Source organism: Helianthus annuus, chromosome 7 (assembly GCF_002127325.2).
Source record: "Helianthus annuus cultivar XRQ/B chromosome 7, HanXRQr2.0-SUNRISE, whole genome shotgun sequence".
In the NCBI taxonomy this organism is placed as follows: Eukaryota; Viridiplantae; Streptophyta; class Magnoliopsida; order Asterales; family Asteraceae; genus Helianthus; species Helianthus annuus.
The window spans coordinates 92,981,058-93,053,146 of record NC_035439.2 but is presented as its reverse complement, the minus strand read 5'-3'; the positions used below and the strand labels follow the sequence as shown (position 1 = coordinate 93,053,146).

General features: G+C 36.1%; 1 protein-coding gene and 3 long non-coding RNA genes across 11 annotated transcripts; 3 read left to right on the top strand and 1 right to left on the bottom strand.

Annotated features, from left to right (window-relative positions):
• Positions 1-7,025: 7,025 nt before the first annotated feature.
• Positions 7,026-8,153, bottom strand: LOC110866273. Its single transcript, XR_002551285.2, has 3 exons — positions 7,895-8,153; positions 7,562-7,657; positions 7,026-7,209 (listed from the first exon to the last, which is right to left on the bottom strand). It is a non-coding gene; the product is annotated as an uncharacterized LOC110866273 (long non-coding RNA).
• A 7,797-nt stretch (positions 8,154-15,950) lies between these two features.
• Positions 15,951-16,626, top strand: LOC110866274. The gene is made up of 3 exons (XR_002551286.2): positions 15,951-16,072; positions 16,162-16,223; positions 16,504-16,626. It is a non-coding gene; the product is annotated as an uncharacterized LOC110866274 (long non-coding RNA).
• Positions 16,627-16,805: 179 nt separating this feature from the next.
• Positions 16,806-17,846, top strand: LOC110866275. Its single transcript, XR_002551287.2, has 3 exons — positions 16,806-16,850; positions 17,133-17,243; positions 17,359-17,846. It is a non-coding gene; the product is annotated as an uncharacterized LOC110866275 (long non-coding RNA).
• A 17,484-nt stretch (positions 17,847-35,330) lies between these two features.
• On the top strand, positions 35,331-48,280 carry LOC110867942 (protein FAR-RED IMPAIRED RESPONSE 1-like). Of its 8 annotated transcripts, none has more exons than XR_004863516.1 (17): positions 35,344-35,698; positions 35,777-35,829; positions 36,297-36,406; positions 36,576-36,629; positions 36,698-36,778; positions 36,875-36,986; positions 37,070-37,379; positions 37,469-37,657; positions 43,873-44,496; positions 45,884-45,956; positions 46,048-46,224; positions 46,315-46,437; positions 46,503-46,722; positions 46,886-47,088; positions 47,158-47,286; positions 47,852-47,903; positions 47,998-48,280. XR_004863516.1 is itself a non-coding variant. In XM_035975717.1 (12 exons), exons 8-11 carry the CDS (start codon positions 38,133-38,135, stop codon positions 40,641-40,643), a joined length of 2,226 nt encoding a protein of 741 aa, XP_035831610.1. In that variant the 5' UTR covers positions 35,331-35,698; positions 35,783-35,829; positions 36,297-36,406; positions 36,576-36,629; positions 36,698-36,778; positions 36,875-36,986; positions 37,070-37,379; positions 37,469-38,132; the 3' UTR covers positions 40,644-40,661; positions 40,746-42,049. The 8 variants fall into 8 exon arrangements, 5 of the variants coding, with proteins under 5 accessions (XP_035831610.1, XP_035831611.1, XP_021972698.2 ...); XR_004863518.1 differs by having other exon boundaries at positions 46,870-47,088; XR_004863517.1 differs by lacking the exon at positions 43,873-44,496 and having other exon boundaries at positions 35,351-35,698.
• The last annotated feature ends 23,809 nt before the right edge of the window (positions 48,281-72,089 follow it).

Below are 72,089 nucleotides of genomic sequence, written 5' to 3'. Positions count from 1 at the left end.
GTGGAAAAGGATTGGAAGATGGGTTTTCATCTATCTTTCAACTCTTTTACACTCAAAAAGGTGAAAACGAGACTTGAACCGATTTACAAATCAACCTAAACAAACACATGGTTCAAGATTCGGGTTCTACCGAGAGATATACCGATTTCGGGTTAAACGTTAAACTTGGGTTCCAAACCGTCTCTGACCGAGTTGGGTGATTCCTGCTCGAGTCAGTAGACTAAGTAGGGACTTCAGCTTTGTGGTTCAACTCGTAGTCAAAATATCTCTAAAACATCAACAATTAACGGGAATAACCAAGTGTTAAGTGAAAGGTTAACCGAATCGAGAAGCTGGCCGAACGGCTAGGCTGTTCGATCGAACAGCCCAACCGAACGACTATGCCAGCCGATCGACTAGGCTAACCGATCGACTAGCACTTAGTCCCACAAACTCATGAAGTGTAGTATTGACGAGGTACTGTTCGATCGACTACGCCACTCGATTGTAATCATTACTGCTCGAATCATGAGATACTATACTTCAAAACACTTAGACCTTTCGAAACATTGGAATGTCACCGATCGAGCATGCCAACCGATCGAGTGACATATTTGAAAACAATGAAGTGCTAGCCGATCGGTTGGGCTAACCGATCGAACAGCTGTTCGATCGGCCAACCTGAAAGGTAGTACAAACCATCATACACAAACACATCCTTCACATCAAAGGAAGAAACAATCCGCTTGAAGGAACCAGCCGATCGAGCCAGCCGGCCGATCGAATGGATGTTCGAACGGACTTTTAAACCAATCGAACAGCCCACTCGATCGAACTGCTGTCCGATCGAATGGCCTACTCGATCCAAGTACATTGTTTACTTTTTCCGCGTTACTCATCGTTGTGTTATCGAACTATTCAGGCTAAACTATTCTCAGTGCTCCCTTCAATCCACGATCAACCACTGTGAGTATACTCGATCCCTTTTTGCTTTCAGCACTTTTGGGTGTTACATACGTAGTCTATCAAATTCACAAACAACACAAACTATTTGAACGCTAACCTACTTGCATGTATTACTTGTCTAAATGATTGCTGTTTATTATGTTTACACGTGGAGTGCTATCTGCCTGCTTTAGCAACGTAGTACTATAGTTTGGACTCAGCACCCGTTCACACGGGGGTTGCTAAGGACAATTACTTGCATGGATTACGGTGGTAATCATGTATCGCGAACTGTCTCGGACAGTCAACTCGAAGTCATTGGTATCGATGGTCCCATGTTGATAATTTACATGCATCGTTTGCCCTTGTGTACGTGCTTGGTTATGCGTAAACTATTCGAACTTTATATGCTATATCAAACTTGTGTACTCACCTTTACATTATATGTATTGACTTTAATTTTAACGTATGTGACAGGTGTTTAAGCTACTAGCGTGCTAGGGAAGCGAGGCAATAATAAGCTTCTAGGAGCCTGTGACCTTAGAACAGTGTCCACATACCTGCTCCAGGGTCATAATTATCTGTAGATCTTGTACTGGCACCTGTAGTCAGTAAGATTTGCAGTTAGTCGTCTAGAAGTCTTAAAACAATATTTAAATTCGGTCTGTAATAATTAAACTTGAGTTGTCGGAACAGTTCCCATATTGTTTAGCTGATTTCTATGATAACTTGTTATTGTTTGGGACACGGTATGGGACGTGTTATATAACTGAATTGTATGATAGTTGTTGTGGAAACTTCTGAACAATCTGTTTCGCTCAGTGCCGCGCCCCGATGATTCCGCCATCGGTTGGGGTGTGACACTATAAACTATGAACTAGAAGTTTAAAGTATAATTTATTTATCAATATTAAAGAACAAATTACCTGACAAGTTCACTGACCTAAATAGAGTGACTAAGTAAGTCACATAATCAACTGCTTATGCTCAAGTTATATTTGTGTCCCAAGAGGACAACCACATATTTTGTAATGAGTCTATTGCACGCCTAAAGCGTGGTTGACTAGTCGATTCCAATAATAAAATTCCTCGAAAATTGGAGCAAGTAATTAAGATGGTCAAGTCGAGGTTATTGTAATAAGATCTCCTAAAGAGACAATAGACATGATGGTTCAAGAAGAACCTCAGGTGCCTGAAAATAAAGAGATCTCGATAAGTTGTATCATGTCTAAGATATGAATGGAATCGAAATAAAAATCGACGTCGTTATACTTTTGTATATAATTTAGCGCTTAAAATGATTAAATGATGAGGATCAAGATTTAAGATCTGCCTATGAATGAATATCAAGAAATGATTGGCCAAAATAGAAAGACGCAAATAAGGCAGAGTTTAGTTCTCTAATGAAATGGAAAGTTTCTGGACCAACAGTCCATACAACTGAAGTTGTAAAATATGTTGGATACAAAAGTGTTTTTTTACGCGAATCATGTGAAAATCAAATTAAGTGATATAAGTCAAAATTGATGGCACAAGAATTTTCGCAAAAGACCCATGATTGATTATGAGGAGACGTATTTTCCTGTGGTGGATGCATTGACTTTCCAATATCTTATTAGTCTGGTAATATAAAGAGAGAATTGATATGCGTCTTATGAATTTTATGTATCACTTGATACTAAAAGTTTACATGAAAGTCTTGAAAGATTAAATTATGTAAGTCATGTAAAGTAAGTTCTCGAGAACAATGTGATTATTTTATACATATTCTGATTTGAATAGGTTATGATTATTTTGTAGAATCGTGCGACTGACCCAAATGAGTCGTTCAGGGGAGTTTTACTTCGTTTCAGGAGCAGAAAACAAGAAACAAAGGTAGAAACAGCTAAATCTTCACTTAACTCACTGATTGTATTGATCTGACAACGTTTACATTCAAATCTCACACCGGCAGCACTTCGGCATGGAATACAAGGCTCTGCTTACTGATTTCGCTCCTGAGAGACCTATTTATAGGTGTCTGATTTCGCTCATAATTACATGAGGACATTTGGAGCGAAATCAGCTTGTAATTTCGGGCGAAATCACATGTATGTGATTTCGGGCGAAATCACCTACATGTGATGCTAGGAGCGAAATCAACCTTAATGTAACAAAAAACTTGACATTTTCTCGTTCTACGTGCCCTGATCTATACATTCTAGACTAAGACTTGATACAAGACGAAGTCGACAGATGTATGCACCAACATATTTTACATGTTGGATATAATTGGAACTCCTGATGAGTTTCTAAAGCAATTGAGTGCTTAAAATGTTAATTGACACAACTTAACGGTGCAATACTTATGCACCAAGAAACATACATAGAAAACTTATACCCGGTGATTGAGATATCTCAATAAATAGTGTACATGCATGGTACAATATGGATTTTGGAGATAAAAGCAAGTGTTTATGACATTTTTGCATATGATATAGATATCTATGTGTTAAATGGGCAAATTTATGTAACAAAACTTCTAAAGAGTGAAAGCACATGCATATTTGGATAAGATGGAAAGAATTCCCTCACTGATTGATAATGCTAGAAGCATTAATGATGTCAAAACCTCAAGAACATATTATATGAAGTTGACAAAATACGTATGATAACGAAACGAGTGTTGTACAACTCGAGATATTCGCATAAAGAGGGATATAAGTTTGATTAAATTAGCCATGTTCTATGAACATTCTACTTTTAAAAGTTCATTATAATCACAATTTACAGTAATGATGTCTAGGCATCATTGAGAAAAATTGTCGAGCTTTTAGAGGGAGAATTTTTGAATGACCTTGGCACGGCCTAATTATTACTCGAACTGCAGTTCGAGTATATATGTAATTACATTTTACTAATCCCTCAAGTACATCTAGAAGATGATGATTGGATATTTTAGTATGGACATAGTTGAACCTTAAATTATGTTAAAGGTTGTTAAGTCATTTGTTATAAGAAATTCCTATTATGATCTCCTAACAAAGTAGAGATTCTCATTTTAGAAGTACCATCGTTAAATGCATGAGTGCATTAAATATGTTTTGCTAGCTATGTATGTTATAATGTCTTTCACTAGAGCTTATTGTCATGATATAACCTTTGTCAAGCGAAGAGACATTGGAATGAGTTCAAAGAAATATTTCAGGTATAAACGATATTTGATTATATTTTACTAACCCATCAAAACAAGTTTGGTTAGTCTTGTAGATGCAAGAATGTAATAAAACACAGTCGTGCAAATTAAGGGATCAAGCGACAAATCATTGGCTACAAAAGTTTTGTTCGACTTTCAAGGAAGATGGACACACGTCACTTAAAGGATACATGTTAAAATGAGGGGGGGAGGGGGGGCTTATTCAAGTTGCACTCTTTTCTCTTGACTAAGTTTTGTCCCATTGGGTTTTCTTAATAAGGTTTTTAATGAGGCAACATACCTGATCCAAAAGTATCAGGAGGAGAAAATACGCGCTGCACTATTTTTCCCTTAGCTAAGGTTTTATCCCACTGAGTTTTCCTAGCAAGGTTTTTAACGAGGCAGCATCACCAAGCGTATTAAAGGTATGTGGATAGTCAAGGAGGAGTGTTATGAATGTTTCACTTATATGGTGACTCTCCACATATGTAACCTCCATCTATTGATTACCCTTCTATTAATGTTAAGCCTCTATAAATAGAGGTTTCATGTAATTGGTATTACACACTCAATGAATAAGAATTCTCTCATTCTCTATACTTCTCATTGTCTCTATATTCTCTACTAGTGGGAGACCCGCGCGTTACGGCAGAGTCGAAAATACCGGGCATATATTGTATAACACTTTTATTAGTTTTCTTATTATGTAATATTTTACAGAAGTTTATTATTTTGCAAAAGTTTGAAAATATTATATATAGAACAAAGAGGCCAAAGAACCCACCAAAACGAACGATCAAATACAATGTCAAGGTAAGAAGTTGATAAATGAATATAAGCAAAAGAAAATTTGGTCTAGTATCGATGACCTCTTATTATATCATGATCAAGTTTTTATTATAATTCTATTTGTTTATAGCTAACTAATTCCTCCAATAATTCTGTTGTAGTTAGGTACACATAAGCAACCATAGATTCAGGAAAAGATAATCCGTTAAAAGTAAATACACGTTGACTTTTAAAGTCAAACTCACAACTTTGTTATATGCAAATCTGTGAAAATATATAGTAACCACGTAGAGAAAGACTTAAAAAACTAAAACGCCTTTCATGAGCATATTACCGTTGAAGAAGATGATGAGCCAGCCGACTGTTTCTCTTCCCGGTAAGTAGATTGGCGCTGCCATTAACTTGCCGCTGTATCCTATACGACGCCCAACACTGTTTCTCTTTGAAGTTTGTCGCTGCCAGTAACAAGACTAATACATATAATATATTTTTTTTAAATATGGAGGCCCTATAGTTTTGGTGGCCCAAGGCCCAAGCCTCATTTGACTTGGGCTTGGGCCGGCCCTGGTACGAAACTACTAACCATATGAAGCGAGCGTTAAATAGAGGGTGACAAGATGGGCGCGTAGGTGTATTAGGTAAGTGGTGTAATCAGTTTGGATTAAAACAAGTCGGTTTGATTAAAATAAATCATTTTTTCTATTTTAAAATTTGTTTTATACCACTTAATGCATTATTAACTATTATAAACTATACTATTATAATTATAATATCATCAAAATGAAAAATAAAAGATCGATTTATAAGATAGACATCGAAAGCTTTTAATCATGAATTCTACTGAAAACAACTTGGAGCATTTCTAAAATAGTCAAATGGAATTAAATTCTACCACGCTACAGTTTATTAGTATAACTTTGTCTACAAATCTTTTACCTCATTCTCTAATTTGTTAGTCTCATCCGTTACATCAGTGTCTAGCAGATAGGTCCTCCATCTAATAATACGAGTTGACGCTAACCCGCGCGTTGCGGCGGGATATAATCAAAGCAGAAAATATATATATAAAAACTTTTAAAACTGACAGGGCTATTCATAAACGTATGGAGTAAAATCCTATTCATATGGCAGGGCTATGCAATAAAAGAAAAATACCTTTTCATTAAGAGTGAGCCACTCACCGGTTGAACCATCAATCACTGTGCTTCCAAACACCATATTTGTAGTCTGTCCAACGTTTCCTTCGGTTTTACTCATGTCTGAAATAAATTCTTTTAAACCAACTATTTGCATTCATAATCTTTTATCTCAAACACAAGTAATTCTTGCAGCAGAAAACATTATATTTTAATTTTTAAGCAATCATTATGTTTAAAATGGACTTTAGAACCTGGAGGCAGTTCCTGCATATTCTCCTGCGTAGAAGACGATACATTTTTATCATGAAAACAATCATTCCGGTGACCCGTTCTTCTTCCCGAGCAAAAATATCTAATAATTCTATACCCACATCTAGAATTCAGTATAGGTGTTCGAACAAAGGTCCGATTAAGCGAGTTTTGCCATGCTTGATTGAGAATCAAAGCAACGGTTACCGACCTACACGCCATTTTTAACATATTTTAACAAAATTATGAAATCTGTTCAAAGTATTTCCAACAATTTTATGCACATGTTCGCGCCAAAGAATGGAGGAGAGACTTTGCAGGAAGTTTTTCGGTGCCGCAAGCATGCCCGCTTGTGCCGCTATATTTGCGAAAAAACCCCGCCATACATCCAATCCCAACTTCTCGAAAACATCGTTGCAAAGCTTATATTCAGCCTCAAATAAATGCTTAACTGCAAACTCTAAATGCTTACTCCAATTCGCTATGTAACCCTCGATGTTCTGCACGTTATTGAACTCCGAAACTGAAATCTCCAAATAATCCAAGTTTAGCGCCCGTAAACTTGCTCTAACAATCGAGGTACGAACATCAACGTAGATAGATTTGCATTTTCACTACATTTTATTAAACATACAATCAATATATTTGAATGGTCATTCCATGCTTATCGCCAATCAAACATGATAATAAAAAAGGAACAACTTGTTTATTACATTGCTCATTCCATTACAATGTTTATTCCATTCCATTCCTTTGCAATGCCAATGTGTCAAATTACAGATATATTAGTTGATGTGATTTTAGCTTCACGGATGTAGTCAAATTAATTATTATCTGCAACAATAATATACAGATTACGATTAGTTGCTAGCATATAAAACTGATGAATATGTCATCGTTGTCTTGGTCTTTTCCATTGAACGCATACACGATCTGTTCAAAAACAAACATCAGTACATGATAGGAAAATATCAACATAAAACACTCATAATTTCAAAAAAAAAAAAAAAAAAAAAAAATCCTTTGCAACATATAAGGCTGATGTAAATGCCTAATATACATTAAGCTTTATTGTTTAATATGTAGCAAATGTGATAATCATCAAATTACAGAGAAGGAAATTTGTGAGTAACTCTTATGATTAGTCCCAAAATCATTCAACAAAACGTTATGTACTGCATTATAGCTTTTATAAATTAGCTATTACTAATTAGAGTGAAGCTATTGAAATGGTCAAGTACGATGTGTATATGACTACAAGTCTTATATCTTTTAAAACTTATACCTCATCAGGAGAAGGAATTCTGCCAGCCATTTGGCTCCAGCAATCATCATCAGGTCCGAGAACACCAAACTCTCCCCTGCTTACAACAGCCTGAATCTGCAACAACAAAGTTAATATGCAATTGAACAAGTACGCAAGAGTCAAGTCACATACACAATCAGGTGAAGGGAGGAGAATATTTTCTCTTGACACTTATATAATATATAATATAAAAGCGGGAAACGGAACAACACAATGCCATTTTATCTATAAGGATTAAGATAATTCTAATCAAGAAATCGGTGTATTCAGAGGTCAATTAAAATCACATGATAATGAACCAACAAGGAAAACCTGAATGGAATACGTAAAACCCTAGCTTCTGGTCGGGCCTGCTTCTAAATCGATCTTGCTTCCAATCGCTTCCGATTTGTCGCTCTCTCTCTCTCTCTTTCTAATCATGAACCATAGCTTAACAAGGGTGGGATGGAAACGGAGGGGAGGATTGAAGCGACTAATTGAAGGCAGGACGATTGGTATGAAAACTGGTCGTGGGTTACAATTATATTCAATGCTAATCTCACATTTAAATCCCACAATTGCCCTTTTAGGCGTCTTAAACTTCAGTGGAAATTCCAATTTCCATGGCTTTAAGCACCTTGTACATGTTGCTTTAAAATTGATACGCATGGCAAAATTACAATTCTAGACGTGGGAAATGCTTTATATAGGTCTATAGATATTATACTTTACATATTAGATGTTGCTATTCGGCCGTTGTTTCACAACAGTTTCTTAAATTTATTACGCATTTTAAAAAACCAACCACATCCTATTCCTTGTATCTATCTCTGTATTCTTTTTTTATTATTTATTTAATTTTTTATGGGTGTGTTGGCATGTGTAAGAGATGATATAGGTGGAACAGTAGCATTTTATATATGAGGGGATCGTGTGGTTTTTTATAATTTTAAAAGTTGGTGATAAAGAGAGAGAGAGAGAGAGAGAGAGAGTCCGATGTAGTGATGTTTTTGTTAAATATTCGATTTTTGAAGTTGGGGTGAAGGATGGTGGATGGAATATGAGTCCTCCAGCATTAAAACTATTGTCACAATCTCTACTGCTATTCCTAAAATTAAAAATCAACTTTTTTTTCTTAATTTAAATCTCATTTTTTTACAAAATCACTCACTCCCCATTACCTATCCATGTCTCTATTTTTTTCATATTTTTTGCATTTCTTCCAAATACAATTTTAACTATTTACTATCTTGCGATCTAATCTTTTTCTTCTAAAATTGATTTCGTAAAATTTTTCATTCACATTTGGACTATTTAGTTTTTTTTTTTTTTTTTTTTTGGTATCGGGTTACCCTTGAACCTTAATGAATGTTAAAAACGACACCCGTAGAGAAATAAGGAATTTAAAGTGGAGTAGTGATAAACAAACCATAATATAGATCAATATGTACAATATGCACACAAGAGAAGAAGCTACGGATTGTATAAGGGTAAAGATAACAAGTTACTACTAAAAATACCTAATAAATTAACTACTAAAAATGCCTCATATTTAGAGGGTAACTATACTAAAGGCCTAGAACAAATCTAGAAGTTCTTTTGAATCAATGTACTATACTCGAACAACAATTGTTATTATAATTAACCTTTAATGCTAAACACCAACACTTGTGAAATTAACGTACCTTTATTGCAAATCACCAAATCATTTAAAAACTAGCACTACATCAAATCAAAATGTTAATGACAGGCAATAATTCCTGTTATAAATGACACAATTTTCATGTCAACTGGATTAATTTTTTTTCCAAATAGGTCAGATGTAAATATGGTATGGAATAAAAACGTGATACTATGGGCAAAATTTTCAAATGAATTGGATAAAAATTTTCCAAGTAGGTCAGATGTAGATATGTTATGGAATAAAAACATGATAGAACTTCAAGAACCATAATAACCATTCAATTTCTGATTGATAGTCTAACTAATCACTAATCTCCATAGAAAACTCATAGCTAGCAAATCATGAACATCAAAATGGACATATCAAATCATAACTTACAAAAGAAGATACGTAAACTAAGTATTAACAAAAAAAAATTAGCCAAATTACAATAGAAACTGCTACCGGTACTTTGGCTGGAAACATCACCCGGGTTATAACTCCGCCCATTTAATTGTTAATCCCCATATCAGCAGTCGGAGTAGGACTAGATCCATGAGCTAAAGTCAAAGGTACTTGAGCAGGAATCACCGTGAAGTTCCCGCCACCGCCGGTGCAAGGGACGAAGCATTAACCGGATCAAGAGCACAATTAGGCACAGGCACGAACAAAGACGATGGCGAACCATCCGACACAGGGCAATGAGGTAAATTAGGAGGAGAAGATGCATGAACATACAGATTTCAGTTACAAGAAGTTGATTTAGGGTGAATGTACAATGTTTTAAAATGTGATGTTCTACATTAACTTTTCTACAAAGTTTGAAAATGTGGAAAAGTGACAGGAACCTGATGTTGGGGAACAAATACAATAATCTTAGATTTTTTTTTCTTTCTAAATTTTAAGTGTACGGGGAGATATAGCGATACTGATGTGAATGGTCTAAGAGTAGATCTATTATGTTTCTTTGCTTTCCATGGAAGATGTCACCAGCATTAAAACAAAACCTATCAGTTACTTACGAATCAGTTTTCTTGAGTCATTTTCACGAACACATGGGGTGCAACAACAACAATAAAACTAAATAATAATAAATTAAATAAAGTTGATTATTAGAAGTTGTTTGCATTTAGTTTTTGACAAGGTCCTACACAGGCAATAAGGTAAATTAGGAGGAGAAGATGCATGAACATAAAGATTTCAGTTACAAGAAGTTGATTTAGGGTGAATGTACAATGTTTTAAAATGTGATGTTTTACATTAACTTTTCTACAAAGTTTGAAAATGTGGAAAAGTGACAGGAACCTGATGTTGGGGAACAAATACAATAATCTTAGATTTTTTTTTCTTTCTAAATTTTAAGTGTATGGGGAGATATAGCGATACTGATGTGAATGGTCTAAGAGTAGATCTATTATGTTTCTTTGCTTTCCATGGAAGATGTCATCAGCGTTAAAACAAAACCTATCAGTTACTTATGTAGGTCCGTGTTTCGGGATCCAATCCGTGATTTTCATGATTATGTTCAAAGATGGAAGAGATAAGAGAGGATAAACAAACAAACTTTGTATTAATCCGGTAGTAAACATTACAAGTCGGCCCGATTACATGGAATCCGAACTAATACCAAAGAAGTATACATCCGGGGAGAAACCAAGTGGTGATTTCTCCCGGTGAGGTCTCAAACCTCCTCTCACTCTCTTGCACACACTTGTGCTCTCACTCTTGTGTTGCAAATGACAAGGTGTTGGTATTTATACCAAACACAGGTTGCACGGTCGAAGGATTAAACTGACTGGTCGATAGATCATCTGTCGACCATCCAGCTTTCGAAAGATACACACATACCTCGAAGGATGCCATATCCTTCGAGGTCCATCTTCAACCTTCGATGGATATCTTTCGAGCTCATCGAAGGATACACAATCCTTCGATGCCTTATCCTTCGACACCAACATATACAACCATAATTTGTCTAGCAAACACACACGGTCAAACGAATAACCCTCTCGTTTGACCACTTCAAACGAGCGGGTCTATACACGTTCGAAAGACCGTTTCACTAACTATTACAAATTCAGCATAAAATAATAACTAATCTATTCGACAAGCATCGGACACAAAATCTGCATCAACAAATTCCCCCTTGTCCGTTGCTGTCGAATGCTGAAAATGCAACTGCAATCATCGATCTTCAGTCAAGTAATCATCTTCTCTGTGTAAACAAATTCCCCCTTGACTGATGATCCAGGTAAGTAGTATCTTGATGCTCATTGTATAAAACTTCCCCCTCAGAGTACGCGCATCCGTGTTGAGTGTTGTGCAATTTCCTCAAAGGACTCAATTGACCGATCTTCCGCTGATCTTCCAATACTCTAACCGGCATTTGATAAGGGTTCCATTCTATAACAACTGCATCAAGTCTTGATCTTCAAGCATACTACATTGATAGAGATTTCTGGTAAACTATCTTCTGTAAACCGTCTTTGTGGAATCGACCAAGTAATGCACTTTTCTGTGCAAAACATTCCACGCAGAACCCCCTTGTCTCACCAGAAAATCACAAACTCTACCACCTGTGATTGCGTTTAGAATTTTACCGAAGAAATTCAACAAATGAAAATTTTTATCCCCCCATTTCTTTGGTAAGATCTCTAAACCTTAACAGATTCTTTTCACTTCAAAGAAACTGTCGTCAAATGTTCACCAATTCCCTCCACTGAGCGGAACTGTCATCAATCTTCATTGAATGTTCTCGGTTCCGAAAATTCACGAACATGACTTTCTTCTTTGCATAATCTAGTTGAATAAAAACGTCCCCTGGTACCCCGTAGGATCTGACTTGTATCCCCCCAAAGACCAAAGACTTTGTGAACTCGTTAGGACCGGTATAGACGTTCCAGGTTCATACGTTCGTCTTCAAATGCGAGAATATGACAATAAACAAAATCCTTTCGAACATTTCCGAATAACCGGTAACAATCATAAATACTGATGCGCGGAAGTGAACATATCGTGTTGTTTTTGGCCCATAATAGTCGCGTCACCATTTTTGCCATTTGCATCGGTAACCGTGACTACCCCACAATTTTCAAAAATCAAGTTTTCATCATCTCTTGTTTTCATCATCTCGCATCATCCCGCGCGCCCCCAAATTTGTACGAATTTGGCGTTGAAATTTGGAAGCCCATTTCGAATAATCTTCACAAACACCCGATCCCACTTCATGTCTCATCTAAAAATTTGGTCCATAATCCCAATGCCATGACTTTAAATTCAACTTTTAAATTTTAAACATGTAAAGTTGCATTTAAAATCATAATTTTAAATCAACTTTTGAATTTAAATTCCACTAGTAAACGACCCAACTTTAAACATTTAAAAATCAGCCCAAATATTTAAAGTGATCCCAAAAGAGAATTTCTTAAATCACCAATCACTTGGACTTTCAATTTTTATGAGGCCCAATCCTCTAACGAAAACCCAAGTCCATAATGACCAAACTTTGTCCCAATCTAAAAATTTTGTTGACCATACTTGTGACCAGAAACCTAGAGACACAAATGCCAGCCGCCAACATCATCTTCTAGATCTATCCTTTTTCCTTTTTTTTTTTTTTTTTTTTGATACACACCTCCAACAAACAGGGTCTTCTTCTTCGATTTCTCATTCACCAGCGACACATAAACAACATCAGCAACATTCATCTTTCGATTCTGGATCCTTCGAAATCTGGTATCTGTCGCTGTTGTTCATCCTTCGAAGTCAGTTGGTCTTTCAAATTCTTGACCTTTCGATTCTGTTGATCTTTCGATGGAATGGTCACCACTTGATCCTTCGAAATTGTTGTTGATTGATCCTTCGAAATTTTTGATGAAGATGACCTTTCGAAGTTAATTGAATCTGACCCTTCGAGTACCTGTCTTGACCCTTCGAGATTGTGAGATGATCCTTCGAGAAAAAGAATGATCTGTCGAAGATGTTTAGTTGACTTTTCGGGCACATGTCAGATCTGGATCTGACAAACATCAGTTGCTATCATATCAGAACTGATCTTTCGAGATATGAAGATTATAAGAACATTATGAACACAGCAACTGTTTAAATCTGCAGATTTATGAAAACACTTCGTAAACGATTTTTGATGAAGGAAACTTGAAGATTTAGGAGAAAAACATAAAACCCAACACTCGTTTTATCACAGATCTGAATATTCGGGTCCAGATCTGAGTTTTTCTCATTTTCACCATTTTTACATCTTGAACAAAAACCCACAAAAATCACAGATCTAGAGCACATGTGACTTAGTAAACGGTTAGTTTTACTAAATCGGGCACCATGGCTCTGATACCAATTGTAGGTCCGTGTTTCGGGATCCAATCCGTGATTTTCATGATTATGTTCAAAGATGGAAGAGATAAGAGAGGATAAACAAACAAACTTTGTATTAATCCGGTAGTAAACATTACAAGTCGGCCCGATTACATGGAATCCGAACTAATACCAAAGAAGTATACATCCGGGGAGAAACCAAGTGGTGATTTCTCCCGGTGAGGTCTCAAACCTCCTCTCACTCTCTTGCACACACTTGTGCTCTCACTCTTGTGTTGCAAATGACAAGGTGTTGGTATTTATACCAAACACAGGTTGCACGGTCGAAGGATTAAACTGACTGGTCGATAGATCATCTGTCGACCATCCAGCTTTCGAAAGATACACACATACCTCGAAGGATGCCATATCCTTCGAGGTCCATCTTCAACCTTCGATGGATATCTTTCGAGCTCATCGAAGGATACACAATCCTTCGATGCCTTATCCTTCGACACCAACATATACAACCATAATTTGTCTAGCAAACACACACGGTCAAACGAATAACCCTCTCGTTTGACCACTTCAAACGAGTGGGTCTATACACGTTCGAAAGACCGTTTCACTAACTATTACAAATTCAGCGTAAAATAATAACTAATCTATTCGACAAGCATCGGACACAAAATCTGCATCAACAACTTACGAATCAGTTTTTTTGAGTCATTTTCACGAACACATGGGGTGCAACAACAACAATAAGACTAAATAATAATAAATTAAATAAAGTTGATTATTAGAAGTTGTTTGCATTTAGTTTTTGACAAGGTCCTACACAATAACATCCATCGGGTTTATCATTTCCCAAGCGGCTTCTGCAAATTCCATCGTCATATCCGCTTTGCATGCAGGCAGCGGAGCATTTGCTATCCTGGCATGACCCTGGCCACTTCAAGTAATAGCAAATATCATTCACAGTCTTTTCTTCTTCTGCAACTATGTATACATAACATACATACACATCAGGTCATATAAACATGCACAAATTACATTTGTAGAGACTTAATTAGTTACATACCTGGCTGCGATGATAATCAAAATGTTGTAAAACACAAAAATTGCAACCGGAACCTTCATTTTTGGTTGATATCTAGGACTAGAAGTTCTTTGATGTATTGTGTTTTTGGAGACATACAATGGCTCATATATATACTCATAGTAAAGATCAACATAAAGTGTGAACATGATCAGTTTTTCTTTGTTTTAATTTATGAAATGTCCATATATTGTGAATTGAAATATTATCTTCCTTAAATGATAATCTATATCTATATCTATATATATTCTAAAGTTTAGTTATATGTTCTATTTTAAAACCAAAATTTATGGTTGTTTTAAATGCACTAGCCTATAAAAATCCTATTAATTGCATTTAATTTACTTTACTTAATAATCTATATCTATAATATATTAAAAAGAAGAAGTGATGTACCAAATTGTAATTTTACTATTTTTACAAGTTGTGAAGCATTACGTACAAGGATGTGTAAGCCATTTCATCCAAAATTTTAAGACACTAAAAGGGTAATTGGGGGATTTCAGACTCCTATATCGGCGATTGAATGCATCTGTTTCTAATCGATTCAATTCCTTCAACCCTGCTTCAATTCATGCTCAATTAATACATATAGAGAGAGAATCAGGCATAGATCGCCAGAAAGAGAATGGGGGGAATGAGAACAGGCAAGCAGAGGAAGGGACTTTGATGGTTATTCAATTGAATGTCAGTAATTGTGAAACCCTTTATCATCCAAACGCACAAAAGACAAGACCAAAGCACATCTTCATCATCATCTTCTACTTCCAAATTCCCAAATCTTCCATCTAGGGTTCCGATTGAGACTTGCAGAGGTATGTTTTTGGATTTGATTATGTTCGGTAATGATGATAATCGAATGAGACTAATCTATACCTGTGTTTTGAAGCTGTAATCGGTGTTTAAGTATACCGTATGGTGGATGTGAATCGCCCCTTCGTTCAATTCTAACATCGTCTGCAACGAATGCTTTATGTATATTTGCTCTCTCCCCAACCAATGATATATTAAGCTGATTACGAATCCATTGTTTTTGCAGGGACATAGGGTTCTTCGGCTTACCATGTCCAATAAAGGGTTTTGTTTTCTTTTTTTGTTTACATCCACTTATTATTAGTCCATTAATATTGGTTTTCCATTTCGATTTATAAGAAATCAACGTTTATCTATGTTTTGCAGGTTGGTATACAAGATTGTTCCAGTAAAGGTTTTGTTATTAGGAGGTGTTATCTGATCCTTTTTAGTTTCCTGAAATACCCACGTTAAAATGATTATGCCTTTTTATCTGGTTGAACCTAATACTTTTTTGATTTGAAATTCAAAACTACAAGAGGTTGTGATGATTGAACACTATTTGAATCGAAATTGGGTTAATACTTAAGTAGTAAGCTCATTTACACAGGCTAGCCAACTCGAGCTCTATAACTGAAGCTTGGGCGTGAGTACTGATTCTTTTTTTTTATGTGTAAAGATATATTAACTTTTTGTACTTCTTACGGTTCTGATTCTTTTTTTGTGTGCTTATAGTGTGTGTATAAGCCTTTGGAATGTCACCCAATGGTTCCGCAGTTACAACCTTACACTTTGGCGTGAGTACTGATTCTTCCTGTTTAATAATTCTTTGTCCGGCCTTTTATTACTTGAGCTTTAATGCGAGTTTCTTTTATGGGAAAAATCACTTTGGAAATCTACATCTCTCATATTCACATATGGCTAAGGTATGTAAGCTGGCACCTTAGTGATGCTTATATATCTTAAAAAGTTTTACCTACAAATCTTGAGTAATTATCGTATTTGTTGTTTTGCAAGGCAAGTTATTGGTTAGCAGATCAAGAGTGCCAAATGATCTTTTCACGTTTATGTTTGTAGAAACCAGAAGACTTTTTGGCCAGAAAAGAGTGCTCGGATATACGTACGTGTTCAGGGCGCACAACTTAAAAAACACATTGATGCAACTTTGGGTAGTGGATATTTGACGGAAGTTGTTTGCCGACCTCCTGGAGAAGATCTTAACGAATGGCTGGCAATTAATGGTAACGATCTTCAATGATTTATCATGTAAATTAGCATATGATTACTAATTTTTGTAATTACTGTTTTGTTCATATTTTGTTATCTGCAGTTGTTGATTTTTTTTAATCAAGTGAACATCCTTTATGGTACTCTTGCTGAGTTCCGCACATAATCGACATGGCCAACATGACAGCCAGAACAAAGTAACTTACTTGCTTAAAGACTCTTCACCAGTAACTTGCTTAAATTAACCTATTCTGACCCGAACCTGTTTTGACCCGTTCTATTTTTATTTATCCTTTATTGAAATACAATTATATGTTTTAAAGCATTAAGCATATAAACTGCCATGTATTCTCACACAAACTTTATAAATTTTGTGATATGTTTATAAAAAATGTTTTATTACATAATATTATATGTTACTAAGCACTATTAGTTTGGATATTGTTTGTAAAATTTTTATTTTTGACTTTTTGCTATAGATGAGGTTCAAAGGATGGTATGTGGGTTTAACGATGGAAGAATTTGGAACTTGTGTTGGGCATTCATCATTTGGAAGCAGATGCCGTGATTTCTGATTACCAAGAATAAATGTAATGTGATGTATGCTATTGAAAAACTTTTGAAAATTGAGGGCATGAAGATCTCTTTCTGGGCAGCTGTTTGCTATTAGCCATGATCAATAGTTAACCATTCCTAATGTTACAGGTATAGTTTATTAAAAAGGCGATTGAAGATATGGCTGCCAGAAGTTTGGGATACTTACTAGAATTGCTAATGCCAGAGGCATCCCAAGTTGAGCCCAACTTAAAAATCAACTGAGTTTACAATGGCAGTTTTCAAACGTGTTTAGTAACATGCCAAAACAAGTCATTTTGGTACGGGTCAAAATTGGCTGGGTAAGGTTGCCGTAAACAGTTTTTTGCACAAGCTTAGCCTACAATTGATTTAGATGTCAAAATTGGTTCAAAAAGTGATATTTTATTATTTTGTTTTTGAACATCCAGGCATACACCATTGAGCAGACAGATTCGTAGATTTTTTTTAATTAATACTTTCTGCACAAGCTTAGCCTATGATCAAGCATTTGACTTTGACCTCATCAAGTATATAGAGATATGCATGACCTCACCCATAAAGTTGATGTTCATATCCAGTAGTTGAACTATTTTTATATGCATCAACTTTTTTATATTATATATGGTTATATACTGTCACTTTAAATAAATGGAAATGTTATTGATTCAAATTATGCATGCTTACAAGTGTTGGTGATTTTAGTGTAATTAATTTATGAAAGGTGTGGTCCGTGTGGGCTACGTGCTTGAAGTGGGTTCAAAGGGGAAACGCACAGGGCCCAAGGGACAAAAGTTTATAGTAGGAAGCATGAACTAATAATCGCTAGAAATTATTCTCTTAGTATTAACCGGTGATGTTAGTAGTGACTACGACAAATAGTAACTTTGCCTAGCAACTTTAACTACCGTGATTACCCGAATTGATACTGTTCGAACATGGGTACCAAGGTTTGGTTTTTAATGGTTTTAATCCATGTAAAACCGGTGTTGATTGGTATATCGAATGCATGTATACCGAAACGAACCATTATAAACGATATCTGGTTTTGTTATGGAGTGCCCAAAATTCTTTGAATGGACAAATGCATTGCTTGCTAAATGAAAATCCATGTAGAAGCTATGCTGCAATGTCACAACACTTGAGTCAATGGGTGCCTTTTGGGTTATTATATCTCAACAATTATTACGTGGTTTTACTTTGTTTGATATAAATAAGTTGTTAACATGTTACTTACAACCCTTCCCCATGTACTGTTTAACCTGTTATAGCGTGGTCTCAAAAGGCAAAATAAAGACAATAACTATTATGTTAGTTACAACCCTTCCCCCTGTCGTTTCAGAAAAAACCAATAACTATTATGCATGTCGTGCATCGCACGGGTATTCCCCCTAGTATACTTAAAAATTTAGTTATATGAACTGTTTTACAACCTTCATTATGAGCCTCTTAAATACATCTTTTAAGGTTCATTAATTTAGTTATATCAACTTTTTTACAACCTTCATTTTTTAAGGTTCATTAATGATACTATATTTAGGTTAGCCACACAACTCTAAAATATGTAATTAAATCAAATTAAAAGAATTAAACTTTTTATAAATTATGTGGTGTCCAAAGCCATATAAATGAACCATCACATTCATAATTAATAGTGTACAAGTGGTAGGTTATAAAACATTTCCCAAGGATACCTGCAAAATTAAGTAATTACAATTTATAGTGCTTATGGTACAACACTTAATTACCTTAGTCTGGGGGCATAATTGCCCTTCTCATTATCGTCTTTAAGGGCCATAAGTCCAAGTAATTCAAATAATTCACATAATAGTTCATTAATAATTCAATTAATAAAGGATGATTTATCTAATCTAAATAATAAAGATAGTGACATCAACCATCGTAACCGAACCTTCAAACAATACTTCATTATCCAAATAATACAGTGACATCAATCATCTTCTTCATCGTAACCGAACCATATCATCTTTTAAACATCTTCCAATAAATCGAATCATATAATATTAATGGTAACCGATACTTAATGGGTTGATTAATGGCTTCAGCCGATAAATCGGTATAAAATGCCACTTCGTAACAAACACGGGAACCTTTTCACACTCATACCCGCTCACGAGTTCGCTTCTTGACTCGCATGTGTTTCATCAGAATCTAATCGGACTTCAGAAGTTACGACTGAATTCAAACAGTCCATTCTCTTTTCTAAAGCAGGTACCATTTTTTTCCGTTAGATCGTTCCATGTTCAATTTTTAGTGCTTTTGATTTATACTATATTATAAAGCATTTCATAAGGATGACGTCATCATATAATGAATTGTAAGTTTTTATGCTTATAGTACAATACTAAATGAGGTTAATTTTGGGGTAAAATGGTCATTTAACGTGAATACTATTTTAATTTTTTTACAATTTATTATAAATTTAAGTTAACACAAATGAGTTAATTGAAATAATGGAATTAAAAGAGTTAATTGAATTAAGACGCCAGAGAGTCAGACCTTTGAACTTCATTCCTCTTCATCTTCCCCCATGGTTTATGAAGCTAATTAAACCAAAATTGATTACAATCATCCCACATATAAAAACCAATTCAAGAAACTCTAACTACAAGCTAGGATACCAAAATTCGGTTTAAAATTAATTAAATTGCATTGTTTTATTGTGCCTCTTTGAATATCCCTGTCATTTAATATCATTCATTAGGATATGATTAATTTGTAGATAGTTGAACGGTCTTTGGTTGTGCTATAAGGTTGACAGTTTTGTTATGTTTGTAGGTTCATAGTTTCCTTTCCTCCTCTATTGCCATGGCCAGCCCGCTTAGTTTGCAAACGTCCGACGGTACAAGCAGTCATATGTTCCTTAGTGAACTCCGTGAAGGGAGCACCGGACCTATCATGATAATGGTTTGTAGAAAATGGGACGTGACAAGTGTTAACGGCAAGTACATGAGCACCGACTATATTGTCACTGACATAAAGGTAGTTTTTTACCCTCTGCTATCCCACATTCTTATGCTTTTCTACTTTTGATTCTGAAACAAAAATCTACGCCTTTATTTGCGCAGGGAGGTGTGATGCATTGCACCGCAAGGAATAACATTGCCCACTATTTCTTTGACAAACTCAAAGAGGGCGGTGTATATTTGGTCAACGGTTTCGCCGTGTAATTGTGCATATTTATTTTTGGATAACCATCTACATAAATGTTTCGTGCTTTTCCTTCGCAGGCCTGCTTATGCAGATTCGGATTCAGAAGAAACAGTTGACAGTGACCCACATGAAAGGTATACCGTCTGCACTTAGTGTTAGTAATGAAAACCTGTACTACTTTTCGATGCATATATACGTAAACATAGTATACCATTTTTAATAGTTTTCTTTAAGTTATTTCACTGCAGTCAGTTGGCTGGTGATGGGATTGGGGATGACGGTGGCATGCGTTAGCTAAAGTTTGGTCTATGTGTTATCCAATAAGATAGGAAGGCGTGCGAGAGTTTATGCGTTTTTCCTTTTTCTGTTTCATGTTTTTTTTCTTGGAAGACGTCTTTTTTTCACTTCTTTTTGGCCGACAAGTTTTGCCAAGAAAACAACTTATGGTCCATGGTTTGATAAAGTTTAAGCATTCCCCTTTGTAGGCGTATTGTCTTACATGTTATGCACCGCCGTGTCAGACGTCTTACCACGAACAAACAATAGCTATTATGCATGCCGTGCATTGCACGGGCTTTCTCCCTAGTAAATGTTAAAACTTTAGTTGTCTAACTTTTTGAAGTCATAAAATTTAAAATCCAGTGCATTCACCCACTATATATATATATATATATATATTTGGTTGTCCACTCATTTTATATTAGGTTACTAGATTTAAATGACCCTGAGTTTCACTAGTTGGCCAGGACGGACTCCAAAACTTACTAGGACCTAACCGAGTAAGTATGTTATTTTTTTGGCGTGACCATTTTTTATGTGGCATGCTTACGGGTAAAAACATTAGTTCTAAAAGAAATCTATTTAAATTTTTTTATAAAATTCTGATTTAAAAATAAAAAAGATAAAGATATTCTTTATAAAACCCAACTAGAACCTCACCTTCCTCTCTCTCTCTCCATCTCCCTAGGAAACCACCGTCACCTCCACCATACCATACATGGGAAACAATGCAACTACCGATTCAGACAAAAAGAAAACCCAATTCTAAGATGTTGAAGGTTAATAAAGAAAAAAACTATGCTTTCCTTCATATTCTAGAGGAGAAGAGTAATATAGAGTGTGGGATGAGAATGCTTTAACCTTGAAAGAGCATTCACATCCCTACCATTATTTCTAACCCTATGGTTTATCAAAAGTCATGGTTTCTTAAATTTATTACGCGTTTTAAAAAACCCACCACATCCTATTCCTTGTATCTATCTCTGTATTCTTTTTTTATTATTTATTTCACTTTTTATGGGTGTGTTGGTGTGTGTAAGAGATGATATAGGTGGAATAGTAGCATTTTATATATGAGGGGATCGTGTGGTTTTCTTTAATTTTAAAAGTTGGCGATAGAGAGAGAGAGAGAGAGAGTCCGATGTAGTGATGTTTTTGTTAAATATTCAAATTTTGAAGTTGTGGTGAAGGATGGTGGATGGAATATGAGTGGATGGAATATGAGTGCTCAAGCATTAAAACTATATCACAATCTCTAATGCTATTCTTTAATTAAAATCACCTTTTTTTCTTAATTTAAATCTCATTTTTTACAAAATCACTCACATCACATACCCTATCCATGTCTCTATTTTTTCATACTTTTTGCATTTCTTCCAAATACAATTTTAACTGCTTACCATCTTGCCATCTAATCTTTTTCTTCTAAAATTCATTTCAAATAATTTTTCATTCACATTTGGACTATTTATTTTATTTTATATTTTATTTTTTTGTATCGGGTTACCCTTGAACCTTAATGAATGATAAAAACGACACCCGTAGAGAAATAAGGAATTTAAACTGGAGTAGTGATAAACAAACCATAATATAGATCAATATGTACAATATGCACACAAGAGAAGAACCTATGGATTGTATAAGGGTAAACATAACAAGTTACTACTAAAAAAACCTAATAAATTAAGTACTAAAGTACCTTATATTTAGAGGTAAACTAAGGGTACTAAAGGCCTAGAACAAATCTAGAAGTTATTTTGAATCAATGTACTATACTCGAACAACAATTGTTATTATAATTAACCATTAATACTAAATCACCAACACTTGAGAAATTAACATACCTGTATTGCGAATCACCAAATCATTTAATAACTAGCACTACATCAAATCAAAATCTTAATGACAGACAATAATTCCTGTTATAAATGGCACAATTTTCATGTCAACTGGATTAAAAATATTTTCCAAATAGGTCAGATGCAAATATAGTATGGAATAAAAACATGATATATATGGTCAAAATTTTCAAATGAATTGGATAAATTTTTTCCAAATAGGTCAGATGTAGAAATGTTATGGAATAGCAACATGATAGAACTTTAAGAACCATAATAACCATTCAATTTTCGAATGATAGTCTAACTAATCACTAATCTCCACAGAAAACTCATAGCTAGGAAATCATGAACATCAAAATGGACATATTAAATCATAAATTACAAAAGAAGATACGTAAACTAAGTATTAACAAAAAAAAAATAATGAATGTTTTAATTTATGAAATATCCATATATTATGAATTGAGATATTATCTTCCTTAAATGATAATGAATGTTAAAACTGTAGTTGTCTAACTTTTTGAAGTCATAAAAGTTTAAAATCTATTGCATTTACCCACATTATAATTTTTCTTGGTTTTCCACTCATTTTATATTAGATTACTAGATTTAAATAACCCTGAGTTTCACTAGTTGGCCGGGACGGACTCCAAAACTTAATAAAACCTACCCGAGTAAGTATTTTATTTTTTTTAACGTAGCCATTTTTTATGTGGCCTGCTTACGGGTAAAAACATTAGTCCTAAAAGAAATCTATTTAACTTTTTTTATAAAATTCTGATTTAAAAATAAAAAATATAAAGATATTCTTTAGAAAACCCAACTAGAACCCCACCTTCCCCTCTCTCTCCATCTCCCTAGGAAACCACTGTCACCTCAACCATACCATACATGGGAAACAATGCAACTACTGATTTAGACAAAAAGAAAACCCAATTATGAGATGTTGAAGGTTAATAAAGAAAAAAACTATGTTTTCCTTCATATTTTAGAGTAGGGGTGTTCAGAATTCGTTTCGAATTCGAAAAATTTGAAATTCGATTAAATTCGATTCGATTATCAAGAATTCGCTTCGATTATAAAAATTCGAATTCGAATTCGATTCAATTCGAGTCAAGTAAATCGAATACGAATCGAATACGAATTTATAATTTCAAATTCGATTCGATTCGAAATTCGAATAAAAATTATACATTTTATTTTATATTTTTATATATAACACATATATAACTTTTATTGGGCTATACTATAAATTATTTTCAAATTTTATTCCAAGTATTAAAATTACCCATTACCAAACCTACTACATGACCCATAACTAAAACCAAAGTAGCAAATCTATTAATAGATTTCTAACCCTAAAAATATTAACTTGTAGTGGTTATTCCCGAATTCTCGTTTTGAATGTTAGACTTATGATACTTTATTTGGAAATTTTTAATATGATATCGTGCTTTATGGCTGCTTTAAAATTTATGTTTCTTTTTAATAGCTTTTATATGTTTTAAAAGAAACTTAATCAAATCGAATTTATTCGAATTCGAATTTTTAATCGGAATCGAATACGAATTAGGTTTTTTATTCGAATACGAATTCGAATCGAATTAGGTAGATTTTAATCGAATACGAATCGAATTCGAATTCAAAGGAAAAATTAAAAATATTCGAATAATTCGAAAATTCGATATTCGATTCAATGAACACCCCTATTTTAGAGGAGAAGAGTAATATAGAGTGTGGGATAAGAATGCTTTAACCCTGAAAGAGCATTCACATCCCTACCATTATTTCTAACCCTATGATTTATCAAAAGTCATTGTTTCTTAAATTTATTAAGTAAAACCCACCATATCCTATTCCTTGTATCTAACACTGTATTCTTTTTTCATTATTTATTTCACTTTTTATGGTTGTGTTGGTGTGTGTAAGAGTAGATGTATGAACATAAAGATTTCAGTTGCAAGAAATTGATTTAGCAGTGAATAATGTAGCACCAAATTTCAGTTGAAGACCTTTGTCGAATCCAAGACCAAAACGGCTCAGCGTTACTGATGTGTGTAAAATGCAACATATAAATTACATCAATTAAGGCATAAAACTAACCCTTTTTAAGTACTAATGTTGGAAAAAGAGTGTTTTTGTCTTCCTTTTGTATTTTCAGGATGAAATGAGCTCAAATTCACAAAAGAAGCAAAAAGACAACTAATTCTAGCATAAATACAAGAAAAGGAATAAAAGTAGACTGCCCGAACTCTCAACGGCATCCTCCAAAGCAAAGAAGAGAAAACAGAAGCCTGAACACGCCCCGTGCTCAGCCAGCACGGGGTCGTGCCCAAGAAGCAGCAGAAAAGACAAACTTGTAGAAGCTTCTATTGCCCACCACGGGGCCGTGTCCATTGAGCACGGGGGCGTGGTGAAAGTACAGCAGGCGCATTAATTGTAATTGCGAATTACAATTAATGAGGAGAGAGAGTGTCAGACGGGCACGGGGGCGTGTCCAGCGGACACGGGGCCGTGCCCAGCCTTCTGTTCAGCCTATAAATAGGAGTGCTTGGTTTCATTCCATCTCATCCCTTGGCACACCACCTCTCTCACACTTAATCCACCACCCACCACCACCAAAACACCATCATCCATTGTCCATCGTAGAGTGTGTGAGTCGTCTCGGGATCCAAGATTGATAGTAAGAGTTCTTGACAATCAAGGCCATGTTTGCCTAAGTCTCTTACATCACTTGGTGAAGACAAGTGTTTAGTATAATACTTTTTATTTTTAATCTTTTGCACTTTTTATTTGGTGTTGTATTAATGACTTTAATAACTAGTTGCTTATGTTGAAGGTGATCTTTCCTTATCGTTTGTCCGTGGTGTCTTGGCATTATTTTAGTGTCTACATAAAATAAAAGATTTTCACCATTCATATCTCCACGGTCTATATGGAGGTATGTTGGCTACCTGGTCGGGGGTTAAGGGAACGGTTTGGTAAGGGTCTTGCCCTTGTTCAGCGTTTAGAGGTCCTGCAAGGGACCTGGGTCAAATTTAGTAGGATCTCCTTCAATACCCATAGGTATTGGATGGTGGGGATCCAAACTCTTTGACCCCCTCATAAGTTAACTACTATTAATACTATAACCCGGCTATTTAGGACTGTATCCCTGCTGACTTAGACTACTTAGCCGAGGGTAACGTCACCGCCAAAAGCGGGGCCTACCATAATTTGCATTAATAACTTAATTCATTATCTTCCAATAATCCAACCCTTTAGGATTGTATCCTTGCTGACTCAAACTACTGGGTTGAGGGTAACGTCGCCTTCAAAAGAGGGGCCTACTACAATAACTAAGATAATCTCTTAAACAAGTGCAAAAGTGCGAAAATAATCAAAGGTTATACTAATACACGAGTCAGAGCCAAGTGATTCATCTTGTCTATCTGTTTTTATTTTTATTTTATTTTTCAGCATTTAGTTAGTTTTTATTTTCTTAGTTTAAAAACATTTTTCTCACTTTTTGATTTGATTAGACGTTGAGGATAAACCGGTATTAAAAGCTCTTGTGTCCTTGGACGACCTCGGTATCTTACCAACACTATACTACGTCCAGGATGGGTGCACTTGCCCATATGTGTGTTTAGTGTTAGTGAATATCGTGTTTTATAAATTTAAAACTTGGCTAAAGGTGTAAAAAGGGCTTAATTATACATCTAAATTATATATACACCGACACACATCAGTTACTAACCTTAGACTCTGTGAGATCTAGTTCCGGTTCCTCCTCTCATCGTCATGGTGATGGTTCCTCTTGCGAGGTATTTAGTCTTGGGCTTTAGCCATATGAAAATCTAGTTAGAGGGCCCTGGGGTTTGCCCCGAGGGCACTCCGACGCTCAAGTTAGTATCATGTATGGCAAAAATAACTATAAGCTGTAATGTTGAGAAATGGAACACAAGTTTAAGTTGAAAGAATGCAGAGATGAAGTCGGAAGAAGGATCCCCAAGTGATGGGGGAGAAAATAACCTGATCCCTTTAGAAGAAGGAACTTTCTTTATATAACAAGATTCTTGGGCCATAACCCTAATGGGCTGGCCTAAGAATGGGCTTATCAGGACTAGGCCCACTAGAACCAACTAAGCCTGCTGAGAAAGACCAAATGGGCTCAGGCCCAGTCATCATTCAAATGGATTGAGTCTAGACGAGGAGCCTAAATAGGGGCCCTCGTCGACAAGTCATTCCTTGTCCAAGCCCATTCACTTATGGATGGACGTAGGACTTATTCTGGTCTTTGAAAATATAGTCATCCCTAGGCGGGTCGCTCTCCTCCCTTTAACTGTCACACCTATTTGTCGGGTAAATTTAGTCTAAGGCATGTTATGCCAAACTAATCTATTTTGTTGTCCTTGGGGTGACCTTGCATTTAGCATTCAAAATAGCAAGGTGAAACCTTAAGTAGGGTAGCGTGAACCTTACTTCAATCTATGCCTCCTTGAAGGCACTTTAACCAATGTACTTGTTCGAGAGTACTTTTCTTGAGAGCGTTTATACTATTTAGATTGTCTTTCCATGTCCTTCTTAAGGGCATTTCAATTGAGGTACTCGTTCAAAGAGTAATTTCTACAAGAGCATCAACTAGGATACCTTGTTTATCGTGTTATACTTTTTGTTTGGCGTCCCTGCGAGTTGGTTTCTATCTTGCTTTATAACACCCCAAAAATTTTATATGAATATATATATATATATATATATACATACATATATAGGTAGAGGTTCTTGTAAAAATAAGGTTTTTTTTGTGAGAATGGTAAGAAAAAATCTACACTATTAGATCTTTAATTTAATGGTTGAGATCATAATGGCAAAATTGTAAATAATGTTTACTATTAAACATATTAATTTTCTAAATTAAGGGTATATAGGTAAATTTAACATTTTTTAATTAAGAAACTAACATTAATGCACATGTAACTTCCCCCGTCTTTTTTAAACATCAATAACTTTTTATACGTAACTTTTTTTTTAAAAAAAAAATTACACCATAAAAACGAGCGTTTTTTTATCTTTAATATGAGTACCATATTGCTATACTTATATAGAGAAAAAAATATGTTTTGATCATATGTTTAGTCCATGAATTGTGTTATATACTTACTGAATGGTGTTATATACTTGCTGAATGGTGTTATATACTTACTAAATGGTGTTATATACTTACTGAATGGTGTTATATACTTGTTGAATGGTGTTATATACTTGCTGAATGTTGTTATATAGTTGCTGAATGGTGTTATATACTTGCTGAATGGTGTTATATACTTGTTGAATGGTGTTTATAGAGATCTTTAAAAAAAAATTCAGTTCCTATAATTAAGGTGGCGGTTATGGGAAGTTTTTAATTAATTGAATTAATGATAAAATTGCTTGTTTACCCTTTTGAATTAATTTAGATTTAGGACACATGTCATCTCCACAACCTTACCCTATATATAGAGGATCCTGTAAAAAGTGCTCAGAGTGTGAGAAGTGTGAGAAGTGTATTATAACACTATATATAATACTATATAACACCATATAAACACCGTATAACAATATGTAACACCATATAATACCATATAACACTATGTAACACTATATAACATTATGTAACAAATATAACACTATAGTTTGTCTGATAGCATGTCTATGATAGATGTATAGTGTTATATTTTTATATAATGTTATATAATGTTACATAGTGTTATATGGTATTATATGGTGTTACATATTGTTATACGGTGTTTATATGGTGTTATATAGTATTATATATAGTGTTATAATACACTTCTCACACTTTAGGCCCTTTTTACACTATCCGTACCCTATATATATATATATATACACACACACACATTAGTCATTTACCTTACCCTATATATATATATATATATATATATATATATACATACTAGTCATTTGCCCGCGCGATGCGGCGGGGGTGGCGATTTACAATAGGATACTCGTTTATCGTTAGTTTATCGGTCGTCGGTCGTCTCGTGATATATTGTATAGTACTTAAGTTAGTTTTCTTATTCGTGATATGTTGGCACTCGTTTTTCTGTTAGTTTATCGATTCTTTGGTGATATACTTTTGTTAATTTTCTTAGATGTTAGTTTATCAATCTTTCCATCCAATCATTCATATGTACATAATGCTTTAACCATAATTCATTAATCGATACAAATACGAAATGCAATATGCTGAACATTATAAATTTGCTAACAAAATTACAACGATAAACATTAGTCGATAAAAAAATAAACAATATAAATTTGCTAACAATAATTATAACATCATCTTGTCCGGTTCTACGTAGAAACATATAGGACAAGAGACCAACGCTTTGGGTTGCTCGTCTACAAGATAATAATAACAAATAACATCATCATGTCTGATTCTGCGTCGAAGAATCAAACAGCATTAAAACAGCACCCGTTCCGAGATGAACGGCTGAAAATAATCGCTGATGTTGCGGCAACGACAACTTGCAATGCGATACTCGTTTAATAGGCAGCAGCGGTGATGGTTTTGGGGGGTGGGGGCACTTGTCAAAATTACACAAAACACCAAGTAGGGGCGTGCAATGTCTATTCGTTATTGAGGGTTAACTATACTAAGTTTACTTAACCAGAACTGATGGTCAGATAATTAGCATGGGTGAGTTTAGTGTCGGTTTCAACTAAGTTTTCTTTTAGGGCTTTGTTTCCGATTGAAAATTCTAAAAAGGAATGGCTTTTAAGAAAGGGCTGTATGTTGGCTTTTAGAAAAAAATAATAATAATAATAACTAAAGATGGTGACTTTGGCAAAGTTTACAATTATAAGCTAACGGGCTTAAAACAAAATTGGAACCAGCTCAGTAATTGTTTTATTCCACTACATGTCTCTTTATATAGCAATGTTCTCAAGGTTTTTTATGTAACCACCATCCACCAATGTGGGATTTATTTTAGAAGAAAGTAAGTGCTAGGAAAACTTTGCTTAAAAGTCCTAGTGGGATAATTAACTTTAACAATAAATTATTACAGTTTCTTCACGATAAACATTTAAATTTTAATTGGTTTTGCATTGTATTCAGTAATATTGGAGTTGGAACTTAGTTGTTTCTTCACATAATGAAATAAGGTAAGTATGGTTGGTGCCCACATTTCTTGATCACACAGACTTCTCATGGATAAGAATTCAGATCAGCATGTAAAATTTTGAGGATGACATTGACATCTCAACAACTGCTAGTTAAAATCAATAGACAAGCATTTCTCATGCGTGTGATTAACAGTGTTTTTCGGACGAACACACAAAAGCGCCTCCCCAAGTTCAATATTTAAAATGTAACTGGGTATCGCTACACGGGCTTACAACGATGCACAAGGTGCACTGTTCGAAAAAACCATCACTACCGTCATTTTGGAGTAAAATCTACAAATTCAAAGCTAATTATGACGCTTCTCCAGGGATATAACGAGCCCCCAATACAATGAAAACCACACCCAAGCTGCTACCGCCACCGGTCGTCACCACTGCCACCTCCATCACGTTAAAGAGCCTGTAGTCCTGCACATAAGTTGACAAACTATATATATTAGTTAATTATTTATCCTCGCTACTTAACTGAACATCAGTTCTTCGTTCTAAACAGCAAATGCTTGTTCACTGCAACAAATTCTCCACTGCAGAAGAAAATTACTTGTCATATACAGCAAATACTCTTTACAATTGAATATCATTAAACCATAGAATCACTTGCCTCAAAACGCTACGACGGTAGATACTCGAAGTGTATGGCTCAAAGCACCCATTACAACAAATCCATTCCTTCATTAAAGTAAAACCCAAACATTAAAGTAAAACCCTAGATCTGCAAGTTTAGAACAAAGACAAACATTGGATTCGAGAACTGAAGCACGTGACCTAAACAAATCAAAAGGAGGTTGCCGGACATACCTCGGTTTGTCGGACCTATCGCAACCACCATCTACAGTCGGGAACTCGTCTCCGTTACCACCAATCTTTGTAGTTAATTTGCAGACTTGATTCACTCTAAACTACAAACCATAGCCCCATATTTGCACATGGTGTCAGAATTTACAAAAAAAAAGAACTCAACTCTTTGATAGGTGCCTATCTTCTGCCTTTTCTCTTTTCTGAAAAAAGCTACAAGTATAAGAGATGTGTCTACCCAGGATATTGACATTGAAAAAAACCAAATTCACCCAGAAAAGTTGAAATACATCTCTCAAATGAATAAGGTAGAACTATTCTAAGCGCAAGTATTATGGCATATAAAACAAATAGGTAAGTAGGCTAATAGGTCACAAGGTAGCAAGCATGCAACCCTTCTAGTTTATCAAACTTTTCGTTTTATGTTTGTTAGAATAATAATTTACACCATTGTACTCGTTTTCCTTTAGTTGACCTCTAAAATTGCAAATAGATGAGATACGACACTTATGTGATAATTAAAACGAATACTATCATTTTACAAAGTTGTAAAGGTGAGTAATGTATCAAAATGAGCTAATGATTGTCTCGCCATGTTGAACTCAAAAAGCCAGAAAAAGGATTTGAGTAGAATACAAGACCAGACCCAGAGGCTTCTTCACAACTACTGATGCCAGCCACCAATGGCAAGGGAGCGCTGATTTCAAACGCCTTTTCAACTATATCTAGGACACCAATGACCACACCAGTCACCACCTTCGCCTATACCTCAAAATTTTGGTTAAGACATAACTATTCTTTGTTATCCATATACTTTTTTATTCATCTAAATACAAAACAAAATCTATGTCTCAACAATGCAACTAAAGATAGAAAACTTATTGTTGACTAATAGCTATAGTTCAACATTGTATCCTTTATATTAACTACCTGTGTAATTATAAATAAAACTGAAACAAATGCACATAAAAGTCTAGCAAAACCAACAAATAAAATCATGGAAACCAAAGATACTCGTATAAAAGTTTAAAAGTCATTTCTCACCTACTAAGACAATATTTTGAGATGGTTCAGGAGATTGTTTATCTTCTCCAAACGAATCAGGCGTATTCCCATTTTCAATCTTGAGGTTTCCCTCTGCATCCAGAAGCAAACTTTTTGCCTATGATAAAAAATGTTGACTATCTTTAGATCTCTATGATAAAAACCTACTATGGCATTAATCAATAGCATTAATGAGCCGTTGAAAATACTTTATGGCTTCATTTTCATGTATTCGTCCATATTCCAGCATCATAATCGAACTGTAACGTTAATGTATAATCTTTGTACGATGTATTAGCATACAAATTATTAAATAAACTAATAAAGAAAATATATATAAAGATAAAAAAAAAATTCTTGGTTTTAAAAAGCGTAATGCGCACAAAAGCGACGGGATCTAAAATCAAGGCGCAAAGCATAGAGCGCAAAAACGGTGGGCTTTTCGTATGCGAGGCGCAGGAGAATATATAATTATTTGTATATTATATAGGTTTTTAGGATCATTTATTTGATATTTACAAACAAATAAGCTGTATACATGTTTTAATATTGAAATTACATACATGTACAGCTTGAAATGCATGATGTACAACAATCTGCTGCACAAAAATGGGTCACATCACGTACATGAGGTGCGCGCCTCAGAGTGGATTTCTTAGCAAAAAAGCGCGCCTCAATATAACCTGCGCCTCAAGCCACATAAGGCGCTAAGGTTTACACCTCGCGCCTAGGCGTTCCTTATTAAACCAAGAGAAATTTACAATATTATCGAAAAGTTATCCTCCATGAACAAACTCGAGTACACCGTACATGTCTACGTTGATCTTGTTTCTCAAAACCTAAAGAAACTTACCTTTTCAAAAATAAACATAGAGCATTCATTAAAACAATGTGTGGACCTCTTTCAACACCAAGTGCCTCATACCCAGATCACGTGGATACACCAAACCCATGTCATGTGGCATCTTCCAGAAAAAATACGCCAGCGTCCCGTCTTCCAATGACCTACGCCAGTGATCAAGAAAATAATCATTTTTCAAATAAAAAAATATATACTTTGTAAAGTCTCTACAACAGGAAAAGGCAGAAGCTGTTAGTAACACTACCATATGTTGTACTGCCACATACAACACCTTGGTTGTTGCACATTCTTGACCTTCAATTAAGGCTATTTGATCCTGAATAGAATGAGATAAGCCAGCATATATCCAGGTGTAATTACAAATAATTCCTAAATAGCTCAAGTTTCCAACCATTTGTTATCATCAAGATGCTTTGATCTTTTAAATGGAAGGATTATGCTAGGAATCTCACCAGATGTGAGTGGCATTATTATATATTTGTTTGATTATGCTAGGAATCGCACTTATCATAGTTATTAAAGGCGTGAGTCAGGGCGATTTGTTGGGCCCGAGGCTTTATTTACGCCTAAGCGCTCACTTTAATAACTGTGACATGAACCATAGTTATTAAAGGCGCGAGGCACACTCAGAGCGATTTGTTGGGCCTGGGGCTTTATTTGCGCCTAGGCGCTCGCTTTAATAACTATGACACCTATCAATATGCAACTCTTTCACTAAACTTCAAAAATATAGGACTATTTATCTCAACAAAATAACCTAATTTTAAAATAGGTTAACCAGATTCAATACCGGTTCGGAGAATGCTGTCCGGGAACTGTTGCCAAGGATATTGTAAATGCTAACAATGGAGTCAGAATAATCCTTTTTGTCAAATTTGGTGGCGAGAAGGAGGCTAGCGAGATGTTGTTCATCTCATTCACATTTTAACAGCCTTAGATAGGCCTCAATTGAAGGACCTTCCAGTTCCTGTACATACAACAATCATCAGCCGAAAATTCAGACCTTAAAGCTGGTATCCCACTACATGAATATAGGGTGAGCAAATATCGGGTCGGTCCGAAATTACCCGAAAACATAACCCAAAAAGAACCGAAACCGAGCCCAATATACTACTTAGGGTCAGCTGTCGGTTCCCATTAATTTAGAATCTCGGTTTGGATGTGTGATTCCAAAACGACTATGGTGACTTTAAAAAATCAGAATCAAAGCAATTAATTATATAACCATATGACTAAGTCCGGATTAATCTGGAACTTTTACACTTACCCTATGGCCTATACTCAATTTTCTTCAGCAACAGTTCTAAGAAGTCATTATTTGTTTTACCAAACACTTTAAAACTGATTAATGATTGATCCCAATAGAAATAAATAATACATATGATCTTTTAGATGTAATTTTTGGAATAATCTCGCTCAAAGGATTCAAGAGTCACCTATTCCACAGGCCTGAACTACTCTGCATGTAGCTTCTTTACATCTCAGCATGAACAGTTGAACCTATATAGTTAGCCAGCACAAAGTTTCAACACAAAAAGATTCCACAACCAACATAATACAAGGGCTAACATATTAATTAAATAGCAACCAACATAATACAAGGGCTAACACATCCAAACACCCCCTAGGCCCTAACACAATAATCTTTCTTTTGGCAAATAAAGAGACATTGAGAAGAATGACCATACCTCACTCCAGCTATAAGCTTGATCGATAGTGTTTAGGCCTGGGTTTGTTTGATTAGTTAGTTGCATTGCCTTTTATTTCTCTATTACAATGTCACTTTAGGGGAAAAACATTAAATTGGATTCTAGTCAGAATTTTCCTTCAGTTGTTTAATCCACATGCCACATATCAAACTCACCAGCAACAAACGGCAGATATATACAAATCAAAATAATTTCAGCACACCCTAAAATCTATCCGGATAAACCTACCTCTACAAAGCAAAAAAAGACCTGAAAACCTCCTTCTAACATCATCGAACCACAACAAAACAGTAACAACAACTTCTACAAATAAAAAAAAAAAAAGAAAAATTAAATCGATCCAGATCCAGATCCAGATAAACCTTCTACCACAAAGCAGACTGTAGAAGCAGTCAGATGAAACGTGAAACGGTAGAAGCAGTCAAATCTGAACCCAAACCCATCATATTTGAATGTAAAAGACTCAGATCTGAATGCAAAACTACTGAATGCAGCTAGAAAACTCATATATGCAAAGTATTGTCAGCTTCATCTTCCTCACTCCTTCTTCATCTACACCAAACCAACCGAAAATGTCAAAAAATGACCTTGAGCTGACGAAAGCAAGAACTGGAACAGAAACAGGGAAGAAAAGAACCAACAAAGGAGAAGTACCTGGTTAACTCGTTCTGAGATTTGTGTATACGGTTTGAGTCCTCTTCCCTGTTTGCGAGAGAGAGTGAGAAGGAGAACGAAGGAAGATGAGGGTTGAAGATAGGGGTTGAACCCTAGATCAGCAAATGGAACGATGTTCTTCTTCTTTGATTTCAGGGTGAATACAGAAAAACATAGAGAAAGTGAAAATCTAGATCTAGGTTCTTGGGAATTTGAGAGAGGGAGAAATGAGTTTGAAATTTGAAAGCTGATTTTTATCCCGCCTGCTTGTGTTGAAAAGGTGTTAAAAGGACTTTCAACACATTTGTGCTTAAAATGCTTGTACAATGTGTTTGAAATGCTTGTACAATGGCAAATGACCATTTCTGCCCTTCGAATACGCTTTTATGTATAGTATAGATATATATATCTGTACTATATATATAATGCATATCCGAAGGACAGAAATGGTCATTTGCCACTTTTTCAACATTTACAACTCTTTAAAGCATATTGTACAACCATCTAAAGCACACCACCATACATTTAAAGCTTACAGGATCTAATTTTGGGCGGCGAGTTCAAAATTTGAATCCCCGCTCATCCCACTTCCCCATACACATCACTCTTAGGGTTTCTCAAACACTCTTCTCTCCCTCACCACCTCAATCGCAGGAGATAGAGAAACAAAATGAAAGAACGCAAGAGTGAGATACAGAGAGATAAATCTGAGTTTGATGGTGCTACAGTCGCTCCGGCACGGTGAAGTCGAATTGAACAGGCGAATGACAGTGGTAATGAATCAGTTACAGCCTTCCATGCGGTGGTGGTCCTCAAGAGCCACATAAACATCGTCTATGGTTCAAAGGTTAAAACCAGGAGGAAGACGATGACAGGAAAACCTAGCCTCCGCCTCCGGTGATGGTGGCTAGGGTTTCGGTGAAGACTTTGACGAAGCTCCGGTAAGTCCTCATTCGATTGCATGTTCAATCGGTGGTTAGATTGGTCCGCGTAATGACGATTATTACAATTGTCTGTAGTTACAGCTTCCCGAAAATGGTTCTGCCACCTAAGACCACAACCATCATCTCAGGTATGGTCATCATCTTCAAGACTTTTGATTTGCTCCTGATTGTATGTAGGTAAAGTAATTTTGCATTTTTTGGCATAATGAAATAAAAAGTTATTTTACAATACTCTGAATCACTCATTTTATTTTTGCCCTTTGTGCTTTGTGAATTGTGATATGCTATCTTATTGCAAATTTAAGGGTAGGAGAAGGATAATAAAGGAATATTAAATAGTCTTTGAATTGTCAGTATATTTGAGACTTTAAGTATTAGAATAATTGAGTCTGTAACTAAATAAGCTATCGTTCTTTGACTTGCTGGCTTCACTTTCATCGTTATATTATACACATTTGGTAGGTAATTAGGGGACCAGCCGAGACGCTGTCTAATAAGTTGGGTTTATTCAGGTTGCTTCCGGTTATGAGATTGGGGTTAATTACTTATTTTGTTCTGATCGTTGTGTTCTTGGTGTTTGTGAGATTGAATGAAGAGATTGCGCCTAGAGAAAAGCATGGGAATGTTTTTCTGAGGGGGATCAGGATAGTTGGGTTTCGGCTTACTACGCGTCGGTGATTCTTACAAGAGGAAATGGAACGAAAGGTATCGAAGCTTTGTGCTCTCTCATTATCATCTTGATATACAAGTTACAAACTTACAATGTTTAGTATGCACTATATATTGCATTTGAGCATTTACATAATAACCTTTGCTGCAATTTTTTGAGTTTAACATCACATGCACCTAATTTAACGGTACATGCTTTGTTTAGTCAATGGCAGATCAAATTGAGAAAATGGGAATCAAGATAGAAAACCAACAAAAGGTTTGTTAATTTTTTGTTGGTAGTTAGTGCAGTTCACTTGTTTCTGCAATTTTTTTCTTACATGCCAGCAATTTGAGGAATTGCAAACTCAATTTAACGCCAAAGTAGAAGAGTGCTCTGATTTGAGCTGCAAACTTGAATTTACAGAGGTAAATTATGACTCGTGATTGACTGCTCTTTTTTTTCCTAACAATATCTCTGATAAATAACACTTGATCTTCTTTTGTATTTTTTCTCTTACGTAGACCACATTGAACCAAACCAATAAGGTGTTGGCTAATACCGAGGAAACGCTGAAGAAGTGTAAGTATGCTCTCAAGGAGCGAGATTTCATCATACAAGAACAGAAAAAAGCAGGTATATCTGAATTTTTTTGGTGTCAAACTGTCAATCTATTTTCATTTTTGTATCTTTTACATATGGCTGAACATTGTATACAGAAAGTGCATTGGCACATCAAGCATGTGTTCTTCGGGCTAACTTAGAAAAATCTCTTCAGGACAATGCATCATTGTTTTCGAAAATTGGTATGCATTCTCTCTTGTGAAAATAGTATTTTAACCCCGTGCGTTGTGGTGACAGTTTGGTTATTAGTGTCTGAGAGTCTATTTCTGGTCCATACAACCTTTAATTTGGTTTTCAAAGATTTAGACTATTATTGAAGATAGTTAAAGGAACAGATTGAATAAAGATCCTATTTTGTTTTATTCAACGATTTAGACTTTTGTTGGATTCCAACAACGAGAAAAGGTATAAACTATAAATTGTATTATAGCATGATTGGAATTATTTATTAGAGGTTTGATTCATTTGATTAATATTGTATTTTGGATCTTTAGGATTCTGAGCCTAAATGTCCATCTACTGGTTGATTATTTTGAGGCAAATGGAAGGAGAGTTTGCACTGGATATCGAAGTGTTTTGGTTGAACGGAATTCCTTCACATCTCTGGTTAAAGATCGTCTTTTGGGTATTAATAATCTTAAATCAAAGCTGCTATCACCAGCTTTGCAGTCCGCATTTGCCAGGTAATAAATGATATATTAATTTATAACCAAATGTCAGTTTTGACTTGTTTGCTTAGAGATGAAAATCCCAAATGGGTCAAACTGTATTTTTTTGAAGGAAACGGGCCGACGATTGCTCAAATTGTATTTTTTGATTTGTAAAATCTTAATGACTCATTTTAAATGGGTCTACATATTCCCACACCTTAATGCCTATTTCCACACCCTTGAAGACGCCTCGTATAGACCTATACGAGGCGTATAGGGTTTCTTTTCCCGACCAGCTTCTCCATCTCGTACAACGTCACATCAATCACATCAGACGGGGAGTCTAGGCCTGTACGAGGGACCAATACGAGGATACTTCGACGCCTCGTATAGGTCTATACGAGGCGTCTTGCTGACTGATTTGACTATGATGAGACTATGTGTCTGACATGACTTAAAGGCATACGGGGAGTAAAGAGCTATACGAGGCGTCTATATCTCACATAAAATGCAACATACAGTGCATTCTTGGTCCACACCCGAGCATTCAACAAACACTCACATTCACACATTCTGTTTGGTCCACACTCGAGCATTCAACAAACACTCACATTCACACATTCTGTTTCTTCTTGTATTTATTCGAAAGACACTCTTGTTGTTTGTATTTGCGTTCTTATCATCCCGGAGTGTTGAAATGTCATCATATTGGGACGACAACTATATATTTGGGCAGTATTCTAGCGAAAACTGGGGGCTCGAAAGCGTTCCGGTAACAGTTATTAGCTTAAATGTTTTAATTACTTGTTGTTTTAGTTTATTATTTACTAATGATGATACGGTTGTCTATTTTGGAGGAGTCTGGCGTTCCCGATTCTAATGAGCAAGAGGAGGTTGTGTCTAGTATACAAGAAAAACAAAACAACCCGTTTCTAGATTTGAACAAGCATCCTCCTGTTGATGAAACAGCCCCTGTAGATGACTCATACCATGCTAGTGGATACGGAGGAGACGGTGGATACGGAGGAGACCATGGATACGGAGGAGACGGTAGATACGGAGGAGACGGTGGATTCGGAGGAGACGGTGGATACGGAGGAGACCGTGGATACGGAGGAGACGGTGGATACGGAGGAGACAGTGGATATGGTGGATATGGTGGATACAGTGGATACGGTGGATACGGAAGAGACGGTGATCATCAGCAATTCATTTCCCCGGGCACTCCTTACGTTCATCAAAACAATCCGGACGTTGGAGGATATGGTGGTTATGGTGGATATGGTAGATATGGTGGTGAGGCACCTCCCATCCTGGACAATCCATACTTAAAAAAACAGGTATAAATTACTATTTTATTGTTAATATTTTATTATTATTATTATTATTATTATTATTATTATTTTATTATTATTATTATTATTATCATCATTATTTTATTATTATTATTATTATTAATATTGTCGATGTTACAGGTTTTCAACTCTTTAGATGAACTAAAGAAACGGATACAAGAAATAGCAAACGCGGATGGTTTCGTTATTGTCACCCGTCGATCAATGAAAATCAGGGGAAGAACCGGGAGGGTATGGCTTGAATGTGATCGTGGTGGTGAGCACCAGAGTACAGCAACACTTAGAAAAGCTGGAAGCAAAAAAACCGGTTGCCCGTTTTACCTGCTGGCTGTCCGAAACCACCCGTATGAAACCTGGGAGATAAAAGACGGAACAATTGAACATAACCACGAACTTTGTGAGGACCTGTGGGCCCACGCGTTTGTGCGAAGGTTTACTCCAAGCGTAATGAAACTGATCAAGCAGCTGACAGCTCAAAACATGGAGCCATGCAAAATATTTCAAACGATAAGGAAGCAGGACCCCAACAGGTTTCATGTTCAGAAAGACGTTCAAAACATTGTAGCGAAGATTAGAGCCGAACAAAGACAAGGATTGACTCCCATGCAGTCACTAGAAAACGTGTTGATAAACAACGACTTTATTTACGAGACACGGGAGGAACCCGGAACAGAGATCGTAACAGAGATCTTCTTTCTTCATCGGGACTCGAGAGTCATGTGGCGTGCATTCCCCCACGTCATGCTGATCGATGCGACGTACAAGACAAACATATACAATATTGCCTTTATCCAGATTGTTGGTATGACGCCTACCAACAAATCGTTTATTATCGCGCATGCCGTTGTTAGTAAAGAACGGGGTGATAACTTTGTGTGGGTGCTTGAGAGGGTTAAGTCAATGTTGGATGAATGTATGGAGCCACGTGTGATTTTAACGGATAGAGACCTAGCCCTTATGGGCGCGTGTGCTAAAGTATTTCCGGACGCCTCCAGGCTTCTTTGCAGGTGGCACATACAACAGAATGTTATGAAGCACTACAAGGGTGCCTTCACAGATGAAGACCGGAAGAAATTTTTGTCATTCTGGGGGACACTGATTGAGTCTCCATCCATACCCATCTACGAGTACCACTTGCGCAACATGCGAAAGCGACTTGTGCAGTGCAAACGTTCTAGTAAGTTTTTCTAATAACATACGACTCACCTATGCAAATTTTATTAAATTATTTTTACTTTTTAGGAGTCTTCAAATACGTGTACGATAACTGGCTAAAAGACTATAAGGAGATGTTCGTCTTTGCGTGGACTGATAAAAGGCGCAACTTTGGTAATCGTACCACAAACAGAGTTGAGAGCCAACACGCCAACTTAAAGAGATACGTCCTAGATAGGAGCTCGCTGGACCGTGTTGTTGGTTGTGTCCGGGATATAGTTGAGACACAGTTCGGTGAAATAAGGAAGACTTTTCGAGAAAGCATCGAAAAAACAATGAAACACCACAAACACCCGATGTTTCAACACCTACTTGGAAAAGTATCCCATTTAGCCCTTGACTTGTTGCATGGAGAGGCAATTAGGAAGCTAGATGTCTTGGAGCGCTTTCATTCATCATGTGGTTCCAAATGTGGCACAGCTGTGGGTTGCCCTGTGCTTGTAGGATAGAAAAGTACATGCGTGAAGGTAATAATTGTTAAACGTACAACACTTGTGTCATATATTTCCTTTTTTCATTTTACTTAAACAATGTTGTTTTTAACCATGCAGAGCGTCCGATTCAACTCGAAGACATAGACGTCTTCTGGCGGAAACTTAACTTCCAAAGTTGTAAATTGATAGACGATGACGTTGACGTCGTCGAAGAGCTAAATATTGTTAGACAACAATTAGAGTCACACCCCCCAGCTCAGCAAAAAAGCCTGATGTCAAAGATTAAAGCGGTGTTGACTCCAAAGAAATCTACCAAGAAATCACCGGTTGTCCAACAAAATACTCGTGGCCGACCAACAACAAAGCAGGTACAAGAAAGGTTGGACGAGGCCTCTCGTATAGATGAAGAATTGAGGAGAAGCTCCTTGGGTGATGCAAACACGTGCTTTGAAGGTTCACGACAAAGTAAGTACAATAAACCTCGCCACAACTCGTACATTCCGTCACAGGCCTCTCAACAGTCGGTTATAAGGTCCCAAAAACCCAAAGCGAGCCTAAGTCGTTCAAAGAGTTCTAAGAAGAAAGAGACAGGAGGTGATCACGGTTTTCCTTTAATCATTGGGGACGAGTACATGGGAATCATCGAACGGTTTAAGTCTGCCATTCCGCCAGTGTTCCATCCGTACGTCTCGTGCATACGAGATGTGATGCCGGACGATCATTGTGGGTTTCGGTCTGTGGCTGTGGGCTTAGGTATGGATCAGAGTTCATGGGAGCTCATTCGAAGGGACCTTGTCCAAGAAATGGATCAGAACGAATCGATCTGGTTCCCAATATTTGAAGCATGGGAAGAAGGTTATTTTTACACGCATCGTCAGGGCCTAATTTGGGATTCAGTGGCCGGTTGTGGGGAGGATCACTGGATGGACTTCCCCTTAGCAGGAGTTCTTATTGCACAAACGTACGGTATCGGGGTGCACCTGTTAACGACAACCATGGGTGCAAGTTCCACTTACTTCCCAATACTAAGTCCTCCGGCTAATCAACAACCATTATTCATTACGCTTACACATGTTAACGAGAACCACTTCATACATGTTAAGCTGGAAGGGGATTATCCTATGCCACCAGCAAACGGGCTATGGTTGACCCACCGAAGACCCCATACGGAACAATGGGAAGATATGTACTTGCCACGTCTAGAATGGTATACATCGATAATGAATCCTCCGCCAAGATCAAACCCCAGTCTTAATTACATAGATAGTTATACGGAAGAATGATTTTTGTAATTAATAGTATTTTTTGTAATTAATAGTATTTTTTTGTAATTAATAGTATTTTTTGTAATTAATAGTATTTTTTGTAATTAACAGTATTTTTTTGTAATTAATAGTATTTTTTGTAATTAATAGTATTTTTTTGTATTAGTTCTATAATTTTCTACAATTTCTACAATTTTTATTATAATTTCTATCATTAGAACAGGTTAATAACATTTTTATAAAAAAAATACAAATATACGACTCGTATAGAGCTAAACCGGTCGTATATCATTGACCAAAAGACCATTTAGCCCCTGATATGCCCCCAATCTAGGCTTATTTCAAGGGCTAAAACGTCATTCTACTTTCTCCAGACGCCTCGTATAGAGCTATACGCGTCGTCTATTTGAGCGGGTTTTTGAAAATTTGAATTTTGAATATTTGAATATCAAAATTTGAATTTTTTGAAAAAGGACGATTCGTATAGACCTATACGTGTCGTCTATTGGGGCGGCAACAATTATTTTTTTTGAAATTTGAATTTTGAAAATATTTTATGTTAATTACTAATATACCCCTGAAAGTCCCAAGTATAGCCCTTTACAGGGGCTTAAAGGTAATTTAACAACTTGGACGACTCGTATAGGTCTGTACGACCGATACAACTGAGGCGGCAATTTTACACTTTTTCCTTTTTTAATTACTAATAAATGTTTATTAAATGACCATTTTGCCCCTGTAAAGCCCCTAGTATAGGCATTATTCAGGGGCAAAATGGTAATTAACCACTCCAGAAATATCTTTTTGGTTTGTTTAATTACCATTTTGCCCCTGAAAAATGCCTACATTGTGGGCTATACAGGGGCAAAATAGTCATTTAATAAAAAGAAAAGACGACTCGTATAGGTCTGTACGAGTCGTCTATGCCTCGTATAAGACTTGGGGGCCTAGACGACACTGGTTGTCACCCCCAAACAAACAAAACACACATATATGGAGCAGACGATTCTATACGCCTCGTACGTATTTCGACTGTATTTTTGAAGATTTGAAGCATCACTGGTACGTATTTCATCCCGTAGTTTAGTATTTTTGCCTCGTTTTTGCCTTTAGACCGTAGGTTTGCCCTGAAATTTGGTTTTTGTTGGGTTTTTGGGGGTTTGAATGATAGGTTGAAGATGAAGCACTAGAACAGGACGCCGAGTATAGCCCTATACGAGGGCTATACGAGGCTCTGACTTTTTTTTTTTAGTAATGTTATTATTATTGTTATTATTATTCTTTTTTTTATTATTATTATTAATTATTGTTATTATTATTATTAATATTATTATTATTATTATTATTATTATTATTGTTATTATTATTATTATTGTTAATATTATTATTATTATTATTATTATTTATTATTGTTATTAATATTATTATCATTATTATTATTATTATTATTATTATTGTTATTATTATTGTTAATATTATTATTATTATTATTATTATTATGATTTATTATTGTTATTAATATTATCATTATTAATATTATTATTATTTTTATTATTATTGTTATTATTATTATTGTTAATATTATTATTCTTATTATTGTTATTTATTAATTTTTGTTATTATAAATATTATTATTATTATTTATTAATTATTATTATTATTGTTATTATTATTATTGTTAATATTATTATTATTATAATTAATATTGTTATTATTATTATTGTTAATATTATTATTATTATTATTGTTAATATTATTGTTATTAATATTATCATTATTAATATTATTATTGTTAATATTGTTATTATTATTATTGTTAATATTATTATTATTATTATTATTATTATTATTTATTATTGTTATTAATATTATCATTATTAATATTATTAATATTTTTATTTTTATTATTATTGTTATTATTATTATTATTAATGTTATTATTATTATTGTTTTTATACGTATACGGTATTTATTTGCAGATTGATTATGGAGGACGATCTGCTTCAGGTCGATGACATTCACGTAGAGCCGGTTCAGCAGGGTCCACGACGGAGACGGCGACCGCCTGTGGATTCGCTGCAGGGGCATCCGTATCTAGAGTTTCCCGACGGCACCGATGTCGCCCGTCATTGCCAGAAGCTTAGGAGGATGTACATTGGATCGCATGCATCGATCGCATGCATCGATCGACTGGGATGCGATAGATGGGATTGCTGAGACGCCGAGAGTGCGTCGCCGTGGCATCGTCTTTTTGATTTGGCGCACACGCCGACCTACAGGGAGCTGCTGGTCGAGTTCCTTTCGTCATTCACATTTCACCCTCCTGGGGTCCCAGTGCCGCTTCCGCACCCAGGGGCTCCCCCTCCGCCTGAGGTTTCTTTCAGGCTTGCCGGCGTTATGCGTTCGATGACGCTAGCAGAGTTTGCGGTGCATTGTGGTTTATACATGTAGGGGGAGATCGAGACTGAGATTTACACAGCGGGGCTAGTGGTGGTTGAAAAACCCACTCTTCTAGGGTTTTGGCAGGTGATTGCGGAGGCGAATCATTGGGAGCATGACAAGTTGAAGGGGAGGGTGTCGTTTGTTAGGGACCCACTGTACAGGTATGTACGTTTATTATGGCAATTATTGTGATTATATGCATTGTTTATTAATCTTTGTTTATGTATTTCGCTAACACTATCTGTAGGTATCTGCACCATTTGCTCGCTACTTCTATTTCAGCGCGCGGCTACAGCCGTGAGTGGTGTACGACCACAGACCTTTTTTTCCTTTATTGTTTGTTGTATAGGAGGCCGTGCACACGGTCTAGCCCAGTACTACGCCTCCGCCCATCACCGGCAGGAGCACGGATTTTTGTATGGCGGGGCATACGTGACCGTCATTGCCCGTTCATTGGGCCTCGTACCACACCAGGACCCACATCTACGGTCGCCGGCAATCATGCCGACGCGGATGGGTTTTCAGTCGCTGTGGGGGATGAAGGTAATCAAGAGGTTCCCCGTTGGCCCGCGGTTTAAAAACCGCGAAGGGGGCGTATGGACAGAGGAGCCCCTACCAGAGCGTTTCGAGGCCGTTCATCCGCCTGCAGATCCTGCTGATGCAGTGCCCGTGGAGGACCCTCCGGAGGATGTAGACGGTGCAGCGGTGCCACAGCCACCGCCACCTGCCGGGGCACCTTAGTTTCCACGTCACATTATTCCAGGTCATGCCCCAGGAGCTACGCTACATCCGGATGTACGAGCCGAGCTTGACAGGCTCAACGATTTGGTAGGTTGGCTGGTACGGGCCGAGCAGGATAGAGGAGAGAGAGAGGGATTACCCCCGATACCGCTTCCACCGGCTCGAGCACCACATCAGCAGCAGCAGCCGCAGCAGCAGCATCAGGATTTGGATTCGGATTCAGATTTGGATTTGGATGCATAGACCTGTTGTTGTTTTTATTTTTATTATGGATCTACAAACTTATCTTATATATTTTTGTTATGGATGTAAAAAGTTATCTTATATATGTCATATTTATGTTTGTTTTCAGTTATTCGGTTACTTAATGATTGTTGTCTTAAATTTAGATAATACGGAAACAAAATATGTTTTTAATATAAAACGGAAACAATATATCCCCTGAATATAATACGGAAACAATATATCCAAAAAACCATACCAAAACCCACCAAAACACCCCTCATTTTAGCCAAAAAAAAAAAAAACCAAGCTTAGACGCCTCGTATAGGGCTGTACCCTTCATATAGGGTTCCTTAAATGTTGTGCCTGACACCCTCTGAGACCCCCTTGAATTCAGTGCATATACGCCTCGTATAGCCCTATACGAGGCGTCTAGGGCACAAAAAGTGTGAAAATAGGCGCAGAGGGTGTCCAAATAGATCCAGCCTTTTAAATAGAAGTTTAGTCTATTATTGAGATACTGTTATGTTTTAATAATATTTGACGCCAATGGATAATTGAGAGGCTTTTTACGCTTATTTGCAGTCTAACGAGGCCAAATCCAACTGGCAGGGGAGAAACCTGTGCAGAGACGTCTGCTAATTTGTTTTCTAGCAAGGTACCAAACCCTTTAATCGTACACAAAGCTATTGCTACTAATCAATTAATCATTAATGCTGATGTTTTTTTTTTCTGTTTTTTATGACTAGATTTTGAAGCTAGCTGCTGTTAGAATTAATGGAAGGGTTGAAAGACTACAGTTGTCGTAAGAAATAAGAGAGAGGGTATATTGTCTTTTTCAGCAGATTCTGAGCCAGCGAACCGCGTTGTTTTTCAACCGTCATATCGACCAGATTATCTTATGTTGTTTCTACGGAGTTGCAAAGGTTTGCTCTTTCACATAACACATATGACAACTCAGTTCTAATGTTCGGTTGTTAATTATTATTAATTGATATGATGGTCATAAACTGCAGATTTCCCAACTAAGCTTAACTTTCAAAGAAATCATCTACAACTATAGAAAACAACCTCATTGTAAACCTCAAGTTTTCCGTGGTGTGTTTGTTGATGACAGGGCATCCTCTCGGTCCAATGGGGTACTACCACCTATCTTAATATCTCTTTTCCAGTTCTTATATGTTTTTAACTTTTTATTGTTTAGGTATATAAAAGAAGTCTTCCAAACGGGCAGCTGATTGCAATCAAAAGAGCTCAAGAAGGATCTTCACAGGGTGGGCTCGAGTTTAAAAATGAGATCGAACTTCTTTCAAGAGTTCATGACAAGAATGTGGTGGGCCTCATCGGATTTTGTTTCGATAAGGGTGAACAAATGCTGGTTTATGAGTATATCGTGAATGGGACACTCAAGGATAGTCTTTCCGGTACTCATATTTGAACTCCTTTCTTATAGTCATGTTTGAGTAATTGGCATCTTAAATGACTTTTTATGTGACAAAAAGTTAGATTAGTTGGTACAGCCTTTTGAGGCTTTTCCAACCCAACAAAGAGTAAAAAAGAAATCTCTTTAGTTAAATGTTTTGACAGGATAAGGCACTCCTTGAAACCAAGGCTGCTCTCGGGATTGAAACGACGGTCAGGCTTCTTTGTGACCCCTCATACTTACGGTATCTTGCTTCTACCGTTGAGGACGCACAAGATTTGTTGTACACACTTCCCAAGAAAAAAAATGTGCACGGCGACGTCACCAAGATGTTTGGTGTAAATCACGTTTCGTTTGACACATCCCAGTAAGAAAAACAATCTGTATAGTTTTATCATTCGGATGTTTTAACTAAAATTTTATATGTTTTATGTAGATGCGTTATGAAACATTTAAAAAAGTGTGGATCTGCTGATGGAAAAGCGCATGTAGTAGACATTTAAAAAAGTGTGGATCTGCTGATGGAAAGGCGCATGTAGTAGAGTGTGCGCAAATGCTTTTGGAGGTAGGTGGTATTTTCTGTTTTTCTTTACAAATAAAGTCTTGAAACTTGGTTGCTACAAATAAAGTTTGATGTATGGTTTCTTTGTTGGAGTGAATGTTCTAAGTTCTAATGAAGGTCTTCTTAAAATTTTACAATTTATGAGTTTGTTTTGATCAAACGTATCTTTGCATTAGACAGTGCATATTATTATGATATGATTACAGTGACACTATAAACAAAAGGACAACTACTCCTAAATTACACCCTTGCTCTGGTTAGAACTCATGATCTTCAATACTACATGATGTTTACACTACTTTTGGGACTTGTCGGGCACCTGTCTTTGGAGTTGAAGGAAAACAGAAATTGGTAGTTTATACCAGCCAAATTGGTAGTTGCGAGGCCACCATTAGTACCTGGTTCCACCAGCCAAATTGGAGTCCTTACTCAAAGAAAGATTATAATTTTCTAATTAATTTTATACTAATTAACTTTGGCAATGGGTCTCATTGCCTCACCGTCTCTTTGATCACATATTTAAGCTATAAAGGAAAAGTTTTAAGGAGGCTGCAATCGTTTTATCCAGGTGATGTCTTCTTATATGCGGTCACAGGTGATCTCCAATGGGTGCTTAAGAGGTAAGTTTTCTCCTGCGTTATTATATTTGTAATTCTTTTTGACCATTTTGTTTTAGCGAGTCAAGTTTTCTAACTGAAAATTTCCCATATATAGGTGAGAGTGTACACATCAGCACACGTGGAGAACGAGTTAGCAACAACAAAGAGAGATTACCTTCAAGCCGCATTTATCCAGTTCAAATAAATGAATTTCATGTTTTATTTATCTTTAGAAATCTTTTTGATTCAAAGAGTTTGATTTAGAGTGTAGAATGACAAGGTTGTTTTGTATACCCAGAAAGAAAGGTGAGATTATTATTTTTGTTCTCACAAATGTGGATCATTAAAGTTGGTATGTTTTGAAGGGTGGTGTAAAAGTAATTTACTTTCTTTGGGGGGCATTTATAATGTTGTTTGAGTTTGATTTAGAGTGTAGAATGACAAGGTTGTTTTGTATACCCAGAAAGAAAGGTGAGATTATTATTTTTGTTCTCACAAATGTGGATCATTAAAGTTGGTATGTTTTGAAGGGTGGTGTAAAAGTAATTTACTTTCTTTGGGGGGCATTTATAATGTTGTTTATGTATCTCGGTTGATGATTGATGAACCAATAGTGAATATCATTAACAACTGGTTATATTAAGACTAAATTGAAGATCTCAATAGTGAATATCGTCAACAACCTTCCATTGACAATTACCAGTCTCATCGTTTCATTCGGAAAAAATTCCAAGTTTCTTTGAGATCGGGACTTTAAGAAAATCAAAACAACAAATAATAGACTTTTGTAAACTATCATATAAATAAAAAAATCTAACAGAGGTATTCTTTAGTATATCAATACGAGATAATTGAGATAATTGATAAACAAATAGAATGTTTTTAAATATATCAATACGAGATAATTGATAAATAAATAGAATGTTTTTTTAAATGTAACAGAGTCCTAGTTTTTAGCAAAACATGTTTAAATTTATGCTTTTTAACCTCACTAAGCAACATACGACATGGAATCTGTAACTGTAAGGTTTATGGCATAGATAAAACAAAGCCATGCTACGAATAAGAAAACCAACAGAAAATGAGTACCGGGGCGCTGAAGCCGGTAACCGGCCGTCACACAATAACCACCAAACGCCATCATGAAACCACCAATCGCCGCACACTGCTGATTCTCCGCCGCTGAAGAAGGCTGCAACTGACCCTCACGTTCTGCTACACTGCCACCATCGTGGTTGCACGCCACATCGAAAACTACATCCCCGTACATAGCCCTAAACTCACCAACCTAAGTGATATGTTTCCCGCCGCATTGCGCGGGTAAACCACTAGTATATATATATATATATATATATATATATATATATAGAGGAAGTATAATGTACAAAAACCCTAATCATACTTCACGTACGCGACAGGGAGATTTGAACGCGTGGCAGAGATTAAGATTTCTCATTATGGGCAAATTAGACATTTTACGTTCCTGAGGCAGGGTAATTCAGACATTTAGTAACATCAAGAGAATTATGCGAGTTCGTTATCTCCTGCATCCCGGTAATTACGATTCTAATAAGTTTCAAATATTTTCCATTTTTCATAGTATCAAATTAGCGGTTATAGGTTTGTGATTAGGGTTACTATCACTTATTGTTTGAAATGGATCCACAGAGTAGTAGCGCTCGAAACTTAGATGATGTTGAATTTGAAGATGCTGAATTCCATGCCGTTCATGATGCTGCTGAGCATTTGAGGAATCCGACATCAGACAACCCCGTTCTATTAGACGATCAAACCAGTAAGTTGTCAATTAATCCTTTTAATTTTCCAGAAATCAACGAAATTATTGGTATACGATGTTTTGTATTTGATCGTGCATCATTATTTGTTAATTAGTTTTTTGAAATGAATGTGTCATAAATCACGCATGTTTATAAGCTATATAGTGTAGGAGACATGTGTAATTCCACAAAACAAGCATTATTATTATGAACTATACAGTCTGCGTTATTATTAGGCTGTCATGCGTGATTTTTGTTACTTGCGTGATTTTTTTTATTTCCTAGATTAGTGACTGTGTGTTTTGGTTTACAACTAATGTTTTTTTTTGTCATTTCAAAATGTGCAGATGAAAGATTGTATATTCCTGAGGTAGCTTCATCATGTATTCCTGTTATAGGAATGGAATTCACTTCCATAGAGCAAGCATATGTGTTTTATCAGACATATGCCAAGAAGTCGAAGTCGGGGTTCTCTGCTTGAAAAGGAGGTGAACACCATGTTGGTGGTATTATCAAGACTAAATACTTTGTGTGTTCAAAGGAGGGGCATGTACCTCTGGCGTTTGATGATCCTTATTCGAAGTAGTATAAGCCATATAAAAGGAGGAACAGACCGACTATTCGAACCGAGTCTAAAGCTCAAATTAAGCTTTGTTCGACGGACGGGGTGTTGTATAAGGTTGATAAGTTTGTTCAAGCGCATAATCATTCATTCATGTGCCCCAAAGATATGCATTTATTACCGGCTTATAGGCATCTGTCCGAAACATAAGAAGAGATGATATGGGATCTTGGTACATTGAATTTTGAGCCAGTGAAAGCGTTCAATATAATGAGACAAAGATACGGAGGTTTTGAAAATGTTGGCGCAACTAAAGACGACTGCAAGAATTTTAGAGCTAGGATACATAGCTATATAGGAGAGTATGATGCAGATATGGTTATAAATAGGTTGACCGATAAAAAGCAGTTTATGATTGATTATTCATTTGTACATTCTGTCGATGAAAACAAGCGATTAACTGACCTGTTCTGGGCTAATGGTTTGTGCAAACGTAACTATGCTGAGTTTGGAGACGTCATATCGTTTGATGCTACAATCAAAACCAACAAGTTAGTATTCACTTTAATGTTTTAACTTTTTTTTGGTATAATTTTGTTGTTTTTTCATTCAATTTATTTTATCATTTTGAAGGTATAAAATGGTTTTCGTACCCTTTACTGGTATTGATAACCACTGTCGGAATGTGACGCTTGGAGCCGGGTTGCTAGCTTCCGAAAGTATTGAATCATATAAATGGCTGTTACAATCATTTTTGGACTCATTTGGTAAGCAACCGAAGGTTGTCGTCACTGATCAGGACCCGGCGATGAAACAAGCTATCGAGGCAGTGTTCGATAAGAGTAGGCACAGATTATGTATGTGGCACATAATGAAGAAAGTTGCCGATAAGGTTTGTTTCCAAAACTCAGTTTTTTTTATATGCACTTGTACAAAAAGTTCATCATGCGTTATTATTTCCTACACTCTTTTTTTTAAAGCGTGAATAATTATTAAGGTTTCTGATTTTTGTTCATCCCACTCCTTTGTTTTGTTTTAATAGGTGGGACATGAGTTGTGTAACAACGAAGACTTCAAAAGACGTATGTGTGACATTGTATGGACTGATTCGATTGCGCCAGAAACGTTTGAGAGAGAATGGAAACTGTAGGATCGCGTTGTAACCCAAACGAGTCAATCAGAAGAGCTCAAATCCGTTTCAGAGGCAGAAACAAAGAAACGGAGTAGAAAAACAGCTTGATTCACTTAAATTTGCCTTGTATATTGATTAGAAGCAGTTTACAGTCAGACGGCACTTCGGCAGCACTTCGGTACCGGAATTCTGAAAAGATACAAGTGATTTCGCTTGACCACATATATATAGGGGCCAGATTCCGCTTGAAACACACACATGACAGTTCAAGCGGAATCACTAAGAACCTGATTTCGCTTGAAACTGACATGGGTTAGTTTCAAACGAAATTACAAGTTCAAGCGGAATCACATCAACAAAACCCTAAAATAACCTATTTTCTCACACAACGCGCCCTGATCTAACAATTCTAATCCTAGACCCGATACAAGACGAAGACGACAGATGAATGCACCAACAGACTCCCCCTCAGATGTTGACGAGTCTTAAGTGTCGAGTCTTCAAAGTCCTCAGTCTTTATCAGTCTTTGGGCATCCAGAATCTCTATCTGTCTATAATACTCTGTTTCTCTTGATCAGGTCTCTTGATTCCTTAGATTCATCAGCATCAGCAAATTCAGATCAGAAACTGGCTCTTTGTCATTCAGACTCCCCCTCAACTTGTGCTGGGATCGTAGTCTGGCTTTTACTCTGCTCACATACTCACAGGTTCAGGTATCTCATCCTGACTCACCTGCAGATTCTCTACCCAAAACATAAGTTTCATAAAAATAAGTTATAGCAAATTTAGAAATCCAGCTAACATCTTTAAGACACATATTTAACACATGATTTTCCAGAATCAATCAATAATGATTTATCATGATAATCTCCGATGAACCACTTGTATGAATAACATTTTCCTTCTAAAACATACACTCCCAAACTTGTTCGTCATGTTTAGCACTCGGAATTTTGAAAATCAGCTTTTCAACATCAGTTGTCTAAAATCTTTTTGTATTTTCAAAAATTATGCTAAAACACACCTAAAATATTTTTGGATTTTTATATAACAGAAATGAAATGCAGTACAGAAATATTTACATACAATATTTTTGTGAGTTTGTGTAAGAGGATCATATCAGTTTATGAGACAAATCACCAACACCGTTAAGCTTTAAACATTTTAAGTTCTAAACGATTCACTTAGATTGTCAGTATACTGGTCCATTTAAATTTTCACACAAAGTTCAACTGTTTCGAAATACGATATTAATGTTTTAATGACTTAAACTTATTCATGTGCCCCACCTCTTGAATATACTCCCGTATCCAGATCCCACTATTCAGTCTTACAGGTGAGTATACCTAGATGATATCTGTAAGGGGTTAGATGCGAAACCGTGAGAGCTCAGGTCAGAACTTCCATTCAGCAGAGAGATGACGGCTCGACTTTTGGTGTGTCCCCTTTAGAGGATCTTTTTTTACAATAGCAATGATTATCAATTTTATTGTTTCATCATTTTTGCTGAGGGCGGCGCTATATTTCAAGCATTTGAAGATAGTATTATACGGGGACTAGGTCAGAATTTCCATTCAGCAGAATTTTGGGGATAATACCCCAGATATCACTAAGCATAAAGACCTAGTATCTCAGAAAAGGGGTCCTTCAAACAAGATTTCGGGGGTTACCCATATATCCGAGAGATGTTACCCACGATTAAGCAAGTTTGAATTTAAGTTTATATCTCGTCACAATTTACTAAATGTGCAAAAACCTACTGGTACATCATCAGTAAGACCGTTTATCACATTTTTGACTTTCCAATTCTTTAGCATGTTGTGATAGTCCACTGATGTACTATCATTTCCTCTTTTCTCAACAAAACTTGTTTTTGATTTCATCATGTTTTTGTCTTTTTCAATTTTCTAATGTTTTTGGATTTTCTAAAAATTTTTACTCCCCCTAAAATGCAAAAACAATTTAAAAAAAAATTGAAAACAAACTGTACAAACAATGCGACAACTGATTTTCAAGCTTCAATTCGCCATCCACTTGGCATCAACAATCAGAACTCCCCCTTTCAACAAACTATTTTCCCATTTAGATTTCAAAACACTTAAATTTGTTTTAATCAAAATGGTTTTTTCCGGAAAATTAGTTTAGTTGATTTTACCACTTGCAGGAAACGGGGATCATTTCATCAGATTGTTTTCAACCACTGGTAATGGGATCACATCAAGTTCAAATTAATGACCTTGATTAATCACTTTGTCAGCACAAACCTCTGTACCACTTGTAAATAGACACAATTAAAACTGTTTTGCAGAAAAATGCCGATTCCTGCTCCACTCTTACCAACCTGGGAGCTCCGGCAAATCAGGTGTTTACTCAAACATTATATCCACCCAAGCCTGACCAGCGTTGGGTGATTTTGGTACAGATCTATCCCACCAACATTTTGATTCGTAAAACTCTTTCGCACATTTTACCTTCCTGTCAACCATCTTACCAAAAATATGCTTGACTTTTCCATTGAAAGCCTTCTCAACATCAAATTCTCCTTTATCAGTGTAGAATTGATTTGAGATCTCAACCTTTCCCACTTTCAACTTCAAATTTTCCTTTGACAATGAAGGAAAATTTTCATCGTTCACCACAGGAACGGAATTTTCAACCTTTTTCTCAACCAAAGACTCCTCTGATTTTATGGAATCAGATTCATTGTCATAACTGCTTTCAGCTTTTACAACCTACTTTTTGTTTCTTTATATCACCTTTTCTTTTATAAAGCCGTTTTGAACTTTCACCTTTTTCAGAACTAGAATTTTCAAGCACTTTATCATTTTTCAAGGATAGTTCTATCTTATCAACAAATTTTCTTCTCGAATCAAAGTTAGAAGAAACTCCTTGTTTTTTGTAGTTGGACTTGGGACAATTCCAAGCAATATGCCTAACTTCTTGGCATTTGAAGCAAGTTCTTCTATCAACTCTTTGAGCAAACTTTTTCACATTCTTCTTCACTTCAGCAAGAAACTCCTGGTTTTACTGCTTCCAGAAAGGTTTCTTCTGTTCATCTTCTGAACTTTCACCTGCAACAAATTTTGTATTTGGTTTATAAGTTTTATGATTTTTATAATTTTCTGGTGAACTGAAACCAAGACCTTTCTTTTTGAAGTTACCATTATGGTTTTGTTTCTTTTGAAAACCATAACCACAACCGTAACCCATTTTCCTGTTTACTCTTTGTTGAGTTCTTGAAGAAGTGTATTTGTTAGGTTTTCCCTCAAGATTTAAATCTTTTATTTCAGAAATATTAATTTCTGTTAATTTGAAAACCTGTTTGATCATTTTAGTTTTTACACTTCTTATTGGAAATTCATTATCAGAATATAATTTGTCTGAATCATTCAAAGTATAAGCTACTTTGACTGAACCATCACTCAAATTAGATTTTGATAACAAGAATTCCTTATTGTAAACCCTTTTAACCGGTGAACTCGGACTCTTCTCAGACGAACTCGAACTATCTGACTTAGACTCCGACTTTGACCCTTCATCCATATCCAACACCTGATAGACAACTTTCTTGACAAACTCAGACTCATGATCAGTATCAGATGTTGTGAATGTTACATCAATATTGTCTGGTAATTCATCAATGATTTCAGACTTTAACTTGATGTTGAGAGCCTTATTAACACGCTCCTCGTTTGGATTTCTAGGAGAATAACTTTCAAAGATCGGGGGCGGACATTTGTTATACTTGACACTTGGTTTCTTACCAGTATCAGTATCTTCAGTCTTTTCCTTTTTGAATGCCTCCAGACCTGCAACAGTAGGATAAACACGATCAATCAAATAATCACAAGTAGTATAACTCAACAGTAATCGTTTAATCCTTTCACTCTCAATCTTTTCAAGTTCCAACTCCTGCTTTAGCTTAGCACAGTCTTCAATATACTCATTGATGACGCTCTGCTTTGTCATTAATGTTGCGCTCATTTTTTCCATTGCTTTTTCAATTTCTGAATTCGTCTTTTTCAGACTATCAATTGTCCTGTTCAGCACATCGTACGACTCCTTCACATACTTCACATCAGACAGTAAATCTTCTTTTATCTTCTCTAATTCAACAATCTTTTTGTCTTTCTCCTCACAAACTTTGCACGATTCTGAACATTTCAAACATGGTTTTTCAACTTCAACCACTTTTTCAACTATCTTTTCAACCTCGACAGTCTTTTCAATTTCAACAAATTTCTTGACTTCAACAAATTTTTCTATTTCAACAATCTTCTCTACTTCAACGAGTTTCTCTATTACATTCTCAGTCACTGCTTCAACTTTTGTTTCTCCAGCTTCTGTATTTGCCTTTTCATCAGCGAGTAACTTTGCTGCTTCTAGCTCTCTTTTCAATTTGTCAATCTTCTTTTGATTCAGCATCTCAACTTTATCTGCATAGAAAAAATTAAAACTGTCAGGATCAATACTTTTTCTACATTTGTTAAGATATTCTTCTTCATCATCAGTATCAACATCACTTCCTAGATCTGGAAAAATCGGAATTCTTTTCTGACTAACTTCATCTTCCAGAACTCGGGCAACAAGAGCTGAACCAGGTATGTCCCAACTAAAACCCTTGGCAACTTTTTCATCATCTTGATGAATAATCAAAGCTTTCTTCTTTCCATCATCAATGGCACGAGATGATGATGGTTGTTGCTCAATCTGATGAAAAATTGATTTCTGATAATAATTGTTCTTATCTTGACTCCCGCTAGCTTCTTGATTTTACACTTTCGTTTAAAGTGTCCTTTTCCTTTGCAACGGAAACAGGTTACTTTAGACTTGTCAAAACCTAGCGGAGAGGTAGCCAATCCCCGAAACTCATCTCTGCCGGTAATTTGCTGAAATTTCTCAGCTCTTCTAACATCACTGGCCATGCACCATTTCACATCCATCAATTTAAGTTCTTCTGCATCAACCTGATTATAATCTTCTTTAGTAAGCATCGGATTCCCAGTTCTTCCTGCGACTAGGCTTTCATACGACTCTAACATGGCGACAAGAGATGCCATGTGTTGCTTAGCCATTTCAGGAGACAGATTTTGACCATTCTGAATGTTCAAAGTCACATTGCATTGATGATTTGTAGAATTTTGTTGTTGAGGACTTGATGTTGTGCTGTTAGGATCAAAGCTTGAAAATGATGAAGAATATCCACCATTTTGAGTTGTAGTGCTAACATTTGGACTTGAAGAACCATCAGCACTAAAACCAGTTTGGATTTTTGGACTTTGACTAGGGGTAGCCTCAAACTTGTTCCCTCGGTAGTACAAACTGACATCTTGTTTAGCATTCGGATTTGTCATGATAGTTATCTTTTGAATATCCAGTTCATGTTCTTCAATTTTCTGAATGAATTGTGCCAAATTCATACCCTTGGACTTTCTCATGAGTTTCACAATCATCAAATAAGTTCCCCACTTATTCTGTGGTAAAGCCTCAGCTAGTTTATCCACCCACTCATCATCCTCTTTCTTAATGTCCAATCTTCCCATTTCCAATACCAGATAGCAATATCTATCAATGGTCTGCTTTGTTGTTTCATGATCAAAAGCTGTAAACATATCAAACGATTTCTTCAATAATGCCCTTTTGTTTTTGATCATATATGCACTTCCTCTAAATTTCTGAATCAAAGCCTCCCAAATTGATCTAGCTGTACCATTATGTTGAAGCAAAATAAAGATATCTTCTTTTATCGCTTGTTGAAGAATACTGATCATCATTTTCTCACTTGTAAACTTTAACTTGTCACTTTCTGAAAAGTCAACTATGGCTTTTTCAATCCCACGTTCGTTCTTTGGTCTCTCGTAATCTTTCAGCAGTGAACACCATGCATCAAATTTGTAAGCTTGCACCCAGTTCTCGAATCGATTTTTCCAACCTTGAAAATCTTCAATATACATGAGCTTTGGTGGTTTCTGATAAGTTCCAGTCTCATTCTCATTGTACAAAGTTTTAGCAGCAGTAACTGGAGCAACCGGTGTCGCGAACGCATTGTCAAACTCTTCAGCCATGATTCGGTAACACGTTTTTCAATAACAGACAGTTTCAAGCGGTATACCAAACAACAACTTCAAGCGGAATCTCCAAATTACAATTTCAAGCGAAATATGGTTTGGAGCTGAATCACCAATTTGTTTCAAGCGAAATAACCAGCACCCCTATTTGAAGCGAAATCACAAACAAACTTTCAAGCGGAATATCAAGTTTGAAGTGGAATTAGGTATTTTGGAGCGGAATCAGTCAAGCGATATACCAAATTCAAGCGGAATCACAAGGTATACGTTCGAGCGGAATCACTTCGAATGCCCATTTCTACCATTTTTAATTCGAATTTTGTTCTGGTTCTTTCAAGGCTGTGTTAAAATGTAGTTTTGTATATGCTATGAAAAATTTAGGCCATTCTGACCGTTAAAACTTGTTCAATTGAAGAAAGGTGTAGAATAAAGAAATATGGCTGTTTTTGGCAAGAACTCATCCTCCTGAGCTCTGATACCACTTGTAGGATCGCGTTGTGACCCAAACGAGTTAATCAGAAGAGCTCAAATCCGTTTCAGAGGCGGAAACAAAGAAACGGAGTAGAAAAACAACTTGATTCACTTAAATTTGCCTTGTATATTGATTAGAAGCAGTTTACAGTCAGACGGCACTTCGGCAGCACTTCGGTACCGGAATTATGAAAAGATACAAGTGATTTCGCTTGACTACATATATATAGGGGCCAGATTCCGCTTGAAACACACACATGACAGTTCAAGCGGAATCACTAAGAACCTGATTTCGCTTAAAACTGACATGGGTTAGTTTCAAGCGGAATTACAAGTTCAAGCGGAATCACATCAATAAAACCCTAAAATAACCTATTTTCTCGCACAACACGCCCTGATCTAACAATTCTAATCCTAGACTCGATACAAGACGAAGACGACAGATGAATGCACCAACAGAAACTGATAATGATTGAATTCGGTCTAACCGAGAATAAATGGATTGACGATATGTTTGGCATGAGTTGTTCGTGGTTCCAGCTTTCTATCATGATGAGCCTATGTCTGGGCTCATGCGGATAACCTCCAGATCAGAGAGCGGAAACCATTTTTCTATCAGGTGGCGAATTCTCAACTTACCCTTGTTGAGTTTTTTAACCATTTTGATGGTGCAATGGACGTGCAAAGATTCAACCATCTCAAAAATGACCATATTTCTAGAAATACAACTTCAGATAACTGGTCTGAAACTACCTTAGAGGATAATGCTATGAAAATTTACACCAGGTCCATCTTTGCTGATCAACAGGCAGAGTTATATGGAACATTGTCCGAGTGTCTTCCTATGGAGACTAAAATCGAGGAACCGTTCTTGAAGATAAGTATGAAGGATTGGAAAACCCATGGTGACGGTTTATTAGAGGTAGCCCTATCTACACCAGCTAACATGCTTTATTACATAACAACGTTCGTTTTTTCCTTGATTTTTAATTTTCAAAATTTTTTGTGTAGGTTTATTTCAAGAAGGGGGAGGATGTAATTACATCATGCAGTTTTCACGGGTTTGAACAATATGGGTTGTTGTGCAAACATATATACCTTTGTGTTCAAGATGTTCAAAGTGAAAGAAATTCCCAACAAGTACGTTATGAGAAGATGGACCAAAGACGTGGTACCGAATGATCTGAATAACACATTTGATTTTAGCATTGATGATAATGATGGGCATAAAAAGGCGAAAGAGGAGGTTGCTGATGAGATTATGCAGACCGGAGAGTATCTTATTGGTAACTTGATGAGAGATTTTGATCATCTAGTTATAGTCTGGGATCGGATAAGGGAGATGAAAGAAATGGTTGATGAACTTCGCATAACCAAGCCCATCGACCCTAAGTTTGATAGATATTCAAGGCTAATCGGTTACGAGAAACCGAACACTGATGCTCCACCTACAGTCCGTGTGCCAACCGGGTATTAGAAACAAAGGAAGCGGTTCACATAAACGGATTAAATCAAAAAAGAAAAGATTATTAGTTTAAAAGGCAAGAGAAGTCGAACATGCAATGTTTGCAATACCAAAGGTCATGATATCCGAACTTGCGAGGCTTTAAAGGGTAAAGCTAGTGTTGCCGATAAGAAGGGGAAGAAAAGAAGAGTAATTCAGTTAGAGACAGATCCTGGTTTAGTAGACAAAGAGGACGAGGAGGCAGAAACTGGTGAGGGAGAGGAGTATGAGGAGGTTGATGAAGTAGATGATAGTGATTCTGAATGGGAAGAGCTAAATGACGAGGAGGAGTAATTTTTGAACCACAATTGCATACAATTAAACATTTGTTTTTTCATGCCTTTTTTTAAGAAGTGATCTGTGACATTTCATGCCTTTTTTTTAAGAAGTGATCTGTGACATTATAACAAGCGTGATTTTAATACCATTTTTTATAACTTGCGTGATTTTAATACCATTTTTATAAGTTTTACCATCCCATGCGTGAGTTTAACATGTGTGATTATCTACACCATCTCAAGTGACTTTATAACATGCGTTATTTTAATACCAGTTTTATATGTTTTACCATGCCATGCGTGATTATCTATACAAAATCAACTGATTTTTTTACCCCTTTTCTTCAATATGCAGATTCGTTATTTTACTATATTCGTCCTTATCCTAAAATCATAAATATACAAGGGTATCTCAAATGCTGATCTAAAATGAATATTAAACCCCTCTCTAACATTTTGTATAACATGTCTTAACCCCTGTTCACAGCCATTTCAACCATAAACATACCCAAACACAGATTTTTTTTCATAACTAGCGTCATAAAAAATGTAACATGTGTGATAATGTTTAACATGCCTTTTCATATAAATAAAGCCAAAACGACATACATACATGTCTGAAAAGGTGTTAAAACATATTAAAAGTAGGCCTACATGATTTTCCTAAATATATCCACATATCGGTATCTATTGCCGAAAACCACCAGAGTTCTAAGTTTACAAAATACCAACATTAGAACATCCCCAAAAATCAACAAAAACGTTGATTAATCAGACATACCCCTAGTTCGATGTGAATATCTTCCCAAGCTCCTTGTCACTGGTTTCCATCTTCTCTTGCACCGTCTCCACTGCATCCTTGAGATATGAGTAAACCAAGTGATAAGCAGATGCCTGATCCTTCATGAGCTTTATCCCGTTGTCCCTCAACGAAGATTTTGGTTCTTTTAGTAGTTTCCCCCAGACTTCCTGGGTCATCTTCTGTTGTTCTAAGACCTTCTTCTGCACATCAAAAATACTGTTAGTAGAGTTTACATCAGACGCTTGCTCTGTCAATATGCGGCTCGAGAGGAGCTCTTTGATGGCTTTATTTACCGGATCAGTAGACATTCTTGTTCCTTTGATGAGAGTTGTTATTTTTGTGCAAAAATATCTAATATGGGGAATCATATATATGTATGAAGATTGTGATTTAATATGGTAGTTGTGAGAGATTAGGTAAGTAAAATTAAATATTTCTCATAATTACTAGTCATATCGATTGGGAAGACTATTTGTAGGTTTCATTATTATTAAGATCAATTATATTTTATATCAACTTGCATCTTGCATATCAAAGTTCAGTAGCTCAAATAACTCACAACCAGGTCGTGCGTGATTAACATTACATGCGTGATTTATTGATTCATGCGTGATTTTTTACACCTGCGTGATAATCTATACATGCATGATTATATTTACATAATATCTGTACTGGACCAAGAAAACTCCAAAACACAGCTAAAATTATTTCTGAACCATACAGTTGTCATGCTTAATAATTTTAGATGTCCTCTTGTTTGCTATTTCCTTTTATATATCATTGAAAGAGCATTCAAATATTAGCTATTTCCTTTTATATATCATTGAAAGAGCATTCAAATATTACCTTAAAGATGGAAGATTCTTCTAATTCATCTTGTGGTTCTTCTTTATCTTCTGGTATGAGTGTTTATCTCAAAAAGAGAATCGAGGATCAAATTGCCGAAGACAAGTCTTGTAAAGACTTGTTGGAAACTAACATTTCTAGGGTCAGAGAGAACATAGAGAGAACATAGAGAGAACATGAAGAGGCGGGAAGAGATTTTCAATTTGTTGTCTGGTATGAAAGAGTCAAGTGTCCGAGAGGTGGCTATGATGTTTATGGTTGATCTAGGACGCGATAACCGTCTTAAGATGCTCTATGGACACGAAGATCAAGTTTTTGGAGTCCTTTTTCTGATGGGTATTATGTATCATTTTCATTTTCATCTGGGTAGTGAAATCATGTGCTTTTTATGTTTATGTGTTTGAGTAAGGAATTTTTCCCATTGTTTTTACATTTTTCATGTTAATTTGATATCATAGTTTATGAGTAATCAACAAATTTAAGAATTAAAAATAAAATTAAAAAATGAACATGTCAAATATGTTTGCAACAAAGTAGTTCTACGACGTAGCTTTTTGTTTCACTTTGTCAAGGTTGAAGAACTGATCTAATCGGACCCTAATTTTGTTATCTAGATCGCGCAAAACATCTACGCTCGTAAATTCCTTAGCTTTGTCGTACACTTCTTTCCTTATAAGATTGTAGTCGGACAATACAATCTTACTAAGATACGGGTACCGCAAGAACCGAAGTTGTGAATCTTGAATGGTCTTTTTATCTTCGTTCACAAACCCCGGATTCCATGGTGATTTGCCTTTGTATGTCTCCATATGTTTCATAGTGAAGACACCACAGTCACATCCGTTTTGAAGAGTTCTCCAATCCATTTCCTTTCGAATTATGCTTGCTGTTTCCAAGTTTGTTATCCTCTCTTTTTGTCGTATCTTGCCTTTTAGGTATAGAACTAGAACTCTTCGCTTTAATCACGATAAAAAATCATATTAGTACGTAGTCATTATAATTTCTTGCATTTTTTGTATATAAAGCTGAGTATTCAAGTATTACCAGCTTTTCGGGGCGCTGACGGTAGCGGTTGCTAAACGATTCGTCAAACCTAGAGTTATCAATTAACTCGATTTCTCCATTTTTCAAGTGAAAGCATAGGCACAGAAATGATCAGATAGTAGTACTGGAATGAAGATAAGATCCACTGTGTCAACTTTCTTGACTTGATACTTACACAGTATATCGTCTAGGCTTGGTGCAAATACTTTCAATCGATCATTGTCTGTGTGTTTTGGCCCAAACATTTCGTCAGGGTGCAAAAATTATGGTGATTTTTTTCATTAAACTTCATCTGTCCATTAAGCTTAAACAGGCGTGATTATCATATAGCATGCTTGGTTAACATTAAACATGTGTGCATTAACTTTCAACATGCGTGATTATCATATATCATGCTTGGTTAACCGTAAACATGTGTGCATTGACTTTAAACAGGCGTGATTTATCATATAGCATGCTTGGTTAACCTTAAACAAGTGTGCATTAACTTTCTTTATGCGTGATTATCATATAATTTGCGTGATTTCATTTCAATATGTGATTTAACCTAGTAAAATACATACATGTGTGATTAACTAAGGAAAAATCATACATGCGTGATTATTTATGGAAAAAATTACAATCATTGAACTTGGCAAGAACAACCTGTAGGGTGATGATTTTTTGTCCCTTTTTTTTCTCTTCAAAGTTTAACACGTCTAGAAACGCGTCCACTCCATTTGAAGCTATGTATTGCGATGGGTGAAAGCTTTCAAAAATGATTTTTAGTGTTTTGACTCCACTTTCAGACTTGTATATCAATGAGCTGTTGTTTAAAACCAAAAAGGACAGTTTAAAAAGAGATCAAGATTTTAAGAGGTTTAAAAGAGACAAAATATCTTACCCAATATCTCCAACCGGAGCTAAGAGGTAACAGATAATTGTTTGGTCACGTTCCAGAAGTGGCTCATATAAGTTGGTTATCCTGTTGTAGTAAGGTGATCTGTATGCGTCACCTAATTCTGCCATTCGTTTTTCGTTCTTTTCCCTCAACATTTTGATTCGCGTTCTCACTAGTTCTGTATGTCTCTCGTCATCCGTTTTCTTTTTGTTATCACACACGGGAGTTTTTTGCTTACTTTCATTTGATGTTTGTAGGATTGGAGCCAATTTTAAAAGCGTCTCCACCTACTGCATTTCTACATCCGTCACTTCATCAGTTTCTTCAACGGATGTGGTGGGAGGCATTTCTTTACCTTTTCAAGCTCATTCAACAACGACTCGGTTTGTGCTTTTCGCTGACTACACTCTGCAAAGTTTACAGCTGTAGGATCGTGTAGCTGACCCGAACGAGTCGTTCAGAGGAGTTTTGATCTGTTTCAGGTGCGGAAAACAAGAAACAGACTTAGAAACACCTTGTTCTTCACTTTAAACACCTTGTTGATTGATCTAACATTGATTACAATCAAGAATCAAACCGGCAGCACCTCGGTATGATTTTCAGCAACTGTTACAACTGATTTCGCTTCTAACCTATATATACACATCTGATTCCGCTTGAAACAGCTTCAAGCGGAATAAGGAACTTTGTGATTCTGCTTGAAAATGATCAATGTCATTTCAAGCGGAATAAGCACTCTCAAGCGAAATCAGATCAAACTCAACTATCTCGACCCATTTTCCCGTACAACGTGCCCTGATCTAACCTATCTAGTCTAAGACTCGATACAAGACGAAGTCGACAGATGCATGCACTAACAGACTCCCCCTCAGATGATGACGAGTCTTACGGTGTCGAGTCTTTGCAACTTCAGTCTTGATCCGTCTCTGGGCTTCACTCTTTCGATCAGCATCAACAGACTCCCCCTAACAATGTGCTGGCATTTCTTAAGTTCATCAGCATCATCAGTTTCAGGATCGTAATCTGGCTTTCGCAGGTTCAAAATCATTTCCTGGCTGAAACTTTGTCCACCGAGTTTCAGGTATCGGAACCTGGCTCTTTAAACACAAGCTTCTCAAGATCGATCAACCTGGCTTTTCTATATTCAAACACTCTTTGATGTTGTTCCAAGATCGTAACCTGGCTCTCGTCCTGCTCAGGTTATCTGCACAAACTCTACCTCAAAGTAAATTTTACAAATTTAAACATTTCAAATTAAGGAATTCAGACTCTCCCTCAAATTTAACTATATTCATGATGAACCACTTGTAAATTTGATCAAAACACAATCATTTCCAAACATATACTCCCTCTTACAAAGATGTCATCATGTTTAGCACTTGGAATTTTGAATATCAGCTTTTCGACACCAGTTGTCAAAAATCTTTTTGAATTTTTCAAAATTTATGCTAAAACACACTAAAAATCTTTTTGGATTTTTCAAAGGAATAAAATGCAGTAAAGAAATATTTACATACAATATCTTTTAGTTTGTGTAAGAGGATCATATCAGTTTTGGAGACATATCACCAACACCGTTAAGCTTCATTTCATTTTAAGTTCTAAACAATTCACCTAGATTGTCAGTATATTGGTCCACTTAAATTTTCACACAAAGTTCAACTGTTTCGAGATACGATATTAATCTCTTAAGAACTTAAACTTATTCGCGTATCCCACTACTTGAATATACTCCCGTATCCAGATCCCAATATTCAGTCTTACAGGTGAGTATACCACAGATGATATCTGTAAAGGGGTTAGATGTGAAACCGTGAGAGCTCAGGTCAGAACTTCCGTTCAGCAGAGAGATGACGGTTCGACTTTAGGTGTGTCCCCTTTAGAGGATCTTTTCTTCAACAGCAATGATTATCAATTTTATTGTTTCATCATTTTGCTGAGGGCGGCGCTATATTTCAAGCATTGCGAAAAGTATTATACGGGGACTAGGTCAGAATTTCCATTCAGCAGAATTCCCGGGATAATACCCCAGATATCACTGAGTATAAAGACCTAGTATCTCAGAAAGAGGGACCTTTCAAACAAGATTTCGGGGGTTACCCATATATCCAAGGAATGTTACTCACGAAATAAGCAAGTTTGAAATTTAGGTTTATATCTCGTTACAATCTACTAAATGTGCAAAAACCTACTGGCATATCCACAGTGGGATCGTTTATCACATTTTTAACTTTCCATTTCTTTAGCATATTGTGACAGTCTACTAATGTACTATCATTTCCTCTTTTCTCAACAAAACTCGTTTTTGATTTTATCATGTTTTTGGCTTTTTCGAATTTTCTAATGTTTTTAGATTTTCTGAAATTTTTACTCCCCCTAAAATGCAAACACATTTAAAGAAAGTTTGAAAAACAAACTGAGCTCTTGACCCACTTTGAAACAAAATTTGAAAACAAAATTTGAAAACAAACTATACAAATAAAGTGACAACTGATATCAAATTACTTCAATTCGCCATTCACTTGGCATAAACAATCAGAACTCCCCCTTTCAACAAACTATTTTCTCATTATGATTTCAAAACACTTAAGTTTGTTTTAATCAAAATGATTTTTCTGGAAAATAAGTTTGTTTTTACCACTCGTAGGGATGAGATTCATCATATTGTTTTCAACCATTTTTAATGAGGATTACATCAAGTTCAACTTAATGACCTTGACGAATCACTTGTAATATCCAACCTCTTACCACTTGTAAGTATAACCAAAACCTTTAAACACATGTAGGAATAAAACATCTACACAAACCATTTTTCATTCAAGATGCCGATTCCTGCTTCACACTTACCAACCTGGAAGCTCCGGCAATTCCTGCATTGTGACTTGTCAAAAATTTATCAAAACATTAAAACTCATTTACAAAAATCAATTATCAAGAAAGATGCCGATTCCTGATCCGCGATTACAAACTTGGGATCTCCGGCAAGTCCTGATTTTTCAAGGGAAAAGAATTTCCACCCTAGTTTTACCAACCTTGGGTGTTTTTAACTCTTGTTCAGTAGGGTTATATGTTGCTTTCTTTGTCGCATAAAAATCTTTAACCCCTTTGGCCTTTCCCTCGACCATTTTCCCAAAAATTTTCTTAACATTCCCATTAAATGCTTTCTCAACATCAAATTACTTCTGATCAGAATAGAATTGATTTGAGATTTCCACCTTACCAACCTTTTGTTTAAAATTCTTATTCTTCAATGGTGGAATTTTAGCATCATCCACTGAAGACACTGATTTTTCTTCTTTTAACTCAACCTGTGGCTCCTCTGATTTTGTGGAACCAGGTTCATCGCCGACTTTTTCACCACCCTTCTTAACAACCCACATTTGGTTGTCTTTGGCTTTCTTTTTTGTAAAAATTTTTCTTTGAACTCTCACCAACTTCATAAGTAGAATTTTCAAAAATTTTGAATTTTTCAGTTGGTGGTTCAATTTCGACAACTTTTTCTTTAAGTTTTTTCAGATACTCCCTGTTTTGGTGTTGTCATTTGAGAACACGTTGATGCAATGTGACCAGCTTCATTGCATTTGAAACAGGTTCGAGTATCTTTTCTGTGAAAAACTCCAGTTCCTTTTCTTTTCATCTCAGCAAGAAACTCCTGGTTTGATTGCCTCCAGAACGTTTTCTTCTGTTCTTCTTCTGCACTTCCACCTGAAACAATTTTTGTATTCGTTTTAGAAATTTTGTCATTTTTATAGTTTTCTGGTGGAACAAAACCCAATCGTTTCTTTTTGTAGTTACCCTTATGGTTTGGTTTCTTTTGAAAACCAGAACCAGAATTGTAACCCTTTTTCTTGTTTATCGCTGTTGAACTCTTGATGTGTATTTTTTTAGGTTTTCCAGTAAGATTTAAATCGTTTATTTCAGAAATATTAATTTCTATCATTTTGAAAACCTTTTTAATCATTTCAAATCTAACACTTCTTATTGGAAACACTTTGTCAGAATATAATTTGTCAGAATCATTTAAAGTGTATGCCACTTCAAATGTTTCATCATTCAAATTAGATTTTGATAATAAAAACTCTTTACTATAAGCCCTTTTAACCATTGGTTTTGAACTGTTGACTGACGAACTTGACCCTCCAGACTCAGACTTTGACTCAGACTCCTCATCAGTATCCAACACCTGATCGACCACCTTTTTGATTAACCCAGACTCATGATCAGTGTCAGACGATGTGAAAGTAACGTCAATATTTTCTGGTAATTCATCAGTTGTATCTGTTTTTATCTTTATATTGACTGCATTTTGAACTTGTTCCTCATTTGGTTTTCTAGGAGAATAACCTTCCCAGATCGGAGGCAGACACTTGTTATAGCTAACACTCGGTTTCTTACCAGTATTCTTCTTCTTTGACTTTTCATCTTGAAATGCTTCGAAACCTGCAACAGTTGGATAAATTCGATCAATAAGATAATCAGAACTAGAATAACTTTGTAACAAACGTCTGATTCTCTCATTCTCAATTTTCTCAGTCTCCAACTCTTGTTTCAATCTTGTACATTCTTCAATGTAATGATTGATTGCCTTTTGTTTTGTCATCATCGTAGCGTTCATCATAGTCAAAGAATCTTCTCTCTCAGAATTTGTCTTTTGAAGACCAATTGCTGTTCTGTTCAAAACGTCATTAGATTCCTTCACGTAGTTTAGATTGAACAGTAATTGTTCTTTCATTTTCTCAAACTCAGCCAACTTCTCATCTTTTGCTGCACAATCTTTGCAAGATTCAAGACACTTTGAGCATGGCTTGATGACTTCCACAATCTTTTCAACTTCAATTGTTTTTACTACCTCAACCACCTTTTCTGCTTCAGTTACCTGCTCAGTTTCAACAATTTCCTCAGCAATACTTTTAACTTCATCATTTTGAATAGTCTTATCTTCTGAGCAACATTTTCAGGCTTCATATGCTTTTGCTCTTTTGCTGCTCTTCTTTCCTTTAGCTTCTCCAAGCGATCTGCAAAATAAAAATGAAAACTTTCAGGAGAGAGATGAGATTTTGCAACATTAATATGTTTTTCTTCTTCATCATCACTACTGTCATCAGTTGGTGATTGATCAAACTCAATTGACTTCTCTTTCTAAACTTTCATCACTTTGTAAACTTTCATCTGAAATCTGTGAACATTCTTCTGATGAAACAGAGTTTTCATCTTCATTCTTCACATTTTCACCAATAGACTTCATCCACTCGGTAAACATATCTGGTTCTTTCACGATCTTAGCAATGAAAGCTTTGAAATCTCCTGTGCTGTTGGATGAGATGTATTTTTCCCAATTGAAATCTTCTTGATTTCCTAAACATGCTCTCTTTGAATCCTCAATCACTTTTCTACCATGAGCCACTTGTGGTTCTTGTTGTTGTTGTTGACCAACTTGCTGATATATGGCTTTCCGGTAGTAATCATCTTTTCCGAATGGATTCTTAGCTTCACTTGCTTCTCTATTCTTGCATTCCCTCTTGAAATGACCTTTCTCCCTGCATCGAAAACAAGTAACTTTAGATTTATCAAAACCCAAAGTTGAAACATGTGCATCAAGAAAGTCATTTCTTCCAGTAATCAGCTTAAACTTTTTTGCTCTTCTTAAGACACTAGCTAGACACCATTTGATGTCCATGAGCTCCATCTCTTCAGCGTCTATTTGATCGTAATCCTCCTTTGTGAGCATAGGATTTCCGATCCTTCCTGCAACCAAGCCTTCATATGATAGTAGCACGGAACCAAGTAGTGCCATGTGATCTTTTGCAACTTCTTCAGAGAAACTTTGACCATCAGGAAGATTCAAAGCAATGTTGCATTGTATCACATAACCATTTCCACTTTTAGAACTTTGAGAACTGAAACTTGAAGTTGAGCTCTTTGGATTGACACTAGGGTATGAAGAGAAACCACTGCTGCTTTTAGGACTTTGATCAACAGTTTCAGAAAAGTATCCAGCACTAAACGCAGTTTGTATTTTTGGACTTCTTTCAACCTCTGGAACACTGCCTTTGTAGTACATTTTTACGTCTTGTTGACTACTCGGATTATTCATCCTCGCAATCTTTTGCTGTTCCAGATCTTAACCACCAATTTTCTTGATAAACTGAGAAATTGTCAACCCATCAAAAACTCCAGTGTTCTTCAAGATCATCAAGTAAGTACCCCACTCTTTTTGAGGTAAAGCATCAGCTAGCTTGTCGACCCACTCTTCACGATCTTTGGTTATACTTAGCATTGACATGGATCGCACCAAGTGGCAATATCTTTCAATTAACTTCTTTGTATCTTCCCCGGGAAAACTAGAGAATAGATCAAATTCTTTCTTAAGTAGTGCCTTTTTGCTCTTAATCATATTTTCACTACCCTTAAACTTGACTTTAAGAGCATCCCGGATTGATTTTGAGGTCTTGTCGTGTTGTAGCAACACAAAGATGTCTTCTTTGATAGCTTGCTGAAGTAAACTGATCATCATTTTTTCAGCTCTGTACATTTCCCGTTCTTTGTCATTAAACTCAGAGATTTGTTTTTCAGTTTGCAGTTCAGTACGTGGTAGAACATATCTTTTCAGAATACACTCCCACGATCTTAGATGGTTAGCTTGAACCCAGTTCTCGAACTGATCTTTCCATCCGTAATACTCCTCAATGCTCATTAGCTTCAGAGGCTTTTGTGTAGTTCCGGTTTCATTTTCCAGATTCATGTTTTGAGCAATGGAAGCCAGATTAATCGAGGATGTGGCAAACGCGTTGTAAAATTCGTCACTCATGATTCTTGTAAGTTCAAGCGAAATAATTCTCTTAAGTGAAATCAAATTTTCAATCACAAAACCTGTTTAAGCGAAATCACCTGAAAAACAACTTCAAGCGAGATAAGCAGTTCAAGCGAAATAAGACTTTTAAGAGAAATAACCTGATTTCGCTTGAAATTCAAGCGGAATAAGGTTTTTCGAGCGGAATCAGACAATTCGATCTAAATCACTGATTTCGCTTGAAAAATTTCAAGCGGAATAGTGAGTTTGGAGCGGAATCAACAATTTTTGAAGCGAAATAACAAGTTTCGCTTGAGATTTTCAAGCGGAATAGTCCAACTCGAGCGGAATAAGAATATGCCCGTTCAAGCGGAATCACTTCGAAGGTCCATTTCTGTCATTTTTAATTCGAATTTTAAACTGATTTTAACCGTTAAATTTGGCCGATTTTAACCGTTAAATTTTGTTCAATTCAAGAAAGAAAGTATAGAAATAAGAAAAAGCAATGAAAATCAGCTGTAATCTGCAGAACTCCTCCTCATGTGCTCTGATACCACTTGTAGGATCGTGTAGCTGACCCGAACGAGTCGTTCAGAGGAGTTTTGATCTGTTTCAGGTGCGGAAAACAAGAAACAGACTTAGAAACAGCTTGTTCTTCACTTTAAACACCTTGTTGATTGATCTAACAATGATTACAATCAAGAATCAAACCGGCAGCACCTCGGTATTATTTTCAGCAACTGTTACAACTGATTTCGCTTCTAACCTATATATACACATCTGATTCCGCTTGAAACAGCTTCAAGCGGAATAAGCACTCTCAAGCGAAATCACATCAAACTCAACTATCTCGACCTATTTTCTCGTACAACGTGCCCTGATCTAACCTATCTAGTCTAAGACTCGATACAAGACGAAGTCGACAGATGCATGCAATAACAGATGTGAATCGCTTCAATTCGCCATCCATTTGGCATAAACAATCAGAACTCCCCCTTACAGCAAACTATTTTCTCATTTTGATTTCAAAACACTTAAGTTTGTTTTAATCAAAATAATTTTTCCGGAAAATAAGTTTTGTTGATTTTACCACTTGTAGAAAACGGGGATCATTTCATCACATTGTTTTCAAACACTTGCATGAGGATTACACCATGGCAAGATTGACTTCTTTAACTGAATTTAGTTTATTTCATGTTTTTATTAGTTTTATTATGTGGAGTATGTGTTGTTAATCAAAGGAATCGAAGTAATCGAATGTTTATCAACGTGAAACGCTAAACGACTGTGAATTATAGGAAGTAACAATGCGATAAAGTCAATGAATCAATAATCAAACTAATCGAATCATCATCAAACTCGAAACTCGAATTGTACAAACTTTCGTGTCGTTATACGTGTGTGTGTGCCTTATGTGTTACTTGTGCGTGTTTTATGTTATGTGTGGTGCTCAATCGAATCGAAACTCGAACTCAATCGAACTCAATCAAAATCGAATCATGATAATTGGTGGAGAAGAGACACTGCAAGATGTAGATGCTTGTATGTAGACATAGTGGTTGGGATTAAAAGTAATTTGAATAGGAAATTCTATCGTATTCATATCGCCTTCAATTGAAATCGAAATATTAGAAATCGTCGGGCCGAACGCTCGAAACAGGCTGTTGATCAATCAGGCTCCTAGCCGATCGAACAGCCCAGCCGATCGGACGGAGTGTCCGATCGAGAAGGTTGTCCGATCGGGATGCCTGGCCGATCAGCCAGCCCTTTCCTCTTTGGGAAGCCTATAAATAGCCCTGTCATTGTCATTCTTTCCACTTTTGGAAACTCTCTGACCAACCAGCTCGTGCACCTCTTCTTTTCTCAGATTTCTCTCGATTCCGGTAAGATTTCATCCTAAATCTTGTACGTTTTTTATCTATGCACACTCCTACACCTTTCTATCTTTCAAATCTTAACTTTTAACCGTGAAATCATCAAGATCTAAGTGTTCTAGGATGATGTCATCATGGGTTCTTGAAGAACTTCATGTTTTGGTTTCAATCCACCAAG

Bases quoted from the DNA above. Each gene is read 5' to 3' on its own strand.
- LOC110867942 (XM_035975719.1), top strand. From the start codon at position 38,133: ATGCAACATACAGTGCATTCTTGGTCCACACCCGAGCATTCAACAAAC. The intron at 38,397-38,481 runs GTAACAGTTATT...TCTATTTTGGAG, and splicing joins GGGGGCTCGAAAGCGTTCCG to GAGTCTGGCGTTCCCGATTC. The intron at 40,157-40,221 runs GTAAGTTTTTCT...TTTACTTTTTAG, and splicing joins TGTGCAGTGCAAACGTTCTA to GAGTCTTCAAATACGTGTAC.